This window comes from Eucalyptus grandis, chromosome 11 (assembly GCF_016545825.1).
Source record: "Eucalyptus grandis isolate ANBG69807.140 chromosome 11, ASM1654582v1, whole genome shotgun sequence".
In the NCBI taxonomy this organism is placed as follows: domain Eukaryota; kingdom Viridiplantae; phylum Streptophyta; class Magnoliopsida; order Myrtales; family Myrtaceae; genus Eucalyptus; species Eucalyptus grandis.
The window spans coordinates 30,531,744-30,600,748 of NC_052622.1; the positions used below are offsets into that span (position 1 = coordinate 30,531,744).

Here is a 69,005-nt window from a genome sequence, read left to right on the forward strand (position 1 = left end):
GCTTGGAATATGTACTGGTGAAATTCACCGACTGGGTTGAAGTGGGTGAACCCCAAAAGGTGTCCCATAAATACCGGTCGTGGTATCGCCATTACAATGATGGATGAAGGGTGGATCATGTACCGGAATCTGATGTACCTTTTTACGTTTTAGAGGTAGCGTTTGGGAAGGGAACAGTAGATCCCAAGGGTGGATCAGTGGTGGATGCGAAGGGTCCCAAGCTTGGGGATGATCCTGACTCTCCAAAGTGCTCAGTAGTGGGCTCCAGCTGGAGCATGGAAGAAGGAAAGATCGTTGAGGAGGAGGAGGACCCAGAGGAGGATCCATGAGAGGATTGAAACCCCACCCCTGTTTGCAAGACTTGTGTACTGAACTAGCTTGAATATAATCGGACCTATTAGTGTACTGTATGTATATATATGACTCAATTGTTATAGATGTATATAAGTGTGATGGTTTTTCATGTTAGAGATTTTTAGTCATACTCTCCTATCCCATTGTTTTATTGTCTGTGGATTTTATATTTGCTTCCGCATGCGTATTAAAATGAACAGGGTCGGCGATGCGTCCTAGGACGTCGCTATTTTATCGACCAGTGAGGGATGGGTGCGCACTCAGGGATGGGTGCGCACTCAAGGATCGGGGCGTGACAAGATGTGAGAACAGATTTTGTGAAATGTAGTGAAAAACTTTACTTTTAACCTAAGTCTGGTTGACTACAGACTTTGCAGAATGAATCAGACTTTACAACTATTTCAAAACACAAAAGTACATCGTAGTAAATGAAGTAGAGGAGTTCAGGGAAGAGAAAAGAAACACAGAATTTATAGTGGTTCGACTTATATTAAGTCTACGTCCATTCTCCCATACTGACAGCCTTCTGGCTGGTTTCCACCATGAATCAAAAAAGAATTCACAATCTTGGGATCTCGACTTTATCTCTACCGCTCTCACAAAGTCATAGTATAAGTATCTCTCTCTTTTGAGTACAAATTTGAGCATAGTATAAGGAATAACAAGTAAATAGAAGCTTCAAACTTTGGAATTCTTTTTTTATGCACTCTGTCGAACAACTAGAGAGACCTCCTTAAATACTCATTCGTGCCTTCTCAACCGTTGGCACTTTCCAAAGAAATTCTTCTAATTAACTCGTTGGACAGAATCAATCAAGGAGATCTCGAGCCATTTGAAGACTGTGATGAAAGCTTGTCAATCATGTTCACCATACAATCAGGATATTGGTTTCCATAAGTAGATTCTTTCCAAAATAACTTGCCTTCCGAAATGATTTGAAGTATCTAAATTAATTCCAATAAAAATAACCATTCTCGTAGGTGATATTTCCAACCAGAAGACCATATATATCCTGTACGAACCGAACCTTTGAAGAAAGAAAGATAATCCTGAGTCTGGTTAAATCTTTATTCTTCACTTACGTTCAGTCTAGAATTTGTCAGAGTGAGCAGACTTCTATTGTGAGATAGACTTTGACACAAAAGTCCGACGATCTTCAAAATAGAATTTAGATAAGTTTTGTCAGCTTCAAAACATCATAGGAGTTTTCTCCAACAAAGTCGACATATTTGGAAGCCACAAAATAGCAAATAAGTAAGTCTTGTCAGTAGAGATTTAAGAGTTTGCCAAGGAATATGAAAAGTAGGCATAATTTGATTATCCAAATTGACGCCATCGAAGACAAAAGCTAAGGAATTGACGAGTGGTGTAGTTGTAACAAATTGTTTTGCACATGGAGATGATTTACTCAATTTATACAAGAAAAACTTTACCTTAAGACATTAGGCTACTTGATAGAATATATTGAAATACCCATAAAAGCAAGATGTTGAACATTGACATCTTTTGAAAATACTCCATATCCAAATCTTAGGCCAGTGCCAATATTCACAACGAGACTTGGGCCATGAACAAATCACATATGCATGATTTAAATGTTTAGAAATTAGAAGTACCTATGTGCTCCGGCACTACACAGGCAATGGACAGGCCTTGCATGAGCACTACACGGGCCTTTTATGGGCCTTGTACAACCGGTTTGGTCCAGTCTGGTCTGGAGGTTCCCTTTTTGGGCAATTCCTTTTGATAAAAGTTGGCTTTACTTCTTAAGCGACCCATATTGACACCACTCTAAGTGAGAAGGATAACAAATAAATGTTAATAACAAAGACCAAGCTTGCATACATAAACTTATTCAATAAGAGTCAACATATTTGGAAGTCACGAGAATAAATATAAGCAGGTCTTACTAGTAGAGATTTAGGGGATTGACATGGAATAAGGAGAGTAGGCAAAATTCAGTACCTCGAAATTGACACCATCGAAGACAAAAGTCAAGGAATTTATGGGTTGTGTAGATGCAACAAACCGTTGCACACATAAAAATGATTTACTCAACTTATGCAAGAAAACTTTACTATAAGACATTGAGCTACTTGAGAGAACATAATGAAATGCCCACAAAAATGAGATGCTGAAAATTAATCTCTTGTAAACACTCTATATTTGAATCCCAAGTCAATACGAAAAATCACAACAAGCCTTAAACCGAGAACAAATCACATTTACCTCATTTAATTGTTGAGAATTTAGAAACTTAGTGATAAGCGGCATTTGTGGGCTCTAGCACTACACGGGCACTACACAGGCCTTACATGAGCCTTGCACGGCTAGTTCGGTTCAGTCCAAGATGTTCCCTGTCAAGTGGTTCCTTTGGCTTGGAGAAGACTTTACTTATTGAACAACCCATATTCCAACAAAACCATCACTCTAGAAAGGAATAACGAAGCAATGCTAATAATGGATACCTAAACTTGAATACAATAACTTATTGGAGAAGAGTCAACATATTTGAAAGTCACAAGAACATGAGATAAGTGGGTCTTGGTACTAGAGATTCAGGGGCTTGCCGTGGAATATGCAAAGTAGGCAAAATCGGATGCTCCAAAATATTCAAATATGGATTATTCTCAAAAGATGCGAATGTTCAGCATCTCATTTTTGTGGGCATTTTAGCATGTCCTCTCAAGTAGCTCAATGTCTTACAGTAAAAGTTTTCTTGCATAAATTGAGTAAATCATCTTTATTTGCACAACAGTTTGTTGTAGCTAAACAATCCATCAACAATCACAAGGAGCCCAAAGTTGATAACAAATTCCATCTACATGATTTAATTGTTAAGAAGTTAGAAGTTTAGTATTAAGCAGCACTTGTGGCCAACAGCACTACACGGGCCTTGCATTATCATTTTGATCCGATCCGATCGAGAGGGTTTTTGGTTCAAGCAGTTCCTTTTGCTCAGAGTTGAGTTTACTTCTCAGGTGACCCATGTTCCAACAAAAACATCACTCTAAGAGAGAAGGAATAACAAAGTAGTGCTAATAATGGAGACAAAACCTACATATAGAAATTAATTTGAGAATAGTCAATATATTTGAAAGTCACGGAAATAAGAAATAAGTTGGTCTTGGTGGTAGAGATTTAGAAGCTTGCCAAGAATATGAAAAGTAGGCATAATCCGATACTCCAAAATTGATGCCATGGAAAACAAAAGTCAAGGAATTGACGGGTTGTGTAGTTGCAACAAAATGCTACGCACATAAAGATAGTTTACTCAATTTTTGCAAGAAAGCTTTTCCTGTAAGACATTGAGCTACATGAGAGAACATATTGTAATGCCCACAAAAATGAGATGCTCAACATACACATCTTTTAATAATACTCCATATCCCAATCTCAAGCCAATACCAACAATTACAACGAGCCCAAATCCTAGAACAAATCTTATCTACATGATGTAATTGTTGACGAGTTGGAAGCTTAGTATTAAGCAACACTTGTAGCCTCTGCACTACACAAGCACTACACAAGCCTTGCACGGGCCTTGCATGGGCCCTACACAGCCGTTTTGGTTCAGTCCAATCCGAGAGGTTCCTTGTTTAGGCAGTTTCTTTTGCTCAAAGTTGACTTTACTTCTTGAGCGATCCATATTCCAACAAAATCGCCACTCTAAGAAAGAAGGAATAATGAAGTAATGCTAATTTGGAGACAAAACATCCATACAAAAGCTTATTCAAAAACAGACAAAATATTTGGAAGTCATTGAAATAGGAAAGAAGTAGGTCTTGGTAGTAGAGATTTAGGAGCTTGCCATGGAATATGCAGAATAGGCAAATCCGACACTTCAAAATTGACATCATCGTAGACAAAAGCCAAAAAATTGATTAGCTGTATAGTTGTAACAAAATGTTATGCACATAGAGATGATTTACTCAATTGATGCAAGAAAACTTTTATTATAAGACATTGAGCTACTTAGGAAAGCATACCCAAGTGCCAACAAAAATGAGTTGCTAAACATTGATATCTTTTGAAAATAGTCCATATCCAAATCTCAAGCCAATACCAACAACCACAATGATTCCTAGGCCAAGAACAAATCTCATATGCACAATTTAGTATGATCTCTACCAATGAGAATCCTTAATCGTCATAGTCCACTTTGTAAAGACTATGCCAATCGTTATCCCCGTATTTTGCCTAGACACAGTCAGGCAACAGAAGTTGCTACTAATCATCCTCAAGGAGTTGATTGTGTTGCTCATTGTCCTTAGCACATGCCTCACTAGCATCGACCGCAACAGCACAAGTGACACACAAGCCAAAATTGATCAAGATATTCTAAAATGATCTAAGAAAATCCAACATAATAGTTAGTAAAAAGTAGATGGATGAAAATGGCAATAGAGTCCCATCGATTTATGATTCACAATATGAGAAGGTTGATAGTAAATATTTGGACATTACAATATACATGTGTATAAATCTTTTGAGAAGAAGAGCAAAGGTTGCTCGAAGTCACCAAACTTTTGCGACCTAGCATTGTCTCTAAAAGAAAACAACATTCAAAAATCCATATAGTAAAGCCCTAAAAGCTTAATCAATTTTGAATCAAATTTCATCTAAATATTTACACATTTTTTATGCTAAACTAATTCTAAACTAGAATTAATATTAAAATTTAGCAAAACTATTCAAAATCAAATTTCTAAATTTTCTCCCAAATTTTTGAATTTTTTTAATTCAGAAAATGAGGACTTGAATCGGGTCAAGAGACTAGACCTTGTGTCAATTGTGTGAAGATGAATATTAGGTTACATTGAGCTTGTTTTTCTAAAATGACGTTATTTCTATTTTTGTTCCCAATGACAAAAAAGTAAGTTTATTCTACTTCTTGTTTCTATTCCCGACCACCGATCTGTTCGAGGAATAAAAAAAAAAATGACGTTATTAAGCGGATTTCTGTTTTTTTTTTTTCTATTTTAGGGAGCAAAAAAACACAAAAATAGAGAAAGATAAACGTTATCAAACAGGGCCTACATAATCACTACATACAATTTTAATCCTTCCATCTCTCTATTATTATCCATATTCTCATTTTATTCTCAATAAATTCAATATTTAAAACTTTTTAGTTATTTAGTTAGCAAACACGCGCCATTTTGCACGTGCAGGAACGGTGGTTAATTCTCCTATTCTCGATTGACGCACGGAGTCAGATCGATCTCCTCCTATAAACCCATCATGAATCGGGTGGATTTCGGAGGGCCATGGACCCAAGCCGACCTGATGGCCCGAGCGCGCCCAACTGAGCTCCGCCACCTACCTTACGCACTCCGATAGCGCTCGGTCACTTGGCAAACAACTCAGAAGCTTCGCCGCTTCCAGCGGCGATTCGGTGGATCGTACCGTCGATATTCTCTCCCTCTCTCTTTCGCACCACCCATCGGCAAACCCCGATTAGGATCGCCAGATTCTTGCCCAAGAGCAATCGCCATGGGAACTTCAGAGTCCACGCTCTCCGGATCGCGGGTAACTCTCGATCCTTTCGCCTCCGCCAGCTCATCCGAATCTTCGCAAGGCTCACTCCCAAATCGTTACTGAACGGCCGTTGTTTCCTCTTGAAGAGACCAGCCGACGAAGTCACCACCATCTCTGAGCGACCGGAGGGCGTCGATCCCGTCCTGGAGAAGCTCAGGTCCCTCGAGATCGTGAGTAGCCAGCCCTTCCGTCTAGGTTTTCACGAGCACGTGAATGGATGCGCAGATTAGTTGCTTTTGATAATGGATAAATTAAAACTTGTGGTGGTTTGTTTGTTTGCTTGTTCGATAGATTGTAGACGCCTCCCATTCTCACGTCGCTGCCGTCCGAGAGCAGCTTGACCGACATTTTGGTTAGGAAGCCGCCGTCTTCATCGGCTCCAGGTGACACATTGGCCTCGTGATGACACTCTTTATGACTTGGTTTTAGTGAATCATTTTGTTTTGAAGTGAAATAGAGTAATGAAATCTTGACAGTCAAGCTGTTGGATGGTTAATATAGGAACAGTAAATCCGAAGGTGCTACTGAAGCTATTCTCGATGTAACGCGAGTGGCACGAGGAGAAGGTTCAAAAGATTGGCAAGAAACAGGTGCGCCTTTGCGTCGGTCGATGCATGTACTATATACAGACGCTAGGACCTTTCGATGAAAAGATCGTCAAAAGGGATTTTAGACGAAAGGAAGTATCTAGTTCTTCGATATATGAACTCATTAGCCTGTGTTTCCTTAGATGGACTAGTTCGAAGTGGAAGAATATTGAGAGGCTCCAATTTAGAACTAGTCAGGAATCTGTAAAGAGTTCTTATGGCTTTTTGGGGGCAATCAACTTGTTGCCGTTTCTTTTGGTTCGATCTTTCAGAATTCTCTCTGGTGAAAGATTACTTGGAAAGATTGAAAGACCTGAAGCTAGTTTTATATATTCGATCTGTAAAATGTAGATATGTGCTTCAAAGGATTTATGGAGATCCCCATTTCTTTGTTTTTCACCCCCATCGCCTCTTGTTCTGGTTGAGCATTGCTCCTTGGTCTTCTTAATTGGAAGTAAATCGTTAAAAGGTTTAAAACTGAATTGACAAAATTTAAAATTAAATTGATATAAGTCAAAGGTTTAGAATTAAAGTTTATGACTATAAATTGACAATTATTAAAAGTTTTAAAATTAAATTTGTACAATTAAAAAATTTATGACTAAAATTGGTAAGTTATCAAAAAATTTAAGACTATGGTATAGAATAAGTCGCTTTAACTCATTTATGTGTTTACACCGTTCGATTTTAATTTATCCCAATTCTTCACAAGAGATTCATCTTAAGCAATGCTTTCTTTTGTTAAGTAAAGTGAAGGAAAGTTCTCAAAATTTATTAGTGGTACTACTAAAATTTCGAAAACCTGAATGGAGTTAGACGGTATTTTAAAAATTACATAAAAAAAGTGAAGGAAGCACTTGCGATTCTATTTTTCTTTATGTTTCTTTTGAAAATTCGGTTCTTCTTTTCTTATCTTAATTATACCTTTCCTTTCCTATAATATTCAAACAACAAAAATTGAACTTCTTAATATTAGGAGAAAAACTTAGATGGTTTTATATGTGAATATATGTAGAATTTGAAAAGTTTTTCCAAATAAAAATTCTAAATTTAAGCTCTATAAAAATAAAGGAAAATTCCAAATAAAAAAGACCCGAATTTGTTAAATATATTTCATTAGTCAAATTAGACGAAATTAGTACAGGGCCCTACAAGCCCTCGAGGCCAACCTTGCTTTTGATCAGCAAGGGTCGCCCAAGCGACACTAGCCCTCGCCTATGGCTTTCAAGGGGCCTAAGACTATCCATAAGAGAAAATAAAAGGAAAAAAAAAGGGAAAAAATGAAGTGAAGGACAAAAATGCCGATGAAGTCGGACTCCACTTTGCGAATGACATGAGTACTTTTCCTTTCCTAAAAAGCAATAAAAATAGTAAAATATAATGATAACCTAAGCAAAAAAAAAAAAAGTCACAAAAAGTCATAATCTATACGACACATTTACTCTAAATTTATATTAATGTGGCACGTTTATTTTAAATTTTTCTTTTTACATTAAAAACCCTCAATATGTATTCATGCACACATTTTTCTTAAATATTACCAGTTTTGGATTGTTGGTGTCATAAATAAATAATTTGGAATAAACTTGTGAGTGATTTTTTATGTGATAAAAAAATTTGAAGTAAATGTAGGACTTGGTTTAGGAATTTTTTTTTTTTTTGTAACGGAAGAAAATAATAAAAAAGGACGGACGATATCGTCTCCCCATTTCGGTTGATAGTTTCGCAGAGCTCCCCGACAGACGGTCATGGCCTCACTCTCGAGCACTCCATATCCTCACCGTCCGCCTCCACCTCCTCCTCCGATTCCTACACGCCAGTGCAAACCCAACGCGCGAGGCCCATCCGCGCGTCGTCCTCCGCCTCCGACGGCGCGGGCGAACTCTCCCTGACCGACGGAGCGCGGCGGCGGAGTAGGAGCGGGGCGGTCGACGCGGAGAAGCTGAGGGAGAGAGAGGCTAGAGAGAGAAAGGAGGAGGTCAACCGGAAGATCGCGTCGCAGAAGGCGGTATCGGTGATCCTGAGGAGGGAGGCCACCAAGGCCCTGATCGAGAAGAAGCGCGGGCCGACCAACTCGCGGAAGCTGCTCCCGAGGACTGTCCTCGAGGCTCTCCACGAGAGGATTACGGCTCTGCGATGGGAGTCGGCGCTCAAGGTTGGAGAACCGGTTGATTACGAGAGAGCGCTTCGTTTGGCGTTCGGTGTCTTAGTTTCGCTCGCTTTTGGTGGAATCTTGTTGGATGTGAGGAAAGTCTGTTCGTTATGGAAATGGAATTGCTCTTGCCAATGTTGCTGGAATAGTGCTCTGCTGCTGCTGTCTAATTGGCTGTTTGGGTAACAAAAATTGGAGGGAATTATCTTGACGGGGCAGTTTTGTTTGATCAGTCGTTAGAATATCACTCAAAATGACTAGCTTGCCTCTAGGAAAACATTACAGAAACAAATAGTGCATAATTCAGTTGGTTTGCTCTGATTAAGTAAATTCGCCATCATTTTGAATTAGTTCTGCTAAATTTTGAGCTAATTTGTATTCGAATTGATCTCTAGCAGCTTTCTGAGTTTTTGGTGAGAAAATGTAGGACATAGGGCTTGATGAAATCAAAGTCCAGGCAATATGGCATTGAATTTTGTGATTTTTCTTTGGAAAAAGCAAGTCCGGGTAGACATTTTACTGAAGGGGCCAATTCTATTCAGTGAACTTTAAGAAATCTCGGAGACACTTTCTTGATTCTCTGCTTGATGAGCACTGATAGTCAACTACTAAATTTTTGTCATTTATCTGCGTGCACCTTTCAACTATAAACTATGCATTTGTCTCATGTCGGCGTATTTCTAAATGCATTATTTTCAGGTTTTTGAACTGTTACGTGAGCAGCTCTGGTACAGACCAAACCCTGCCACCTATGTTAAGCTAATTGTCATGCTTGGGAAATGTAAGCAACCTGAAAAGGCTCATGAGCTCTTTCAAGCTATGATAGATGAAGGATGTGTTGCCAATCATGAGTCGTATACAGCGCTTTTATCTGCTTATAGTAGGAGTGGTCTCTTTGACAAGGCATTTTTGATCCTTGAGCAGATGAAGAGCACCAGAGGCTGTCAGCCGGATGTCCATACTTATTCTATCCTTATAAAATCATGCCTGCAAGTTTTTGCATATGATAAAGTGCAGGATTTGCTTTCTGATATGGAAGCTGAAGGCATTAAACCCAACACGATCACTTACAATACCCTAATTGATTCTTATGGGAAAGCAAAAATGTACGTGTTAATTACTCTTTTAGTTTTCGGAACCTCCATCTCGTCTCTCAGATCATAGATTATGTTGAAAGATTGTTTTGGTTTTGGATAATCTGTCACACCTTTAACTTTCTTCCCCATTTAGATTTTTCGGAAAGTGGGAATAATTTGGAGAAGGTTAAACACGTGCATGCACAGACACACACATGTATGAATGGGGGGAGAGAGAGAGAGAAAGAGAGAGACTGTTTCTGCTGCAACTAACACCAGTACCATCATAGCAATCAAGATCAAATTCTTTGAATTCACTTGTATACTTATTCCACTTCTCCTCGAGCTTGCACAAACATGTCCTGCTCCTTGATGTTTTTCTTTGTTTGGCCTGCTATCTTCTCCCCATATATCCTGAATGGCTGGATGGACATGATATGGCTAGAGAAGTAACCTCTTAGCATGATTTAAAGGTTTGCAGAGATGGAATCAAGAATAGCAGAAATGCTACGTCAACCAGACTGCGAGCCTGATGTTTGGACCATGAACTCTACACTTAGAGCCTTTGGCGGCAGTGGACAAATAGGAACCATGGAGAAGTGTTATGAGAAGTTTCAGAGTGCAGGAATACAGCCCAATATTAGAACATTCAATATTCTTCTGGATTCATATGCAAAAGCTGGAAATTATGAGAAAATGAGTGCGGTGATGGAATACATGCAGAAGTACCAATACTCCTGGACGAGTGTGACATACAATGTTCTGATAGACGCATTTGGGAGGGCTTGCGATTTAAAACAGATGGAACATTTGTTTAGGCTAATGCAGTCAGAGAGGATTAAGCCAAACTGTGTCACACTTTGTTCACTTGTAAGAGCATATGGACAAACTGGGAAAGCTGATAAAATTAAAGGTGTTTTGCGGTTTATAGATAATTCAGATGTAATGCTAGATACAGTGTTTTTTAATTGCTTAGTGGATGCTTTTGGGAGGATGGAATGCTTTGCAGAGATGAAGGATGTGCTTGAGATGATGAAGCAAAAAGGATGTAAACCAGACAAAATTACATATAGAACCATGGTTAAAGCCTATTCAAACAGTGGAATGATGAGCCATGTGAAGGAACTACAAGCTCTCTTTGAATCGCGGTGGAAAAGTTCAACGGAAGATGGAGAAGTCTAGCTTACAGCGAGAAATTTTCAGGTCAGTGCATCCTGCTCTGATGAGGATTTTTGTTGTTTTAGATTCAATGCATTAAGCAAAGGATAAGTTTCTCGTTTTCTTGGCACCCGATTGTGAATGCTTATTATTTGATATGAGAAGATAGGTGACAAGAGGTGAGTGTGAATAGTTAATGATCCTTAACATGCCGAATGCAGTCCAAACAGTTGTTGTTCCTATTGACATACCAAATGCATGTGTTCAAGTGCTGACAGAATCATTGAAGTGAATGTTTGTCTCAAATATCATTTTATGCACCATTATATTTGTCTACTCTATCATCACGAGTTCAGAGTTGTCTATGGGAAGCTTATGCCTAGGGAGACCGTTTAGAGAGACCGCTCTCTTTGGCCTCAGTGAATCAATTTACTTCCGCCTTAAGTTTTCATGTGGATGCGTTTTTACCTCAGAATCTAAATGCCTAACATCATCGTGCAGAGTTTTACTGAAGCATAAAACTGCATCATAAAAGTAAAGTTGATCTTGGAGTAGCAGCTGTGGAGTGCTTCTCCAGTTTCTGTGCAATTTTAAGGTAAAACTATAACTTATTGGAGATATGCACCATGATAGATTCTGCAGCTTTGCCGTTGACCTTTTAAGCTGAAGCACTTTGTTTTTTCTCCATGCAAACAGGCATTGCTAATAAGAATATGAGAGTAAAATATTGCCGGAAAAAATAAGAAAAAGAAAAAAAGACTGTTTGTACTTCCTGCTTCTTTCTTCTTGATTCTAATTATTCTGTTTGAAACACAATTTCCTAGGCACATCAAGCTTCCGCAATTGATCTGCTTCTTGGATTTTTCTCGATGACGACTTGATTTATTTCTCACAAGACCTTTTATGTAAGAGAGTGTTCAAATCTATTATTGGATTTGGGTCCTTACCAGAACAGAGAGAAGTATGTCGATTTTGCTCAAGAGACGGAGCAGAACAAGTGGAGACGCTCTAAAATAGCCCTGAGATAGCTATGGAGAGCACTGATCAGACAACACTGTATGTGGAGCCATGGTAACTCATTCGTTGTAGCTATAGGCAGTTATAGCCTACTCTTTGAGGCATTTTTGGATAAAAATCTGAGCAACTGAAAGGCGAAAATCTTATACTTTCTGTGGTAAATATCATGCACACTCCTAACTTCTTCTAAACTTTGGAATCTCCAATGACCTCTGAAAAGAGAAATCACATGAAGGTTGTTCATTCTTTATAAGGCATGAGGCTTTTGTATCATCTTACAAGTTATTTTGTGCCGGGTCTCGCATTTGGTCAACATGCTGGCGCAAAAAATTTAGCCTACGTTTGGTCGTCCGGATAATAATCAGGATAGGATAGGATAAAGTAGGATATATAATCATTTGGATAATAAAGGCGGACATATCTAATCCTATCAAGTGTTTGGTGCACTTCAGATAAGATTAAAAAATAAATATGATATTCATTTAAATTATAAAATTAAAAAATAGAAAATTCAATTAATTAAAGGCCATGGAAAAACCCTAGATCTAGGAATTGTGGCCACCTCCGCAGTGGCCACCATTGAAAATGGCAAGTGATATCTTCTCTTTTTGTTAAGTTCTTTCTTTCCTTAAAAAAATCTTATCCAATCCGGGCTTATCCCACCCCTTCCTCGAATTTTTTATCCAAAGCATTTTATTCGGATATATCCAGGTTTGTCCGATCCGGTGAACATTCCCAAACATCGGATAGGATAACAAATTATCATATCCGGATTCAAATCCGGACAACCAAACGCAGCCTTAAAGCATTTGACAGATTCTAGCGTAACCATTGCTTGAATCTCAGTAGCCCAGGAACTAAACTTAATGAAAGACTCGATGAGATATGAAGAAATATTGGTCATGTTATCTCCAAATGTTTTCCTAAATTTTAGGAGCGTCACCCCGCCAGCACCAAAGGGATTTTTCTTTAATGTGATTCGGCACCAGTGAAATGCGTACGTGACGCCTTAACTAGAGGGATTTGGGCCAAGTGATCTTATGACACTTCTCCGGACAGAAAAGGAGCGCTTAATTAGATAGTTTAACGATTAGATGCACGTACCACATATCTGCAAGGCCAGTTTGTTTAGGCTTTTCTAAGTAAAATGTTTGAGAGAATTGTCCAAAAAGTTTTAAACTTACTGTACAACGGTCAATTCAATCGTAAATCTCGTAGTAATGCAAATTGAGTCCAACAATGTATTCATTCCAAATAATTTTGGCCGGAAGTGGACATCTTTTGCAAACTTTTCAAATTTTTCAAAATTTTCAAATTTTTTTAGAGTTTTCTATTCTTCATTTTTCTTTACTTTTTCTTTTTCTTATTTCTCTTCATTGGCCTAGGTTTTGGCAATGGGCAGCAGTTTACATCGACCACAAGTGAGAGCCGAGATGCCCTTGCCAAATTTGGGCAAAGCCTCACAAGCCCTAGTTATGGCCATTCACGCGTGTGGCTTCAACTCCAGGTTGTGCAGGGGCATATGTCAGAAGCAAGATCAGGGTCAGCATGGTTACCTGACACGGAGTAGGTGAACAACTCCAGGTTGTGCGGGGGCTGGCCGAGCATGGATAAAGCATTGGTCACTGGTCATGCATTGGTCGTGCACTGGTCGTGCATTGGTCGTGCAGGAATCTTCCCCCGTATTGCACATGGACGGATCGTGCACGATTGACGGATGGTTCATGGACTGATCAGAGATCGATCAAGGCTGTCCACAACAAAGCCCTTGCGCGTGACATGGCCGGATCACGGACGGTCTTAGATCATACTTCGTCCATAGGCTATGTCAAAAGCGTTGTATTCATATGTAACTCTTGTCTAATCTGTATCATGTGCAACATTGTCTCCCCACATAAGTTGAACTAATTTGCGTATGTTAAAACTCTTTTGACTTGTAACTATCAAATTTGAATGAATTACACCACATACAAACAACGAACACATAAAATCTTGCTCGTTGCTATTGGGATTGGCATCGAGCGACACACAAATAACGAACAAATATAATCTTGCTCGTTGCTATTGGGATTGGCATCAAGTGATGGGGTAGGACTCAAAGACTCGAATCTAGAAGATCAGTGCACCCACCGGTAATGCGGAAGGATTTCCAATTCTCCATCATAGAAATCCAATTGTCATACCACACTTTTTTGGGACATTTTAGCTTGCACGATGTAGACTTATATGGAAAACGCTTAATTCGTTTGCATGAACTGAACTAATTACAATTGGAAAGGTACGTAGAAGGAAGTGCTTAGTCTGTAAGCAAGCGATGCCGTGACCTTGATGATAAGTCCGGAGTGCTTGGTCTGAACTAATTACAAATGGAAACGAACGAGAACGTAAGTAGCAAATTCCATGCAGTACATTAATGAGAATGAGGACGTAATCGTAAGTAGCAAAGTCCATGTAGGGCGCACCTCGCTCCCCCTCTCTCACCCTTTTTACCCAGTCTTCTTAGCCTTTCTTAGCCTACAGAAAGCAGCAAGCAGCGTGAAAGAGGAAACAAGGTGAGCAACGCTGAAGAGGAGAGAAAGATGAACATTGCTGGAAGAGCTGCCGCCACTTCCCTCCTATAAAAGGAGAGCGAGAGACGAAGCATTCTAAGCATTCTGCAGTCCAATGGAGGAGATCAATGTGCGGCCGCGAAGATGGAGGTGCTGAATCAAGCACATTGCGGAATATCTCAAGTTTCTCGGCATCAATCCCGAGCAGTTTTTGGAGAGGGCAACTCGCCAGCCCTTTGATGCCGTTCCCTTGACCACCGCTTGGGTGGCCCATCTCCACGACCACCTCTTCAATGTCCTTTGCCTCTTGTGAGCCCTTGAACTCTTTTGGCTTAGGCGCATCAGTACGTGGTTGCATGGTGATCACCCCATTCACGCGTGTGGCTTCAACTCCAGGTTGTGCAGGGGCACATGTCAGAAGCAAGATCGGGGTCGCATGGCTACCGACACGGAGTAGGTGAACAACTCCAGGTTGTGCGGGGGCTGGCCGAGCATGGATCAAGATTTGGTCACTAGTCGTGCATTGGTTGTGCACTGGTCGTGCATTGGTTGTGCAGGAATCTTCCCCCGTATTACGCATGGACGGATTGTGCACAATTCACGAATGGTTCATGGACTGATCAGAGATCGATCAAGGCTGTCCGCAACAAAGCCCTTGCGCATGACACGGCCGAATCACGGACAGTCTTGGATCATACTTCATCCATAGGCTATGTCAAAAGCATTGTATTCATATGTAACTCTTGTCTAATCTGTATCATGTGCAACATTGTCTCCCCACATAAGTTGAACTAATTTGCGTATGTTAAAACTCTTTTGACTTGTAGTTATCAAATTTGAATGAATTACACCACATACAAACAACGAACACATAAAATCTTGCTCGTTGCTATTGGGATTGGCATCGAGCGACACACAAATAACAAACACATATAATCTTGCTCGTTGCTATTGGGATTGGCATCAAGCGACGGGGTAGGACTCAAAGACTCGAATTTAGAAGATCAGTGCACCCACCGGTAATGCGGAAGGATTTCCAATTCTCCATCATAGAAATCCAATTGTCGTACCACACTTTTTTGATTCCCTCACCAGCCATAGTGAAGGGGGTGGCATGAGCCCTCATTCACATCTAGCAAGGGCTTCAAGGTCTTTGCCAAGGGGCCGTGGCCCCCGCAGTCCTTAAATTACAAAAAAAGAAAAATCAATAACACATTTATAAATTTTAAAAAAAAAACTGTAAAAATTGTTCACATCAGTGCCAAACATGCCATAAAAGCGTAGTGTACACAATAATGATTCCCATTTAATATTAACAAATTATCAAAAGATCTATGACTAGTTGCTAGGGCAAGACGGCTTAAAAAAGGAGCAATTGTTTTTTCTTAGAATTGCTCTCCTCCTAATATATATATATAAACTAGAATTAACCCATAAAAGTGCCTTTAGAAGAAGCAATAATGCTTAATTTTGAAACTCTAAAATTAAGCCTAATTAGGTGGGAGCACTATCCGGATTGATGACTTTAAGAGAAAATCAATCCTTTTTCACGTTAATCAACCCTTTATCATACACACAGTGAGTTTCCAATTTTATCATCGGGGCCCATTCTCTTTTTATTTAATTTGTGTTTATCCTTTTGGTTAAAATAGCTTGCTTAGTCGAATTAAAGTGGCTATATTCATCAAATTTTGTTTAATATTATTATTGATATTTATTATTTTAAATAATTTAGCTTTCTTCGATTTGCTGTAGTTTTTCATATTCTTACAACAATTAAGAGTAAAAAGATAATTTTCCTTGAAAGATGAGAATGGAAATATACTTTTAACATTGGGTTTATACCATGAAAAAAAAAACCCAAAATTATACTTATTGTAGTACAAATACCCCAAACTTTTTTTTTGTCACCAAAAACCATAAGCTTGCTTGTTGTGACACAAAAACATATATATATTTTTTTTGTGTCACAACAAACCACAAACTTATACTAATATATCATTGATGGGATTGAAATAAATGGTATATATGTTGTATGTATAAGTTTGAATTTTTCCGTGACACAAAAAAAGTTAGAGGAATTTGAGTTACAATAAGCGAGTTTAGAGTTTATCCTTTACCCTTTAAAAGTCATGTATATTGTACGTGCTAATGGAAAAAAAATAGCGGAGGGCTAACCGTAGTAAGAAAATGAAAAGTTCATGGGAGTACTGTGAAACGGTCGGAAAACACGGGGTCGAAAGGACACAATTTCAAAAGTTACAGGTTTGTGGGATATGATATCCATGACCAGATAAAAAAAAAAAAATCAGAGAAAAAAGGTACTGAGATTTTAACGAAAAGCCCACTTTATAAGGTGGGCCACTTTCCACGGCGGCCCCCCCTCCCTTCTTTATCGCCATGACCCGGCCCAACTCCCGTCTCGAACAGACTTTCGCCCCGCTCGTGTGAGCTCCCCCGGTTCGAACTCGAACGCAGAGATCAAAACCAGAGAGAATCACCCAAAAATCCATAACGAAGCTCGAGCCCCGCAGAAGCGATGGACGCGTGATGGATCACATCCTCCGCGCGCACAGAAGAGAATCGCCTCCCTCGCGCGCGCGCGCGCATTCCGCACGCGGGCGTCGACGATCGTAGCTAGGTCAGGGGATCGCGCTGCTGCTGCTGCTGCCGCTGCCGCTGCCTCATCCCCGGCCACGAAGCGGACCGCGCCTCGGTTTCGATACGGTTCTCCCGCGATTGATCGTCGCGATTCAGGTGATTTCTCTCGCCTCCTTGCTGGCGCTCGTTCCTTCTCCCGAACGCCCTGCCGTTGCATTTCCTTTTTTTTTTTTTTTGGGGGTTCGTGGGATGAAGGTGCATTGGAGTTCGGTTCGTCGGAGGAACGAGCGTGGCGTTCTGAGGTTTTGGGGGTTTTGGGCTTAATGCTCGCGAGTACGCGCTTCTAGTCGTCTTATATGTCGGCATGCTGGTGGACTGAGCTGGCCAGTGAGAGAGAGTTGGCTTAGGCTCTGTTTTCGTTCATGAGTAGAAGCACTGAATTCATTGAAGGTGCTCATGTACAGTGGCGACCGTAAGTGGAAGTTCTCGTTAATTTGCCAATGCATTGCTGCTGACTGTTATCGGAATTTGGTACTATTGGTTTAAGAGGAGTCTTTGTAATTCGGTGCCCTTTCGATAGTAGCAGGTGACTCTGTACTTGGTTTTCTGTTGGATTACGGTAGTCCTGGTAGTCCTTGTGAGCAGCGTGTTAATTATCAATATAGTTGTTAATGTTGTTGCCGCTTGGAACACCTGTTGCTTCTTGGTTTCAATGATGTATGCCTGCCATATCCAGATTTGGGGGAGGTATTTCTCTTTAATCTGACTGCTCAAGATTGCTCTGGGTTTGAATATGTTGTTGATTTAGCAAGTCGTTTGTCTACTTGAATCTGACAACGGAAAGATCCTTCAATCACGATCAAGTTGAATAATCTTTTGAGGTCATTGTAGATTGTTGAATCAATGGAAGGCGAAAGCTTGTAGAAAAAAGTGTTGGAATGCATGGATCTAGCGCAGAGTCCACTCTCCTTGTAAATGCTGAGGTTGATTCTTCCATGGGTGGAGTTGCTGAAGGTGGAGTTGGCACTAGTATTAAAGCCTCTCCGCACCAAGCGGCAATTGAGAAGGCTCAAGCAGAACTTAGGTGACCCTCCATTGTGCCTTTTCCCTCATCCATCTGAATTTTCATTCTGCCCTACATTTGGGCTGAATCTAAAGCAAACTTAATTTTGCCAATAACAGACTGGAATATGACTATCTTGAAGAACGGAGAAGAGAGCTTGAATTCCTTGAGAAAGTATAATAGATTCTTTTCCTGATGCTTCTGGCAGTTGGACATTTCCTTTTCTAATGTAATTATTTAAGTTACTTATGTAGGTAGTAATGATCCTTCTGCGTGGTTTTTGATTTCAGGGAGGCAATCCTTTGGATTTTAAACATGGCACTGCAACCTCAGCCAGTGTGCAATCAACTTCGCTTACTGATCAGCATCTGGAACAAGTGGCGACCAGGTATGCTTTGACTGTTTTTTCAATGGTTATAGACGGTCTTTCAGTTGAGCTGTCGAATGGATCATTTAATTCTTTGTTCTCTCCTGCATACCAACATATGTGTTTATCATTGTCACAGTGAAGCGAGGGGTAGTTTTGCATTGGCTGCATCACCTCAAGGGGACTCTCTTGAGAGTAGTGATAGGCCCAGACTTCTCTGTGGTTCAAACTGTCCTGATAATCAATTAGATTCTAATGGGGAGGGCCATTTGGTTGAAGGAGAAAAGAACTCTATCCGTGGTGGTAGAAGGAATAAGTTTGCTTCTTCTAAGCAGTCATCTCAATTTGATGGGAGTAAAAATGCCAAGGACTCTGAAGAGTCTGCTATATTTCGTCCATATGCTCGAAGGAATCGGTCAAGGCCAAACCGTGATGGTGCCCGATCAAGTTCTGCTGATATGTTTCATGGTCATGGCTGTCATGGATTATCTTTAGCTGCGCGAGTAGCTGCGCGAGTGGGTTTTAGAGACCCTAAGGGCTCAGTATTGGAAACCAAGAACCAAAAGGAAGAGAGTTTGCTGATGATCACTAGACCTAAATGCTCAAGTGCCAAGGGCAACAAAAGAATTCAGTCAGATATTGAGGTAGATGGTGAGAAAGATCTTGAATCAACTTCTGTTCATGCAGAGAGTGACCGTCCTGGAGGTGACTTGGATGTTGCAGATAAAAGCTCAAGGGATAATCAAAGTACTAAATCAGCTGAAGTTGATTTAACGAAAACTGCAGTAGAAATAGATTCTGGTGTTTCAGATATTCAAGCTAGGGAAAATTCAGCTTTTGCTAATACTGATCTTCCTTCTGCAATTGTAGCAAAAGTTGAAAATGAAACTAGTTCTGGTGTAGTGAGTAGTTTTGCAGATGAACATAGTGACCGGAGAGACCATGTAAATGAGTGTCAAAATAATGCTACTGCACCTGGTGTGAGGGGTTTGGACTCAGAATCTTCCTGTACCCGTACTAGTATAGGCACAGATGTAAATAATGATTGTGAAGTTTATAATAGTTCAAAAAGTGCCTGCATCACTGTGAATCTTCCATCTGAAACTGGGGGCAATGAGAAGTTAATTTCTGAAGAAATGGTAAAAGAGCAGAATGACAGCAAAAGTACTGAATATGATGCTCTTTCAAAAGATGAGAATAAATGTGATGCTAAAGCCCATGTAGATAATGGTGCCATTTGTAACGGTGAAGAAATGCATGAAAGATCTGACCCCAGAAGAGAGGTGCAAAATTCTCCAGGAGGCACGGGAATGGAACAGATTGGACATGTTGCATCAGCAACTGAAAGTGATAGAAGCAAAACTTTTGATAACAATCCCACTATCCAGGACAAGGTTTCACTTGGAAGACCTCAAGGAATTGACGTTTTAGCTTGTGAACTGAAAAGTTCTTCATCAGAGAGGGATCATGCTGTTCTTTCAGACCCTAAGACTTGTTGTTCGTACAACTTGAAATTGGTAGACAAGGCAAGAGAGGATCATGTCCTGGAAGAGGCACAAATAATTGAGGTAAATTTATTGTAGCAGCTACTTAGTTACCTCTATAGTTGACGAAGAAAGAGGGGTCTTATAGGATTCACAGATATCACCTTATGCAATATACAGGCACGTCGTAAGAGGATTGCTGAGTTATCTTTTGGCCCTAAAAAGTTGGATAATCGTCAGAGATCTCACTGGAGTTATGTTCTTGAAGAAATGGCATGGCTGGCAAATGATTTTTTGCAGGTTTGGTTGTATGATAATAACATGCAGTTATTTTCTTTCCATCGTATTACTCTCTTCTTTTCTGGAGCTTCAGTGCTGTGCATAGTTTTGAATATTAGCCCATGGTGGTGAGTATGGCCAACAGAAGTGTGGTCAACCTGGTTGCAGCAACCAGTCTACCACTATACAGCATTCATGCAGTTCAAGGATATAATCACTTTTCTACGCAAACAATGATTATTAGCAAAGACAGTTATTGAGAACCGCAGTTTCTGAAACTGTGGCTATTCAATCATAGCCATTGAAACAATATCAAATTTCCCAATCTAGAGTAATGACTTGACTATTGCTCTTTCATGTTAGTACAGCAATCAAAGGATGCTTAATCAAACAAAATCGCAGTTGAATCATTTTATTTGGAAGAACTTAACATTTAAAATCTCTGAATTATTGCCCTTACAAAGAGTTGGAAATTAGTCAAGGTTCCCATAATTTCTTGAATTTAAGACATAGATTGTCTAAAATTTTTCATTGTTTAAGTTAAAGATTAATCCTTTGCATTTCATGGATTTTGCAAAACATAAGCACTGCAGTGATCCCAAATTTTTTATAAATCATTTGTCATGACTGCTTCTGCAATAATTTGGTTACAGCTTCTGTGACCTCTGCTGCACTTTAAAACCTTGGTTCATTTTGTACTTCTTTAGGAGCGTGTTTGGAAGATGACTGCTGCGGCTCAATTATGTCATCAAATTGCTTCTGCATCGCAGTTGCGATTTGAAGAACAAGATCGTCAGAAAAAGCTGAAAAAGTTAGCGTTCAACTTTGCAAAGGCTGTGATGCAATTCTGGCATGTTGCGGATATGCTTGCTCATGGTGGTGATGCAAGTTTTGATATGAAAAGTGACCATCGTCTGGAAGATGGACCAGGGAAGAGAGATGACAATGATTTGCATCATGACAAAAGCAGAAAATCCCAGAAGATGGAGGTATTATTGGGAAGATAATTGTTCTCTCATGCTAGTGCTTAGTTAATTTGTTATAGGCATCAAAATTTATGCATCTTGCTCAGGTTTTTCATGATTCATGAATGAAAATAATGTTTCTTGTAAGAAAATGATAAGTGTCCTCTAACGTCATTTTTATGGATCTATGTTTATAAATCCTTTGTGCCTTCTTATTAAGTAACTTTCCTGCCTTGGCTTGGGGAGCCCTTGGTCAAGATGCGTGTGATCCCACTAATTCTTAAAAATAGTATGATTAAGACGCTACATTCTCAATAGAGGGTTTTCTGAAGGTGTTGATATATTCTGAGGCGTATATTTACTTGGATCAATGTAAGTTGCACTCTTTGATGTTGGAGCATAAAAAAGAAACTGAAGAAAGGATGTGTGACTAGAGGACTTGGTTTATTTTTTCATTTTGATGTTCTTGTTATTGGATTTCTTTAAATTATTAGATTTATGAAAGTGAATGATTTGAAGTTGACGGTACAACTTCAGGAGTCATATAGTCTTGTCGTAAGTAATGTGGTGCATTGGAAGGTATCATGGGGGAGCTAACTCTCTAAAAGGAGCCAATTGACCAAGAGGAAGATCTTAATTAGATAACATACACCATCAAATTATAAGCAGCTCTTTATTATATTCAGTGTCCCCCTGCTTCATCTCGAGGTGTCCTAAACATGTATCTTAGCCCCAAAGTTCGGACCCTTTACTTTGTTCCCTTACCCAATATATGGTGGTACAGTAGCAATCTGTGGGATGATGATGCTTCAAAGAGACAATGTTCAGCTCAGAGAGAGAGAGAGAGAGATTCTCGACTAAGAGATTGGGCACACTGCTTGGCAATGGTTCAGTGTCCATGATGGTGGTGTGGAGACAAAGATGCGGAGAGGAGAGTTACATCTTGAGAGAGTCTTGAGAGGTTCTATGTAGTGTTTTTCTGGGCTTGAGAAAACTGCAATCTCTAAGTTTTAAGGTTTTATAGTTCTTCAGGTAAAATATATATATCTTTCATACCTTTTACCATGCCCTGCAAGGTTAACCCAAATATGCTCCTATTGAGGTGGGGATCTGTGAGGTGCAGGACTCTTATTGTGTCAGTCTGTTGACCTGATAGTGGCAGGCTTGGATATGTAGTGGATGTAGATAGAAGATTTTCTCTAGCTGTAGAGTTGATTATGTCTTGTCTCTCATGTATTTTGCCCTTGTTTAGTTGTTAGTCAGAAAGTCATCGCTATGTTTCTGTGTTCAGTTTTTAGCTGGCTATGCAATATGACATTCAACCATCTTAATTGTGGCTCCTGCGGAATTCTTGGTGTGACACACAGGTACTGGGTTCCGCAAAATTCCCTTCACTTGCTGTTCAGGGATATGCCATGCGGTTTTTGAGAGAGAACAATCTACATGTTCCTGCCTTCGAAGCTGAGGTGTTAACAGATATAGATGAAGTGACAGATATGGAGATCTCCAAATTATTCCATGACAGTCATCTTACAGGAGTAAGGATCCACTCTTTGGTTGTGTATGTCTCTGGATCATCATGTAATATACTTGGTGTTATCAAACGGGCATCCTGCCGTTACCTCTCTGATTTTTGTTTCCAGTTTTTTTAGCATGTGCTGTCAGCATTCTGGTGAGTGCACAACACAAACTATGGTATTCGTAGTGCCAGTGAAATTGGAGATCATTGAAGCATCCACTCTCAGCAAATTTTTGTTTTATTGGATGCTTGCAGATTGCTCTTGCAGGTGTTGCTTTAACTTACAGCAGATTGCATTTTTATTTCGGCAGGATAGCATCTTTTACACAATTTCCTCTGGTGCAATGGAGACATACAGGAAGTCCATTGAATCCTGTGTGACACAGTGTGAGGCAAGTACCTTCCCTGCAGCTGTTACATGGATTTTTTCCATTTGGCTTGAAATTTGTTGCATTGAAGTAGATCTTATTGTTTACTTCTTCCAATTTGTAGCTCTTACAGTTTAATTGTTCTTCATTTTTACATGAAACTCCTAAAACCATTCCAAATATATAAATATTTGACATATGGAGTCACTGGTATTTTTCCTTTTTTTTTTTTTTTTTTTGCTTGCAACAAATTTTCAAGTTTGTTGGGGGGGGGGGAATATTGTCAATAGAAATTTTAAACTGCAACAAGCAGGCTCGCAGAAAGGCTTTATAAGACCATCATTCCTCATCATGCCAGATGGCCTTTCTTTGCCTAGTGGGAAATGTTGTTGGCACAATTATATGAGATTTGACTGGTCATTTTTTATGCCTTTTGGATTGGTAATGTTCAGAATACGGAAAGTAATATGCAGGAGGAAGTCAATTCATCCTTGCCAGAAACAGTCTCAGGTATTCCAGGATTTGGGATATCCAAGTTCTTTATCAGTTTTCTCCTCCTTTGGGTTGCTTATTTGTTTATTTTATTTAGTCTATGGATACCAAGCAACTCCTCATAACAAAAAAGAGCGAGAGACATGCATGTACAATCTTTCCCAGAAGAATCGGAATCGGAAAAGCTTTAAGTCATACGGTTCTGGATCATATGAAATGGCAGCTGATATACCCTATGGAGAAAACAGAATGGGGATGCAACAGTCATTTTTTATGGGCAAGAGAGCTGCTAGTCTTGATGTTGGTCCAGTTCCACCTAAGCGAATGCGAACTACTCCCAGACAGAGGGTCTTAAGTCCCTTTAATGGTGGAGCTGGTTTTAGGGGTTATCTCAAAAGTGATGCTTCTAGTGGAGATACCAATTCTCTTCAGGACGATCAGAGTACACTGCATAGTGGATCACAGGTTCAGAAAATTATGGAGGCTGAGTCAGTTGGGGGCCTTGAAAAGCAGTTGCCATATGACTCTGCAGATGCATCAATCAAATCCAAGAAAATAAAGAAACGAAAGCTTCTGGTGCGAACTTACTCCTTTTGGCAAATTCAGGGAATCCTTTGCATTTCCTATTTTTTGGGGCCACTATGATTGATTCTCCTCCACTGCAGATTTATCCATATGAGCAGGATTGGCAGCTGGATTCCACTGCTCACATTGAACGGGTAATTTTCATTCATTATATGCAGAGTAGAAATCATAGGGTCTTCTCTTTAGTGGGCTAATCTTCTCAGTTTATGTCAAGTGTAATTGGATTTGGTAGTAAAATCTTACTGATTTACGAAAAGACAACTTTTAGATTGTCAGTGATCATGTTGGCATATTTTCCCTCTCATTGAATCATTTTCAGAAGTCTATGTGCAGGCAGTGGCTAGCAAAAGCTTTGAGTTCATCTTCTTTGTCGGTTAAGTCCTGGTGGTTGCAGACCTCCTTAGACATCTTTAGATATTGTTATTGCAGCCTCTAGTTAATTTTTGTTATCTGTATTTATAAGAATGTTGTTTCCCAATTTGAACATTTTCTATAACCTTTTCTTTGATATTTGTAGTCAGACATTTACGTGCAGTTCGTCATTCCTAACACATACCATTGGTCATTCTGCATGGCACATAGAAGAGCTTTGCTTTTATTTTTCGTCTGCAATTGATGATTTGATTTCTATGTAATTTCATTTTTACCCGGTAATAAGTAAGAAGAGAAAATCTCAAATCAGTGATTTGTGTAAAACTTATTGGTATTTTTATTTGAAAATATGATGCTTCTAATGCTCTTCAAGATCTCATACCTGTCGTTGCAGGTTTCAGAAGATTTTCTCTAAGTCAAAAGATCATCTGAATGTTATGCTTAGGGAAACACCAAGTCCATTGTTGTTTTCTATGTACATGTCCCTCATAAAGGGTAGTTTCATATTTCAGAAGTGTCGTTTTTGTTATTATTAGACATGGTAGTGTATTATGAGGAGAAATTAGTGGACTAATGTTCATTGTTGTTTTCTATGTACACGTCCCTTATAAAGGGTAGTTTCATATTTTGTAAGTGTTATATTTGTTGTAATTATTAGTGGTGGTAGCGTATTATGAAAAGGAATTAGTGGACGAACAAATGGAGGGGTTCTTCTGGTTAGTGTTGTGCTGTGACTGTAATAAAAATCATTTAGTTGGTGAAGACTTCTCATCATTGGTTTGCATAGGAAAGGGGAATCTATTCTGCATGAGATTGAAATTTTTTTAATCTTGCCTCCTTGAATTACCTGACATCATATGACTATTGTATCATCGATGCTTGATGACAAAAGTATTCATTAATGCCGTCATTGTTGCACAGAGGGATCAATTGAAGAAGAGGTTAGAGAATCATTGTTTTGAATCAAATAGAACCAGTGGTAAGGCTCCCAACTCATGTTTTCTTGATTAGGTTTCTTGAGGAAACATTTTGTCTGGTCTTTTCTCAGTTTTACATTTTCAATCATTTTGATGAAAGTTTGTATGGCGAAAATGCAGCCAAGAAGCCAAAGATGATCAAGCGATCACCTGATAATACTTTTGAGAACATCACATCAATGACTGGGTCCATCCCTTCTCCTGTAGCATCTCAAATGAGTAACATGTCCACCCCAAATAAATTAGTAAATTCAACCAACAGTCACGATAGGAGCAGGAAAGTGAAAGGATTTAAGGTACATCCTAATTAACAGTGTCATCAGTTCGATTTGCTGTCACTAGTTTATTTGTTCTTTTCACGGTGGTTCTGAGCATTTGTTATCACTGCAGGTGTCCACAGTGCAGCCAGGTTCTGGAAGTCTCTGGTCACTATTCGAGGACCAGGTTAATTTTGTCATAATTGCCCTTTTAGTGAAATTATTATATTTTCTATAGCATTGTTTTCATTGCCATTGAAAGATACACTCTAGATCAAGGCCATTGATAGGAGTGTTCCCTTCCTGACACATATTTTCGTGTCTCTGAAATGGTACTTTGCTTTTAGGCTCTTATCGTCCTGGTACATGATATGGGTCCAAATTGGGAGCTGGTCAGCGATGCAATCAATAACACTCTACAATTTAAGGTAGATCTCTGTCGTGCTGAGTGACCTGCCTATCTACTCTTAGAGGCCTGATATATTTATTTGCTCAAGTTGATCGATAGGTCCATTTGTTCAAGTTATTAATTCTTCCAATGTTTTTATCCAGTGTGTATTCCGCAAGCCTAAAGAATGTAAGGAGCGTCACAAGTTTTTAATGGATAAGAATGCTGGTGATGGGGCTGATAGCGGGGACGATTCGGGGTCGTCTCATTCTTATCCATCTACTTTACCAGGCATTCCTAAGGCAATTCTCTATTTCTTCCTGTCTGCAACAAGTTGAACTAGTGTTGTTGCATATTTTACCTCCAACATGACATTTTGCCTGCTTCAGTTGATTGAATGATACACCATATTTCATGCAGGGAAGTGCCAGACAGTTGTTTCAGCGCTTGCAAGGGCCTATGGTGGAGCAGGCTTTAAATGAACACTTTGAGAAAATAATTAGAATTAGCCAGAAGCAGCCTTACGAAAGAATTACGGTTTGTGCCCTTAATGTAGGACTAGTTACCTTGCAGAGTTAACATGTTGGTCAAATGAAGAAAATAAATAATTTTTCTGTCTCCATTGTCTGCATTTTCTGATTAGTTGAATGGTTTGTGCTTTGAGTAGGAATACTTTGAGGTCTCTCTGTAATTTTAGTTTACATCAAGTCCACATTGCACCTAGATAGGTAGGAGTTGGCCTATTTAAAACATGCTACCTAGTGTGCCCACCTGTTGGTCATCACATATTTCTGTTGAACATGTATATGTTGTCCATAGTAGCGACATTCATGCCTAGCTCAAGAATTATTCCACAAAGATGTTGATCCAATGACCAACAAAATGTGGTGGCACTAGAATATACAGCGGATGAGAATTCAAAAACTTGATAAATAATTGGGATTGTACATCTGGGTGCAAGAAGTACCTTTGATCTTGAAGCAAACATTGTCAACTTTTCTTGTTGTATTTCAAATGCTTCCTGACTTAACGTTTTTGATTTCTCTCTGTTTTTTTTTTTTTTGGGTTGAAGAGTGACAGCCATAATCAAAAGCAAGTACCTGTCCACCAGTCTCATTTTGTTGCTCTTTCTCAAGTCTGTCCAAATAACCTGAACGGAGTTTTTCTCACGTAAGTGTGATGCTCACGGTCCATCTTTTTCGAATCTCTTTGTGCAAGACAAGATTTGGTAGCTTTATTCTTGATTTTTAACATGAGACTAAAGTACGTTTTCCCCCTATCTGTAGACCTTTTGATCTTTGCGAACCGACTGCTCCTCCTGTGTATCAAGGTTCTCAAGCTTGTAATCTAGCATCATCAAACCAATGTGCTGTGCCACCAATGCTTGCTACGTCTGGGGAAATTTCATTATTGCATGGATCAAGCACTGTGGTTCTTGGTCCTAACGTCTTGTCTTCTACTGATGCACTCACAACCTCTTGCAGGTACTTTACTATGCTTGAGTGAGCATGAAATTCTCCAATAATTTCATTCTCAATATTTTGATCTATTATTTCTTGACTATGCATTTTCTCATGGATGCTAGAGTTAACTTTCCGAGAACATTATCTATGCCAGTTGATCAGCAGAATAAGATGCAGCATTATAATCAAATGACATCTCCCATGAACTTTCAACAACCCTACCTATCTGTCTCTGGGTCTCTCTCTCTTACCGATTGTGATGTTCGTATGAAGCCTGGTAGAAACAGTGTGGTTGTGAATAGTGGGATGGATGGAAGCATGCCAATGTCTCGACCAGAGATTCATGGAATGACCTCATCATCAGTACTGAGTTCTAGCAGCATGGTGGGTATGCCAGGTCCTGTAAATATGCACCCTAGACCTGATTCTGCACAAGTAAATTCAACCTTGCAACCTCGTGAGGCTTTGCATTCGGTGAGGGTGAGGTTTATTATTTTCTTTTATAAATTGAAAAGTCATGCTTATTTGTCTATTTCCTTTGCATGAACGGATTGTCCTGGAAAACAATCTTAAATTTTAGAAAGGCTGGTAGTTAAAAATTGGAACGACTTGTGAGTCTCATAGCATATGAAGTATCATGATTTATATGTCCATCATGGAAATCATAATAAGATGGACAGTGTTGTCATTATCAGATTGTGGCTTCATTCTTCTATAAATTGTGATGCGATGCATCGATTCTGGTAATTTATATGAAAGCTGTCTTCTTTGATACCAGCCTGACCATATCTCAGAGCAGCAAACCCAAAGGTTGGTTCCAGGACCTCAGAAGCAGGTCACTCAAGGGAATATTCAAGGTGTTCCTCCTCTTAGTGGGTTGGGTTCTGCGTTTTCTAATCGTGCAAGTCCAACTCAGATGTATCCAGGCCATTCCCAGCGGCAATATCAAATGTCCTCTCAACAACCTCATTTGCCTAATAGTCCTTATAATCGCCCTAATATTCAGGGGCGGAATCAAGCAACTGATTTGCCACAGCAAACTTATGCAATCCATATTGCTAAGGAAAGGCAGCTTCAGCGGCGGCATCTCCAACAGCCTCGGCAGCAGCTCGCTGCATCTAATAATGCTGTCATATCTCATGTGCAACCACAACCTCAGTCTCCCATGCCATCTTTGCAGAATAGTTCCCTACAACAATCCCAGCCATCATCGCAGCCAATGCCTGTGTCACCACAAACACCCTCTTCACCAATGTCACCTACATTTTCTCCTCAACATCCTCAGAATTATCCGCTTCAACCTCATGCTCTTGGCCTAAATCATCAGAATAATACTATGAGTTGCCTGACTAATCAGACTGGAAGGCAACATCACCGTCAGCTGCAGCAACAGCAACCTCAACAATATAGCGGGCCCCCTCCTAAAAGGCAGCAGCAGAAGCAGGGTATAAAGGGAAATGGGAGAGGAAATAACTTGGTGAATCAGAACCTCTGTTCTGACTCTTCTCATCTAAATGGTCTCTCTATGGCCACTGGAAACCACGGGGTGGAGAAAGGCAATCAGGTATTGCAGTTCGTGGAAGGTCAAGGTTTTAGGAATCCTGGGTCAACAGTAAATAACCCTGTCCAATCACCTAAATCCCAGACTCCTCCCAATCCCAATCATCCCCAGCTGCAGCAGACACGGCTTTCTAGTCCCACATCTCCTGTGTCAAGGCAAATACAGCAGATTCCTTCTAGGTCTGATAGTAGCTCTGCTGAGCATGGGTCATCCATTCTAAACAAGGCCATTACATCTCCACTGACAGCTTCGAACCATCTACAGGCACTGCACATACATCAACAACCCAAACAAAAGCATGCTAATCCCATTCAACCACCATATACTGTCTTTCAACAGGGCCATCCAATGACATCCAAGCCATCTATTAAGTCTCAAACCAACCAAGCTCAACTTGACCGGAGTCCTGTGAATAATAGTACTTACCAGGAAAATACTGCTGCAATGGTGCCTCAAGCCTCTGTTGATTCCACTAATGCAGGACCTGGTAAAAAGTCTCAACTTTATAATGCTTCTTGTTTGCCTGCTCAACCTCCTTGTGTGGGTTTTGTTGGAAGACCACTTAATGCAAATATGGCCAGAAATGAGTCAATGCCATCTGTAGGCCAGAGTATGGAGCAATGCCGAGAACCAGGTAGCTTGTCTTCTCATGGTCGTAGCATTAATTGCTTGGGGACGCAGCTGGGGCAGAAGCAGCTGCAACCAATGATGCCACCCCTCATGCCTCGGCCGTCACCCAAGCAACAGTATCAGCTGCAAGAACAGTTTCTAAAGTCTGAGGAGCAACAAGCACTTCAAAAACCACTGCCAAAGTTGCCTTCTCAGCAACAAAGGCAGCATTTGCAAGCAGGGCAAGGAAATTGACATGTAATGCAAGAGGTTTTTTTTTTTCTTGGAAAGCATGATTCATTAGATGAAACAAGGTATTGGTCGCCCTAGTGATGAATGAGCATGTCCCTGTGAGAACTCTGTACAGGTAAGTTTTATTGCAGATTGATATTAGGTGATATTGGATCTTCTTTGACTTTTCCTTCCTTGTCTCATTCTAGTTATGCACCATCCAACAGGGATTGATGCCGATTTTGTAAGCATCCATGCAAATGGAGCTGGCTAATACAAAAATAGACCACAAAAGTGAGGACAGCTAGGAGTTATGACCATTTATTTCAAGCGATATGAAGGTTAAGTGAAGGATTGTAGCAGATCGTTTGTTTATTTACTTTCTGGAATCATGTATAGTGACACTTCTCAGGTCTTAATCGAGAGATTGAGACAAATATAGAGTTTTTTGTACAGAGGTCTCATCTCTCCTTTCCTTCTCCTTTAGGTGTTTTTTGGTTCTCTTGGCTAAATAGACTGGTGCATGTGTAATTACCCTTTGAGATCAAGTGGGGAGCAATTGCAGTCACAGGCAAAGCCTTAGAACATTGTGTGAATATAATGGTTCCTGATGTATAGACTGATCATGTCAATGCAGTTATTTGGCCTCTCAGCAAGTTTTTTAGTGTATGTATTGCCTTCGCTCAATTTGTTATCGATTTTTGTAATGCGTGGAAAATGATTGTCCCAGTAGCTTTTGTAGCTTATATTCTCTGGTTGAGAATTCTTATTATAACCAGGAACATCATCTGACCTCTGGTCATATAACTGTTAAACATGCCATATCGATGCCTTGATTTTGTAGCTTAATGAGTAACAGAATTTTGAAAGAACATTTTTGCTCAAAAGCTTCTACATCTTGAGCCACAAGAGACTGTCATCATCTCCTGTGCATGCCACTCTGTAGACAGATTGCGTTATCTGTTCTCGGTCCTTGGCGAGACTTGGCCTCAAATGTTGAAGAGCTGTAGTTTGAAGTGAACAAAATGGTATGAGCATTCTCGAACAAGCAAGTTCTGTGTAGGCATGAACTCTGACCATGTTTGAACAGTGTTTTATGGTTCCAGGAGTCTAGTGTGGTCAAACGAGAGGCTTTCTGGACCTTGCTCTTCTCCTGACAGCTCCCATGGTAAGCCTAAGAATTCCCTGAGTGGATAATGAGTGCTAGTAATTTAATTTATGTGCATAGGAAATGTTATGTCAGGAGAATTATGCAGATAAAGCTGGTTATTTGAATGGGGCGTTCTAGAAGTTAGGGATGGATGCAGAAGCTATGATAGTTTGCTGCATGTTCTGGTAAGTAGAATGTGCGATTATGAGCATATCACTCGATCTTTTCCGCTTAGAACCACTTGTATTGCAATTTATTTAGTTCTTCGGAAAATAAGCCGGTGCATTATGAATATCTTCTTTTTCTGCTCCATTGCTGCATTTCTGCTCTCTTTTGCCCCTCATTAGCGACCCCACTCGCGGGTGAAGTTTGTTAACATGGCTGTCACTTACCATGTTCATCGGCGGGTTATTGCTGCTTCTAGTTAATTTGAAACGTTTTAGCTTAAAGCACAAGAGCCTAACTTCAGTTAATCATCTACTTTAGTTATGGTATGCATCTATCTCTTGAAGCTTTCCACTGTTTACTACTTTGGAGTCTTGGAAAGATATCACGATGCGAACAATTTGGTTAATGTTGGTCTCCTCGGCGTCGTGGCTTTGTAGCTATTGTAGGATATCACTGCTTAAAATGCAACAAAAGAATGCTACCTCTCTGTTCTGTCAGTGAATAAGTCATTTAGGCCCCGTTTGGTTGTATTCTTTTTTTTGTTTTTAAACAATTTTTCTTTTTTTTGTTCCGGGAACAAAAAGAAACAAAACGCGTTTGGACGTGTTTCTGTTTCTTTTTTGTTCTTTTGTTCCCAGGAACAAAGAAATGTAAACGAGAAACACAAATTTTGTGTTTCTCGTTTTGAACACAAATCGAAACACTTTTTTTTTCTTTTTCTCTTATTTTTTGTTCTTCTTTCTTTTGGCCGTGTCGCCCGCCATAGCCGCGACCGGCCGACGAGGGCCGGCGGCCTCGCCCGCACCACGGCGAGGCTCGCCGGCCCGAGGCCGAGGCTCGCCATCCCCGGCGAGGCCGAGGTTCGCCGTAGCCGGGCGAGGGTCGGCTCGCCATGGTCGGGCGAGCTCGAGCTCGCCCGGCCATGGCGAGGCCGACTCGCGCCGCCCGGGCGAGCTCGATCTCGCCCAGATCCGGCGAGGCCGAGCTCGCCCGGCGGCGCGAGCCTCGACCTCGCCCGGCGGTGGCCTAAGCAAGGCCTCGCCCGGGCGCGGTGGCCGCAAGGCCGCGCCCGCCGCCGCCGGGCGAGCTCGGCCTCGCCGGATCAAGGCAAGGCCGACCTCGCGCCGCCCGGGCGAGCTCGATCTCGCCCAAATCCGCCTCGAGCCGCCTAGGCCGGCGAGGCCGAGCCGCCCGGCGGCCACAGGCGAGCCTCGGCCTCGCCGGCGGTGGCCCAGGCGGAGGCCGCGCCGCCCGCCGCCGGGCGAGCTCGGCCCTCGCCGGCCAAGGCCTTGGCCGAGCGGACCGGCCAAAAGAAAAAAAGGAAAAATAAGAAAAAAATAGAAAAAATAAAAGAAATAAAAAAATTATCCAAATTTACCAAACATGTTTCGTTTATTTTTTATTATTAGAAAAGTTTACCAAACGCGTATTTTGTTCAAAAATTGTTCCCGAGGAACGTAAATACTTTTTCTATTTACGTTCCCTAATAATTTTTAAACGAAACACAACCAAACGCGCCCTTACTATTTGCTGATTGATGTATGGGAAAACTTAATATTTTTTTTCATATGAAAATTTGTTAATGTGTCCATAGCTATTTTTCGTCGTACACAAATTGACTAAATTACTTCCGAAGAATCACTGTTAATAACCATGGTGAAACTACTTAACCCAAGTACCGTGGACTGCTTCATATATCGAGTCCTACATTTTATAAGAAAAAGCAAGCCATATAGATTTAATCGAGTTAAAAATACCACATTTGTGCAATAACTTCTCCGGGAAGCTTTGGACATTTTTATTGAAAAATATGACGAGTGAACCTCCACAAGACAACCCACGCGAATGGAATGAACATCATCTACTCCAAATATCAACGATCGATCGATCGATTAATCTACACTAAAAAACAGGGTCAAAGTATGTTCTTTTTTTTGGAAGAAAGGGGGAGGGAGGGAGGGGGGGGAGAGAACAGATGAAAATCAAAGTCAAAGGGGTCAGTCAAGAGGGGAAGCAAAAGGCCTTGGCGATGGTGTCGAGGATCTTGCTCTGCGACTCCGCGATCAGGTCCATCCGCTTCCTCTCGAAATCCATCCGCCACCGCTCGCTCTCCCTCATCATCTCCATCTTCACGTTCTCCATCCCCACGTACCTCTCCGCGAACCCCCTTATCTCCCCGGCCATCTCCCACACCGCCCTCCTCTTCCTCCTCCTCCTCTCTCCCCACCCCTCCTCCTCCGCCTCCTCCTCCTCCTCCTCCATCTTCTCCGCCGCCCTCTTCCTCTTCGCCCCTCCCGCCGCCGCCGACGCCGACGCCCTGGGGAACCGGTTCACCATCGCCGGCCTCCTCAGTATGTGGTTTATGCTCCTCGACTTGCTGTAATTCCCATCGTATTCCTCGTCCTCGTTGTCTTCCTCCTCCTCCTCGTCGGCGGCTTCCTCTTCCTCTTCCTCCTCCTCGTCCCCTCCTATCCCTCCTCCCACGGCCCTTCGGGCGCCGTACGGCACCACGGCGATCGGCCGCGCCGAGATCGGCATGGGGCCGCGCTCCAGGCGCTCCATCATCTCGTAGTACGGCCAGCCGGAGGCGGCGCCGGCCCGCTGCTTCTCGGCGCGGTAGCGCTTGCGGAGCTTCTCCATCTTGTGACGGCACTGGGTGGCGGTCTTGGAGGGCTCGGCGTAGGAGTAGCCGCAGCGGGCGGCGACGGTGACGGCCACCTCCTCCCACTGGCTGGACTTGAGCGGGCCGCGCTTGAGGGCGTACCACTTCTCCTCGTAGGCGCGGATCAGGTTGACGGTCTCCTCGTGGGTCCAGGGGACGGGATGGGGCTTCTTGGCGGCGGAGGTGGCGGCGGCGGTGGGGAGCGGGGTGGCGCTGGGTGGGGAGGCGGAGGGGGAGGATGGGGAGCGGGTGGCCATGTTTGCGAAGTCCCTTTTAGGGTTTTGAGATGGAGATGGGGGGAGAGAGAGAGAGAGAGAGGGGGGTGGTGGGCTTAAATAGGGAGGGGGGAGGGGGAGGGGGTGGTGGTGGCTAGGCGGTGGTGGCGGTGGTTGAGTTTGGTTTGGGGAGGCGATTAGGTGGGGCGGGGGGTGCCGATGAATGGGGAAATTGCGGGACGGCGCCCGAGTTTTTACTCTGGTTTTTTTGGGGGGTGGTGGTGGTGGTGGGGTAGCGTCATTTTCTATACAATTTCGGGCTGGATCAGGGTCACCGTGGTCCAATCAACTTTGTCCTCTGCAGCTGGGAAGGTTTCTGAGTTTCTTTCCGACGTTTACCTGGAAATCAAAGTCCTCTTTGTGTGTGGACAGGAGGAAATTAAGCACAAAAAGAGGTCACTGAAGATGGAGGCTTAGGGGGTTAAAGTCTTTTCGGCCGGCGTTGGACCGTGTTGATAGACAGAGGAGGGGTAAGTCTTTTCCGCCGGCGTTGAATCGTGTTGATAGACAAAAAGCATGTAAATTAAGATTCCGTTCCTTTTTTAGCAGAGAATACGATGATTCTGAAGTATTGTTGTTTTCTTAAATAAAGATTTAAAATAAATTTTATTTTTATTAAAAGTATGAAGTGTTGTCATTTTTTTAAATAAAGAACTGAATTTGATCTTATTTTAAATAAAGATCTCAAGTGTCATGTCAATTTTAAAGAATGATTTGACCTCATCAATTAATTTTTTCCTTAAAAAAATTTCTTCTAAAAAATACAAGAGGAGAGCTGGGCCCTCTCCCAGATCTAAGCAATGATGGGACAGCAACCATAGGTGAGAAGATTGGCCCCAGCCATCCTGTCTTTTTTTTAATATATATTATTATTTGTGTTTTTTTAAGTTTTAAATTTTGTTTCTATTTTGAGTTTGTTCGTTTTTGGAAATAAAAAATATAAAAAAGGAAAGAAAAAAGGTAAATGATGGAATCACTTGGTAAGGTCAGGCTTTCTTTGAGATTGACATAAAACTTGAAGAAAGATCCACTTCAAACTCTCATTTAAAAAAAATAATGTCCCTTTAAACTCTTATTTGAAATTTTTCCTATTTTTTAGGAAGTTATTTTTCATGCAAATGATAATATTTTTCAATATTAAGCTAAAACCTGAAAATGAAGTGACACCGTTTAGTAAGGAAATATTTTTTTATCCACACGCACTCATTCTCAATAATTTTTTAAATCAATTTTCAATTATCTTTTATTTTGTTTTTTCTTTCCTTGGCCGAATACTAGCCACAAGTGAACTCGAGCTCAATCAGTGCTGCTTGGCGAGCTTGGGTATCACCAAAGCGACGAGCCGTGTGGGGCTCAAGTCCTCTTTGTGTGCTGGAAGGAGAAAATTAAGCACGAAAAAAAAAAATCATTGACGATGAAGGCTTTAGGGAAAGTCTTTGTGGTCGGCTATGGATCGTATCAATAGACTAAAAGCTCGTAAACTGGGTCTTATGAATACTTTGATATTACGATATGATCTATCCATCTCGAGTCTAGATAGTATATTATGTCATTGGCTAGTACATGTACTAAAGAACCGTTTTCTTCATTTTGATGAGTATCGAAGACATTCCATAAGCGACAGATGGTTGGAGAAGAGGAAGCCGAGGGGGTTAAAGGCGACCTCTTTGCCCCGGTTAGCTTCGAGACCTTATAAAACCAACTCTCACATCGAACCTTCATCTCCCTCGAAGGAGCATCTGTTCCAATGGATCACATCGTAATATTAGAGCTGCGTGGGGCTCAAGTCCTCATTGTGTTGGAAGGAGAAAATTAAGCACAAAAAAAAAAAAAAAAAAAAAGTCATTGAAGATGAAGGCTTTAGGGAAAGTCTTTTCGGCTGGCTATGGATCGTATCGATAGACTAAAAGCGCGTAAACTAAGACTTATAAATACTTTGATATTATGATCCATCCATCTCGAGTTTAGATAGTATTTTATGTCATCAGCTAGTACATGTACTAAAGAACCGTTTTCTTCATTGCGATGAATATTGAAGGTATTCCATAAACGACACACCCTTGCTGATGGTTGGAGAAGAGGAAGCCGAGGAAGGAAGGAGCATCTGTTCCAATACTCATGCTTTTACCTTGTTTCGTCAGAATTATTCCTACATCAAAATATTTTTCACTAGAAGCAGTTTTTCGGCTTTTATTTAAGGAAACCAAGGTTCTATACTAACTCTGGATAATTGATATCTCATGTGAAAAGAGATCAATTTCTTCAATTCAAATAGCATGGTAGAGTTCCAAACTAAGCCAGAATTCAATCGACTGCAAGATTCAAAAATTACAAAGTCGATGATGTTAGAGGACGTAAACAAATTGTGCGGAATTTAAATGAATACATAGTTTGAGAACATAAAAGTACAATGTTGGAATTTAATCAATGATGCGGCACAGAGATAAAGATACTTGTTAGAATCTGATCGATAACACGAATTAGAAAACAATTGTTAAGGGAATTTAGAGTACGATGCATGAAGATAACAAAAATATAACATTTTGTTTGATTTGCGTGAAGGCTTTCTTGGTGGACTACTAAAGATATTTATAATACTACAAAAAAAAAATTTAACTGATGTATATGTAACAAATTTACCTCAAATTAGTACATTTATTACAAAATTATCATAAACTAATTTTTGACCGTTAAAAACTCAACCGGTGCATGTACGACAAATTCAATGTATGTTAATATACCAATTTGGGATTTTACCTTCCATTTGTCACATGTGTATTAGTTTTGTGATTTTCGTAATATTAGTCTAATTTAATAAATGGTACATTTGTTACAAATGTCTTAGTTTATGATTTTTAGCGGTCAAAAAATTAGTTTGGAATAAATTTGCCACAAATGTACTAATTTGGAGTTTTTACTTATCAAAAAATTAATTTAGAGTAAATTTATCATAGATATATTAGTTTGAGATTTTTGTAATTAAAAAATTAATATGAAATAAATTTGTCACATATGTATTAATTTGAAATTTTTCGTGGCAAAAAGAATTAATTTAAGATAAATTTGTTACATGTATACTAATTTGAGATTTTTCATACTATTAACCCTAATAGTTAATGGTAACTACTTTTTGAAGGTTCCCAATCGTTACAATTTCCCTGGTAACTCCTGTTGGTTATATCCATGTTTGTAGATTTCACATGTGCAAATTGCTCCATGACTTGGTTTTCCGTAATTAACGTCCACTCCACGATCTTTCTACTAGGCGACATCTCCCCTTTTCCAAAAAGGTCTTTCTGATTTCAACCAACCCATTGGACAACTTCATCTTCAAACCATAACTGTTTCCTCCAAAATCGTACGCCTTTGATAAGATATTGCAAGCATTCATATCAGTGAATATTAGCAACTATTTGTGATTCCTTGTCGTTTTACGACAACTGAATATACGGTGTGAATCCCCCTACTCGTCACTTGTATTAGTGCTCACATGGCATGCACACGACCGTTTATATAAATCTCATGTGATGCTCATGTGCTTGCGCTAGACAAGCCATGTTTTGGGTGTCAACATACCCATTTCACTCGACAACAGTTCCAAGCGTAAATCCAATAACGATGACTTTACGTAGTCGCGGTAGGAGTGAAAAGAAAGAAGAAATGTTCACATTCAAGACGTGAGGAAGACTCTTAACACAGCGCGCCGCTAGCGAAAGCCAGAAGTCGGCTCCTCGAATTGCCAGGGACACGGGAAGATAAAAAGAAACTTAGTATTAAGCGCAACCACCGACCTAATAGCTCGACTTGCCTGAGAACTGTACAGGCGTATATACACTTCAAGAGGGGCAACAGGCGCCTGACAGCACCCCCAGCGACGCTATTTATACACATCACCATGGGACTATACACGCGACCATATGCAGAGTTCCTCACCACCAAATTATCAAAACATGAACCCGAAACAGAAGCCCACGGCTTCTTACCCTTCTCAGCAAATTCTTTTGCAGTCACTACGTGCTCTCTCTTGCGCTTTCCCAATTCCCGCTCGGCGGCTACATCTCTTCAACTTTCACCTTCACCACAGGAAAGGATAGCAGGGTCAGAAATGCACAGCGAGTTTGGCCTATTGGCCAAAAAAAAAGCAAGAGGATTAATATGCTAAGGCATAGAAGCTTTCTTTATGGTCTGCAAGGTGTCCTGTCCAATGCAAATTTACAGGAAAGTTCATAACTAACGACTTAAGCCCATGCTACTATATATCCCCCCTTTTGCAGCTGATCGGTCATGACAATTTGGCATTGCAACACCATAAAGAATGAAGCTGAATAGATAAACAAAGTGACATCAAAAGAGATCAAATTAACGTACATCACACTGCAATACCTAATCAAAATTCATCTAACTTTCACATGCTGAGGAGTGAATTGCACTCCACAAAACTTAGATGACATCGCTCCAACATTAAGTGGCAGTACCTTAGATAAAGCACTGGGTGAGGAAGTGTGCTGCATGGGCCCCCTTAGCCGTTGAATCTCCTGAAGCTGATGTTGTATATCGTCTAACAGTTCCAACTGGTTTGTCTCTCCTTCCCTGTTTTTTCCAGATATTCTCAACTTCTCCTTTTCCTCTTGAACAATTCGTAACATCTCTCTAAGCCATTCAACTTCAATGTCAAGCTTTAATCTTTCATAACGAGCCACCCTTTCAGAATCATGTGTCATTGTTCTACTCCGTGAGTTAACCAACAATTCTAATACGCCGTCAATATTAGTATCGCTCATATGACCATTCTGCCTCATGTCTTCCTCATTTGTGCCATTGTTCGGTGGGTCTGTTTTATCATCAACCACATGAACATCATGAACTATCTGTTGCATGTCATGCACAGTTTCTCGAAGATTGCCACATTCAATATCTCCGTTTTCCCTATTTTCCTCCACCCCTTCTCCATCACAAGAGAAACATCTCGTCATACCTGTACAATAATGGGTTGGCTCCATTATGTAATCCTTAATTACTCCACCATTGTTGATCTCTGGTACCATAGACTGTACATACTCACCCGGGTGAAGCACAGGGTGAATTTTCCTGTGGCTATCCTTGATGTCTTGCACATGATCATCGCTGCTTTTATCTCCGGAAGGAATTTGTCTATATGCTTCAACCTCATTCTCCAAGAAAAAATTCTCCCTCTCCCTCCTAATTAGGATCTCTTTGAGAATATTCATTTCCTCTTCATCATAGGCAAACTTCTCTTCCATCATCCTCTCATTCTGCCTAACTTCCATTTCTATTGATGCCTTCTCTTCTTGCAGGCGAAATATCATGGCCATGGCTTCATCAGCAGCAGTGGCAGAAGCAGCTCTCTCTTTCTCCAATTCCAGGTAAAGCGCAGCACGAGCAGCTTTCTCTTCAGCAAGTACTTGTTCTAGCATTCTGATTCTATCCAACTCGGTTCTATCAATTCCTAGCTCATCTGGCGGATCAGTGATGGAATTGTCAATAGAAGATGAATCCAAATTCACTCCTTTGCTCCCGTCAAAAGATCTGCTCAGCTCATAGCTATGGCACGTTCTTTCACCCTCAGCAACGTCAATGGGTTTTCTTTCATCTGTAGTTGGCAGTATCACAAAATTAGCATGTTATATGCTGCAATATTTGCATACAGCTCCAAATAAGATGTAATCTCATTACAGGATTGCGATGACTCAACCAAAATTTAGAAAGCTTTTTCTTTCCTAGGTTAGATGATCTACCTACCACACAGCATCATCATTCATACTATCAATAATTGATTCATAAGTAATGCAAAAGCCTAGGCCAGAATAAGATAGAAAACTAATCAGGATTCCTATAACTAACGCAAACATTGAGAAAAATACGGACAAACGTACACACGCAAGACTAAATCACAAAGTATGCTCACCCAGGATTTGACCATTAATCCCGCTCACAAGACCCAAACTTTCTGCAATTTGGCTACTCATTTCTTCAATACCAGGAGGGTAGGGGCAAACACCACCAACTGCTGACTTCAAATTGTTAGGCTTGAATTTCCCGTATCCAAGAACAGCTCTACTTCTTCTTCTCCGAATTCCAACTCCAGACCTTTGCTTCTGACTGACAACAACACCCTTTCCTTTAACATCATGTGCAATCTCTCTGTCATTCAAATTCTGTGAAACCGCCCCCGACAAAGAACTACAAAGCTTTTCGCTGCTCAATTCAATAACACCGTTCTCGACTTTCTCATCTTTGACTAACTTCAAGTTTGAATTACGTGACTCGTCCTCAGAAACAACAGAACCAAAAGGGAATTTACTCCTCACCTGGCTCTGAACAGAGTAGATCTTCCTCGCGGGTATTTCAACAAGCAGCTTGTGCAAGCAGATGCTACTGCTTCGAAAACCTAACACACCCTCACACGGACAAGGAAGATGGATCCCGAAAATACTCCAGAATCTTGAAGCACAAAACACAAAAGCCGATATCCACAGCAGGAAGTAAGCAAGAGCAAGATCAAGAAACGCCCCAATAAGACCAACCAAAGTCCAAGAACAGCCTCCGCAAGAAACCATCTTCCCCACAAGATTCAAAGACCCCAGAACTCTGCTCAAGATGAGAGCTTTTTACATGAGAATGAATTTCAGCAGGAACTATCACCCATCAAGAATCTGGGGTTGGAAATTAAGAAGAGAGTATAAAGAGGAGGGAAAGAAAGAAGGATTTCTGAGGTGGATCTTCTCCTGTTTCGTCGTCGCCGTCGTCTGCAGCAATCATTCTTCGTGAATAAGCAAATGGTGTGCTGATCTAAACGAAGCTGACGTGGGTCCTACGGAATTTACAAGAGAAGGGAAGTGGGCAGTTGTTAGCTGAGGAGTCGCCTGTCTTTGTTCCTGCATGGCCCCCAGTTCCATCTCCTCACTGCTAACTGTTCGCGTCGAAACAAAAGCACAAGAAACAAGTCAAAATGGGGAGAGAGAGAGAGAGAGAGATTCCATTGGTTTGACTATAAGGAGTCACGAGCACCGCCATTAACCTTTACCTACCTCGTCGTAGTCGACAGAATTACTGGCAGCCTAAAGCCTACAGCGTAATCCAGCAAAGACACGATTAAATCCGAATCTCTGGTTATCCAATTAATGACTTGCCGAAACTTGTCTGCAATTATTTGACAACTGAGCTTCGCTTTGCCTTCCTCTTATGTTGATGCTGGTAATTTCGCGATCCGAGATGAAGCTACTACAGAGTTCGGCAAAATTGCCACGTTGGCGTCTTGATCAAAAGAAGAAATTGAAAAATGTTAAAGAATACGGTTTCCTGATTCCTCTCCCTCTCTCGTTACCTACTCCCGTTGGGACACAACCCCATTTCTGTAACCATGAGGATCGTTGCTTCTTGCTCCAATGAGTCGCAATCATCTCGTTGTTTAGAACGGCTAATCTAGGCTCTAGCGAAGAATGCGACCCAATAGCACATCCAAATCATCACTATTAACATTAATAAATGAATCCCGCCGTGATCATAATTAGAGATGTGCAAAACGGACCGTCTAACCATTCGAACTAGACTGAACGGCCAGTTTGGTCAAGTTCTCATAAGTGTTGATCTAATTCTCAATTTCTAAAAGTAGAACCGGTCTCCGGGCGATCCGATTCTCAATTGCAAGGGAAAATTGGATCGGACCGACTAGATATGTATTTTTATTTTATTATTTATTAAAAAAATCAATAAAATATGAATGATCCAGTTTCAAGAGTAGGAAAAAATAAGTAATTGGTTCTATTAAACTGAACTACACCGGTTGGGTCTGCTCTCCTATTCCCATATTTTTGGGAACCTATCCTCCTCCCCGCCGGCAACTGTACTTGACTAGAAAGGCTTTTCTTGAGTTAATTTAGATTAGAAATTATGCCAGCTAACTGCATGGATCGTCGATATGTCCGAGTGGTTAAGGAGACAGACTTGAAATCTGTTGGGCTTCGCCCGCGCAGGTTCGAACCCTGCTGTCGACGCTCTCTCCTCTTTGACTTGTATTTTTGAGAAAAAATAATTAAACTTCTTTCTAATCACTGTATTTTTTAAAAAAAAAAAATAATACGAGAGAGGGAGAAAAACGTTGGCGGGGGTTGTTGAAAGAAAGTGCCATCCCACCCTCTCTCCAACCTCCGAGCTCCCCTTCAAATCTTCATCTTCTCATCGACTCTCTGTCTCCTCTTCGATCCATTTCAAACCTGACATTGATTGGCCTGCTCCTCTGTCAAAGGAACCATCGAAACCCGGCCGCTGATCTCGTCTCTCCGTTTCTCCTCCCCGCTGTTTCGGCGAGACTCGTGCCATGGGTTCGGAGAGCAAGTTCTTCACTTTGGCCGAGGTGTCGGAGCACAACAGCCCCAAGGACTGTTGGCTCGTCGTCGAGGGCAAGGTATCGTTCCCCCTGTCTTTTGTTTATTCCCCATTTAAAAAGTTGCGGTTTTGCTTGATATGGACGACGACCCTCTTGTTGGTTTGCATTCGATCCGTCTCTATGCGAGTTTGACTTATGTGGGTGCAGATTGGTGTGATTATTTGCTATGTGATGGATTCGAGATACGTTGTGCAGTGAAATTGCGTGTTTGAGTTTGTTCGTGTCTCGTGTGGAGTGCCTCGTGGACTTTGACATTTTCTTTCTCGGCTGCTTTGTCTTATTTGAGAGGGAGATGAAGAATCATCTGCTTCCGGTGTTCATGGTCATTATGGAGAAATCGATTATAGTAGTTAGAAATAAGGCTTGCGAGGAGTCTCATTGAAACCAAAAAAAAGTATAGGCCTGCCTATAAAGGACTAGAAATTCCTTGCTTACGTCTGAATGATTTTTTCTTCCCTCGGGGCTACATACTTAAGAGCAAATCTCACCCACCGATCAACTCGTTGACTAGGTGAGACACGAGCCAAAGCTCACGTGGGTTGCCCAAATATGAGACTCTTTGCACCTGATGTTATAGGAAGCCCGATTCACGCAAGTGCACGAGAAAGAACATTAGCCACTATCGGATTTAACCATCATGGTTTCTGTCAAAGTAAGACGTTTCATGTTATTGTCTTTTATGTTAGTTTCCCGCTCCCGCATACTAATTCACTTGAAAGATGTAACCCTGTTTAAAACAGCCTCGAAACAGATATTGCCTCTCTAGCTACTGGTGCAGAAATCAGGCTATACATAGCAACTGACAGCTGTTCTGGGTCTATTATGGGTTTTCCTTTTAGGGAAATATTCATAAAGCAATTCAAAGTATGTGTGCGGTGATCAACATAGTCTTTGCCTTTGGGGACGGTAGATTCATTTGATGGCCTTGACTTTTAATTTTTGTCAGGCACTTATTCTCCGCTATGAGCTGTACAATTGTGACTTTGTAATTGGGAAGCATCAACTTTCTGGTCGTTTCCCATTTATCATCGTTTTTGTCTTTTGTGTTGCTCAATATATTCCACCACCCTTTAACATCCCACATTTAACTTGAGTTTTGGCTTTTCAAAATGTCTACAAGTTCCGCTCACTTTAGGAGATTGACCTTAAGAGCTGCTGAAACTTTACAAAGTAGTCAATACGAGGCTCCGTTAGGTAAAATACTAATTGAAGAATTAGCTTTGACATAATTCTTTCACAGCTTAGCTGGATTAAGTTTCTTCAGTGTGAGTCTGTTACACCATTCTTTAGGTGATAAGATTGAAAAACCTACTGCAACTTACTTTATGGGTTTGGTTTTGTTCTATGTTCGTTTGATTTAGTCCACCATGCACAATCTTTGAATGAATCACCATCAGAGTGCCGCAAAGTGGCTTCACTGATTGAAGTACCACTGTTGCTGGTTTTCTCACTCTATTTTAATGGAGCATCAAACGAAACTTCTTTTCACGAATTTAATTTGTCAGGACAGGTGTATGACGTGACTAAATTTTTGGAGGACCATCCTGGTGGTGACGCAGTGTTGCTGTCCGCCACAGGTATCTGTTTTGTGCAAGAAGGCTTTGAATCAAAATCTTGTTCATCCTAGTGATAATTTGTCCTCAAGTTATTAACTACCATACCATTTACTGGTTATTATATGTGGATAATTGTAGGGAAGGATGCCACTGATGATTTCGAGGACGTTGGACATAGTAGCACCGCTAAAGCAATGATGGATGAGTTCTATGTCGGTGAGATTGATACATCAACTGTTCTCAACAAGACCAAATACACTCCTCCTAAGCAGCCTCACTACAACCAGGACAAAACTCCCAAGTTCATAAAACTTCTTCAGTTTCTAGTCCCTCTCCTAATCTTGGGTTTGGCTGTTGGCATCCGTTTCTATACAAATTCAACTTAACATTTGAAAGCTCTTGAAGGAAATTGTACTTTAAGAATAAGTGATACTAATCATCATTCTCTCCTCAAAATTATCCTTAATTTGATGGTCTTGGTTGTGATTTTATGTCCTCGATTCCCTTCCTGCAAGTTCTTTTCTAAAAGATCAGCGATTCTTGCTTTTGATGTCGAGTATTGTATTGCAATGAAGAATTATATTTTCCTCTATTTTTGGCTGCTTCATCGTGTTTTGTCTTACCTTAAATTCCATGTGTACAACTCAGTAACGGCCCTGTTCCTTCAATGCAGTCCTCTAAACCCTTTTCCAGATATTTGGTCTTTTTAGAGCCATTAATTCTGCCTAGGCTCAATCCAGTGGATGGTATTGGGCGTCTTGTGATCATTTTGTAGGCTCGACACGAACGGTGGATCTTTGCGCAGCCTGATGAGACCAGTGTCAGAAGTTATTTGGGATCGTTTCTGGTTAGGTGTTATTTGCATGATTCGAGATTTTTTTGGTTGTGTCTAGTACGATGTCTCTTCTGCACATTTAAGGCAATGGGAGTTACAGCTCTAGGAAGCAGACGGGTTACGTCTGGTGCCGTTGCGCACAAGAATAGAAGGCGGAACTTAGGCAGTATCGATGTTGATCACATAATTCTTCTGTTTTGGGAGATTTACAAGCATACAGTTTTCATGTTTTTCCAATCTGGGGAACTAAGACATAGGACCAAAAGGGATTCTTGTGGAGCAAACTTTATTCTTCGCATGTTGAGTAGTTTCCTTCCATTGTTCGACACTTACCAGCTTTTCCGCTGAATTAGAGTGCTCTTAATTATTTTCCCCCTTTTCAGTTAGAAAAGGTACTGCAAAAGCTATGCTTCTTTTACTCTTTTTGGCTGGGCCTAAAGTGCTAAAACTATAGTTAAAACGTTCAATTATCCTACAAATTTCTCGGAAAACATCTTAAATTGATTATATATCTTTTGCTTCCGATTGCTGGTACCCCAGACATTTTTGCTAACCTGTGGCCTTCATTGACTTGGTATATGGATATTTGTAAACTGTCGAGAACCGTATCTTCATGGACTTTACTGCAGATGGGGAGAGTAAAAAAGTAGTGCGTGATTTGCATTCCTTTTATGTTACAAATGAGTTGTCTATTTTGGGTCAATTTTTAATTTCGCGCACCAAAGAAAAGGTCCGCTTTCTTAGTCCCGTCAAAGGCAAACCATCAACCCTAGGATTAGGGGATTCATGAGAAATTACTTTCTTGTATTCTAGTTCAAAGTAGTTGACCAAGTAAGAACCGAATCTGAGATCTCGCTTTCCTTGAAGCCCGAAATCTCTTACGCTGTGCCATTTACATCAACGACTGTTGTTCTTTCCAAATTACACGGGGACTTAGAGCAAGGCTTTTTAGGGCCTGTTTGTTTATGTTTTTTTTTTTTTTTGTTTTTAAACACTTTTTCTTTTTTTTGTTCCTGGGAACAATAAAAAACAGAAATGCGTTTGGAGTGCGTTTGTTCCTTTTTTTTTGTTCTTTTGTTAGTGAACAAAAAAAACAGAAAATAAGCAATAAAACACAAAATTTGTGTTTCTTATTTCGAAACACATTTGAAACACATTTTATTTTCTTCTTATTTTTCTTCTTATTTTCTTCTTCTTTTTTTCTTTCGCGGCCGCCGGCCCTCGGCCATGGCCGGCGGCCGGCCGACGAGGACCGGCGGCCTCGCTCGGCCCACGGCGAGGCCGAGCTCGCCCCGGCGGCGAGCCTCGCCTCGCCGAGCCACCGCCCGGCGACGCCGACCTAGCGGTGGCTCGGCCTCGCTCGAGCCTCGCCGCCGCCCAGGCGAGCTCGGCCTCGCCGAACAGGCGAGCTCGAGCTCGCCCAGCCAGGTGAGGCCAACCTCGCGCCAGCCAGGCGAGTCGGCGTCGCCGGTGGTGGCCGGCGAGGCCGCGCCTCGCCGGCCGGGGCGAGCTCGGCCCGCCGGATCCAGGCGAGCTCGAGCTCGCCCGCCAAGGCGCAGGCCGACCCGCCCGGCCACGGCGAGCCTCGGCCTCAGGGGACGGCGAGGGGGCCGGCAAGCCTCGGCGTAGGCTGGGCGAGGCCGCCGCCAAAAGAAGAAAAAAGAAAAAGGAAAAATAAGAAAAAAATAGAAAAAATAAAAGAAATAAAAAAATTATATAAATTTACCAAACGTGTTTCGTTTTTATTTTTATTTAGGAACAAGTTTACCAAACGTTTTTTTTGTTCAAAAATTGTTCCCGAAACAAGAACATGTTTTTCTATTTCGTTTCTGAAACAATTTTTAAACAAAACGCAAACAAACGCACCCTTAATCTCTCTGATTTTCTTGCCATACTCAAGGTAGTAGTAGCTATGAACTGAAAATGCCAGACAAAACTAGCGGAGCCAAGCCACCTTTGTTGCAGATTCTGTCATGGTCGTTTCACGATAGATGGAAGGATTCCATCCTATGAATTTCCCCTCAAGCAGCCATTACTAGAATGATATTGTACGGCTGAACACTTCCGTGCAAGACAAAGAAAACGTGCTAACTTCGGCAAATTATCAGGACTAAATGCATTTAAACAGGATTAATCCATTCTAACATCTTGGAAAGCTTCTTATACAATATTTTAAAGAGTGAAGAGGGGGCGCCGGGGGTGGTGAGATTGAAATAACTACAGTCCACAATGAACGAGAGAAGTCGATGGGAAGCACGTTGTCTGAAACGAAATCTGTCTTTGATGGTTGTGTTCCAGGCTGGCCTACTACAGCTCATTTCCTTGTTTGGAAACTTGCACTGACTTTCCACCCTCTTGATCCTCACGGATAATTTAAGTTTTGTTATTGTTTTTTTTTTTTTTTTTTGGGGGGTGTTAGGGGTGAGGGGATTTGATGAACTTTCTGGGTAACTCTCATTTTGACTTGTCATTGATATTGTCCAATCCTAAGAAAACAAGAAAAAATTTTCCTTCTCTTTTGGTTGTCGAAAAATTGAAATGTCGAACCGATAAGTAATGATCGAATGAGATTAATTTTTAGAAAGGTTTGACAGCAAAGCTATGCCTTCTACGGGACCAAGACCAAAAGAGAGAACCTCTGTTTGGCTCTTTCCCTTAAATTTCCTGGAAGGGCAACATCTAAATTGGGAACTTGCAAGTGATTATCCCTCCATGCTCTCTCATACCCACAAGGCCAGAGCCAAAGCTTTTTGGCGGAAACAAGGCAAAGACAATGGACGACTGCTGCAATCTAGATGGTCTTGTTTGAATTTGATGAGATGCATGAATGAACGTCACACTGGTTGTCAGCTTTTCATGAGTATGCACTATAAAGGATAAGAGATAATTCCCGTGCAAAACACAATGAGTCCGAGACCCATGCCTATCTAACCGCCCCGAAAAGAGTCAAGAGATCCTTCTGAGGGGATGACTCTGGCGTCTCCGCACAATGCGTATTCAAAAGACAAAAAAAACTTTAACAAAAAAAAAAATGATTAGCTGATCAGAACAGAGCAAGCAGTCCTGTTTCTCAAAGATGCTTCTCTTGAACTCTCCTCCAGATTTTGTCACGTTGTGCGGCAATATGGCTTATAAGAAGCAGAATTAGGACTCCGCCTCAATCTCCCTCCTCACTTCATCTTCATCAAGCCGCTAAAAGGAACGATTCCATGGGAGCATCGAGAAAGGACAAAGGTGTTCTGAAGTTGGTGCACCCAGGCAGATTCGTGGAGACGCTCACAGAGCCAGTCACAGCGGCGGAGGTCATGCGGAAGAATCCCAGGCACAGCGTCACTCGGCCCGATGTGTTTTATTTCCCTTGGGTCGTGGTCAAGCCCGAGTCCCTCCTGACTCCAGGAGAGGTGTTCTTCATCGTTCCTAACCGGACGATCCATCAGCTATTGAAAGGCGAAAGCAGCCGTTACTGTGGGCCTTTCTTGGAACAAAGAGATCATCCCTGTGACCACGACCATCAGCAATTTGAGCTAGCTTCTCCTATCAAGGAATATGCTGGGATGACGCCTAAGCACCGAAACCAAGAAAGTTCACCCAAGAGACTGTTTCAGACCCTGTATCGTAGAAAGTCGTATCATGACGAGGATTTGAAAATGGAATCCTCAAGTAGGTTTATGACAGAGTCTAGGACCGAGGGAATTCCCCAGTATGAAGATGACCAACAAGAATCTAAAAGACCATCTCCAGAAGATTCCACAGTCCAAAAGAAAAGTTTCCCCAAAAGACGAGTTCAGACCATGCATCGTAGAAAGTCGTACCATGACGAGGACTTGAAAACGGAATCCCACAGTTGGTATAGGACAGAGCCTAGGACCGAGGCAATTCCCCAGTCTGCATCTCCAGGAGATTCCACATTCGAAAAGACATGCTTCAAAGCCATAGATTTTTACTTGGGAAGCAGGAATATGAGCAAAGAATTGCTAGAAAAAGATGCCGCAGTTGAATCAATCTGTCAGAAAAACAGTACCGCGTTGAAATCGTGTATTAGGAAAGCGGATGGTGCTCGTAAATCACTTAACCTTAAAGTGGGATTTGTCTTGCCAAACAGAGACCAGAAAGCGGATGCTTCAGTTTCTTGAGCAGAATCCACTAGGTCATTTAGTGGATTAGAACACCAACCTCACGTGGGCAATTTGTTCCCCGCTCAGCCGCGGTTGAGATTCTTCCCATTTCCTCGTGATGGGCAGGGCTCTCTTGAATACACTGTTTTCTAGTCTTGGTTTGTTTTATTCAGTTTCCTTCTTGTGAATTTGTCCAACGCTTGGAAATATGATGCCGGATTGTATTCGTACAAATAATTCCATTTGGACATTGATGTTATCACATACGATAACACCTTGCCCTCAGCGATTTCATGTATGTAAACTTACTGCATCATGTATTATTCTTCACATGAAGGTCAATCTGATTCATATTATTTACCATCAAAGTATATTTATTTAGCGGTGTTCACATTCAAGAACAACTCTATCTACTCGGAATTACCAGCAATTCCACAATGTGCCCTGTCCCCAGCAAGAACAGTAAAAGAAGTTTTCAGATTTTCATCTTATCAATGGTTCTCCTTAGTTGCATAGTCCATGCTAGTAAATAATACCGAGGTTCCAAATGAAAGACGGAAATGGTATCATCTGGCCGGCTGGGCCAAACAGGAAGGAACAGCAAGGGCTATAAATGGAAAAGAAAAAATCTTGAGCTAAGACGAAATGAGTTACAAGAAACCAAAAGAAGGATAGAGATCGAGTAATTGATTGGTTTGTGGAAGATTTCGATTATGGAGCAGTCTTTGTTGAGTGCACCAGTGACGTCTGAAACAAAATCAGACGTATGTAGTGAAGATAAGACATTGATAACGCCCAGTCGACCATCACTCATGGCTCAATCTTTCGACAAAAGATGGTTTTAACTAGGCTTATGTACAGGCTCAATTTTGGGTTTCCTCTTGGAAATTGTGTATCCCATCATTCTAAGAAAACACTGAATTGCATTCTATGATGAATTCAAACAAAGAGGTGGAGCTGTATTCAATCAAAGCCACCTTCTTCAATACCTTTACAATGAAAAAATGTCATTCACTCAAGCTTGGCACATAGCACTTCTGTCTATACAATGTGCTAAGAAGAAATGGCAAAAAGAAAAAGGAACAGGTCACCAAAAAGCAGACTTGGCATGTCACTCTCAAAAACGACGGGCCCAATTTAACTTAGTCTGTGCTTGCACAGGTTCTCTCGATCACCTTCGAGTCTGTTCTGTGAGAGTGCCTCGAGGGAGAGCTCGATCCTCTGGAAGAACTGTGTCCAAAGAGGCTCAACTTGCCTATTTTCTTTGAGAACGAACTCATGAACTTCCGGGAATTGGATTTTGCCATGTCCCTCTTCATGCAAACATGCTCCTTTTCCAGATCATTGAGTCTCATCCTCAAACGGGCCAGCTCAAGTTTCAGTTCCCGATTCTCGCGCCTCAGCGAGGCGTAGTTGTCTCGAGGAGACATGGCAGCACTGAGCGCTCCGCTGCTGATCCGCCATGACTGGTGGTGCATCGGCTTGGGGTCTTCATCGTTGTAGGAGCAGCATAAAGAATTCCTTAGCCTTATTTGCTCAAAGTAGAGGACCTGGACTATAGATTGCAGAGGAAGACGCTCGTTCTGTGCAGCATGAGCCCCCGCTTCTTGCGAGAGCTTCTGGAAGTCGATCAGTTTGCAGAGCTTTTTCCTGTCTGTTTCCGACAAAGACTGATGAGCCTGAAAAAATTGAGTTGTCACAAAGATATCATCAGGTATTCTAAATTATTATCGAACTATGAACACATCGGACATCACTATACTTGTCCAAGCTAATGTTGCCAAATATTTTTATTCTATCTGTTATCTGTTCTCCATACAAGGTCATTGTTCTCTTGGGATCATGATTCTCATAAGGTGACTAAACGAAATTAATTCATTTGTCGAATTGATATTCATGCTAGAAGTACTGAGGTTGTTTCGTGATTAGTTTTGAGGAGTGAGTACAAAGCATTCTTTATATGAACTTATGCTCGTGAATGCACTAAAATATCATGAGGTAAAAGATCAAAATGCATACTTTGAGATAGATGTCCACAGCTCGGTATAAACCATCATGGACAGTACGTGCATGTGCTGGTAAAGACTCGGCAATGACCAAGAACTTGTTGAGCTTGAGGTTTGCGTCGGGAGCAATTTCTGCTAGGTAGTTATCCACTAGTTTTGCGACCTTAAACAGAGCGCTCTGAGAGGGAGAACGAGGACCTTCTGATTCAAACACCGAGGCGTCATCCTCCAATTCATCTTCTTCACTGTCATCTTGCTGTGAGAAGTTCACCAAGATCCTATGAACTGTGTCCACATCAAATAAAGTATCGCCAGCATGCCGAAACAATGGGATCAGAAGGTCGTCAAGAGTGGCAACATCTAACTGGGACCCGATCCTGCGCTCCAGATCAAGCCTGCAAGCGACACTGCAATCGAGCATCACAGCGCTCCGTAAAAGCCCGAAGAGGAAACTTAAAGGCACAGCTTGTTTCTCAACGGGCAAGAGGCTTATAATAGTCTCAACCACGATTTTCTCGTGCTCCATCGTGTTGGATACTAACAAATCGGCCTTCTGCTGGTTAGATAAATTCCATAAGCTGGATTTTCTCGTCAACTCCTTTTGAGCATAGTTCATGAGCGATGCACCGATGCTTTCAGGACGGACCCCACGACACTTCATCGCCATTATGACACGTTGATACAAATCCACCCGGAGATTGGAGATGTCATCTATCCACCAATCGCCCTCACATTTTACTTGCTTGCTCATGTGAAGCCTCCCAGAGCTACTGTATTCTAGCCGTGAAAAGCTCGAAGCTATTTGCTCAGCGCATGCCTTTGAGGCTATAGCATCCACGCAACGACTCACTATTTTGAGCTCGTCGGCTAGAGGAAGCAAGTTTTCACATTGCTGCAACACTTCGACGCTCATCTCAAGATTCTTGCAGATGATTGTCTCGAGATACTCTTCGGCCCTTGAGCCAAGGTTGTCTTTGGAATATTCCTCGTTCATTTCAAGGTAGTCAGAGACACAACAAAGCTGTGCCACATTCAATGGGGTGATCTCGAAGTTGATCCCATAGCAGAACTTCGCGGCTAACTCGAAAGAATCAGCGCCTCCTGGTAGGTTTAGAAGCTCTATTCTTGAGATGTCCGAGTCTCTGTGCTCGGCAACTAACTTTCGGATTTTTCCACAGCGGGAAACGAGAGGGAACTGAATAGAAACCCAACGAGTTAGGCGTCATTGAAATCGTGAGAGATGAAACTGCAGAAACTTGTGGACCTAAAGTACGATAGCATAAGGAATGTCACTGATGACAAAACGAGTAAAAGTTTCCGAAAGATCTGTAAAATCTGACCTTGTGCAGAGCAAATGTTCCCCCTCCAACGTCCAGCGTGATATCGCTGGGAACATCTCGGAAAATCCTACAGAAGAAACAGTCAAACACTGAGAAAACTTAGGAGTAATGGCACAAAATTGAAACCTAAGGTGACTGTTTCTATACCATTGAGGAAATCATTCAAACGGTACCCATCTGTGTCTTCCAATTGTCACTGGCAGATAAGACAGTGGTTTTTATTGTGATGGTATCCGTACAATGTTTTTGTACTGGACACTACCAATTGTAGTTTCAGTCAGAGGATCACAACTGAGGCACAAAATGAAGCTAAGTAGCAAAAGATCCTTCGACAGAGAACTGTATCTCCGACAGTAAGGAGGGGAACTCATTCAAAATCCTATGGGGTAAATAGATCTTCGGAATTTTAGTGCGAATTAAGAATTCCTCGAGAAAAAGAAAAAGGCCCAGCAAGCTCTCTGCTATTGCATCAGCGAGCCCTGACATGGTGGAAACTTGTAGAACTAAACCCACTTAAAATACACAGACGCTTACTCTGACCATAAACACAAGTATGAGAGGAAGAACTCTCAGTGCATGCTCTCATGGCACAGCAATAACATGAACCGCCACAAGTTTTCTACTCAACAATCAACACTACACCAAAATTACAAAAGCTTCCAGCATCAAGGAGGAGGAAGAAATGAACCCAAAAAGAAAAGGCGAGAGGAGAAGAAGAAGAAGTGAAGGTACCATTCACTGTATCTTTGCCTCGAAGACTTGGCTAGCGACATCTGATTCTGCTGCTGCTGCTGCTGCTTGTCACCGCGGTCCATGGACGCAGAGGAAATTCAAGGAAAGAAAACAACTAGAAAATGCCAAGAATGAGGGAAAACTATAGAAAAGAAAAGAAAGTTGGTGGGTTTGAGTTGAGAGAGAGAGAGAGAGAGAGAGAGAGAGAGCGCGAAAGAAGCAGAGGAAAGAGACAGAACATCCCAGTTGGAGATGTCTGTGTGATGGCGAATGCTGCTTTGGTCGTTCTCGTCAAGCAGGCGGTGCGCATACACTTTCAAACTGTTGCGGATTGGCAATCTTCCAAAGCGAATCGGCCCTCCTCTCTTTTTGCCGGGTGGGTCATGGTCATCCCACTGCCTTACAAATTCCCATCCTGAAAGCGATTACAATTTTTCACAGTTTTCAACAGTGAAGATTGCCTTAATTGCAGGTATTCCGAGATTCGAAGGCCTGTGAAGAGAGGCCAGAAAACCGAGACATAAACGTGGGCGGTGCTCGTAACTTTGTTTTTTTTATCAGGAGAAAGTCAAAATCAAGGGAGGAAAAAGAACGCGGGAAAAAGCAACAAAAGTGGTTATTATAGTTTGACAACTTTGTCATCTTTTACTTTTTGTCCCCCCCACCCCTCTCAAAAATAAAAAGAAATAAAAAAAAAAGTCAAATTAACAGTTAAATACTATTGAATAATAGAGAGCATTCGGATTCGGTTGTTAAAATAATTTTTTTTTTAAGTCTTTAATCTGTTTATGAGATTATACCATTCGATCCATCACCAAAAAAAAAAAAAAAAAAACACTTAATTTCTTCGCATATTCAAGTGCGTTTGTGCAATTCTTTTCAAAGCCCCTTATAAAGAGTTTATTTATTTATTTATTTATATATATCAATGTAAGACGAAATAGAAGATTGATACATGCAAATTAGATATGCTTCAAAAATAATTGTTGATATCAAATTGTGAATAGATGATTAGAGTATTCGTGGCCATTTGCTAAGTGTGATAAGTGAGCTTTGATGATTTCTTTAGGAAATGTCAAGAACAACATTCATGGAGCTCTCATCATATTCATCATTTTCCAGGATAATTATCACTCGATAGCTTGGGTTGCTTGTTTATGGTGAGACTTGAGGCTTTCACCATGATCTGAAATTAAGGGTGTTTTGGGTGACTTTCCCATTGACCTTTGGAATTCAAGGTTAAAAGTTATTGGACATTTAACTCTTCAGATCATTTTGAAACTATAATCGATTTATTTTGATGGAATACCTCCAAAAAGGCCAAACTGAAAGACTACTTAAACTAGATGGAAAAGTAAATACATTTTGTAAATTTTCAATACCGATGCTTGCACTGCTAATCTTATTAAAACCCATCAAACAATCTAATCCTAAAACCGTTTAGACCTGATAATATAGAAGATTGGATTTGCGCCTTGTGCCAAATCTGCAGGCACATCTGCTTCTCAACTGATACGCCAACCCCACTTAAATTTAATTACCACACATGAAAAAATTAGGAAAAAAAAGCCCACCACTTGACTCATTCTGTAATATTCACCAAATGAATCCAAAACTAGGGTGAAGATGCCTGTCTCATAAATGGAACTCCTCTGTCCCACTTTGCTTCAATTCATGAACAGCTCGTATGGAGATCGGGGTGCATATATCAGTAAGTCAAACCCATATGTTTATACCACTATTTACAATCCCATTAAGCTTTTCTTTTTCTTTTTACAAATTATAATAATCTTTTTAATTATCTTTTACAAGTCAAACTCATATGTTCATGCCGCTAGCTACAGTCTCATTAAGCTTTTCTTTTTCTTTTTACCAAAATTATGGTGATCTTTTTAATTATCTTTTGCAAGTCAAACTCATATGCTTATACCATTATCTATAAGTACAATCCCTTAAGCTTTTCTTATTCCTTTTTTTTTGGGTGTGTTTTTTACCAAATCATAATAATCTTTTTAATCGTCTTTTTCACTAAACAGTCTTCTGCTCAATGCTCGGAAAAGGCACTGGCATTTTTCTATCGGATCCTCTCGTGTCAGAGAAAGAAAATGCATGAATCGCTTGGTTTTTTTGCCTCGTATTCTGCATCCCTCAGTAGAAACGATACGAAAGTTTTCAACTTTTTTAATAGCCTTTTTTATCTTTAATTACCTCTGATTTCCAGGCACGCCTTTAGGGGCACAATAATTGGTGCATGTCATGTTCGCCATGATTGCCACCCTTTCACCAATTTACCTTTGACGACAAGAGGATTGCCAAGAAATTTGCATTTATCTTATCTTTCGGCTTTTGGCTATGTTTGCAGCATCCAATGAGGAGATTAATGTAATAAAAACATCCAATCTTCTTTGACATCTCACGAAAAATTTAAATTTTTCAAAATTTTTGCTCGAATTTTCACCACTTCCATTTTTCCCCATTTCCTAGACATAACCTTAGCTCCATCCAAGCCTCCGATATAATATCATGCCTCGATGAACTTGTACTTTCATAAATAAATAATTTCTCAATAATCCCTTAAAATTCCACGTAAATGGCATGCCTATGACTCTTGGGTTCTGGGGCAGGAAAATCATTCCGAAATAACCTAATTGCTACGCCCCAGAAAGAAGATCATAACTTTGAACTTCTTGTTCAAAATTGGAACAAAACAGGGAAACTAACTTTGACTCGAATTAAATCATTGTTTAATCCCAAATTGAAAATTTTCTGCTTTTTACCTCCCAAAATAAAGCAAGACCAGGTGCATATATCTCTAATTAAAGACTGTGAAGTTTCTGTTTATCCTTTTTTACGATTAACTTTTACAGGGAGAAAACAAGACCAGAAAGAAGGTCCATAGCTAAGGAGTGGAAAAGGGGAGAGCAATAAAGAGATTTCGATAAAGTGGATGAAATGCCTAGGGATCGTGAAAAAAGTATTTTAGGATATACAACGTGACATTGATAAAGTAGTGTAATTCATCGATCGCTATTGCTCGTGCGTTATCAATCTTATCCTATTTTTGACCATGTATACATGTGCATGTCATCTTTTATTGATCAATTATATCAAGTGCCATTGCCATAAGACATATTCATCACATCGAATAACTTACTAGGTTTGGGAAAATGAAACAATAAGTGCCATAAGTTTTTTTTTATCACTTGAGTGCTATAGCTTATATATGATGCTCATTAGAGAGCTATAATAAATTTTCAATCGATCACTTAAGTGTCATAATTTTTTAAAAATAATCACCAAAAGTGTTATACCACATTAGATTTTTAGCACTTGGATGAATGTTTCTAAAAAATTTTAAAACTTAAGTGGTTAATTGAAAGTTATAGTACTCAAATAAAAGTTTTTTTAAAAAGTTATGATACTTAAATGATAAAAAAAAAATTATGACACTCAAATGAGGGTTATATATGAGTTACATCATTTGTGATGTCCTAATCTCTCTTAGGTTTACGGCAGTGACTTATACTCTTTCTTTTCTCGGACAAGGTGTGGTCACTTTTCTCTTTTTATTCTTGCATCATTATCCACCACAAAATGGTGGGTCCATTGTCTTGTCGATTACCCATTCCCATGATTTACGTTATATGATATCATTTGAAATGATATCCCTCCCACTATCACCCCTATCCCCCCCTTTTCTCATGTAGGTAGAGAACAAACCATTCGTGTTCAAAGTCAAAAAGGCCGAGGAGCCATTTTCAGCGGCTAAATGCATGCTTATAAAGTGCGAAATATATGGGGACCATAGCATTTGCCAAATCATCGCGAAAAAATTGACCGTCGCCGATATCGGGTCGGACGGAAAATAAGAGAACACTGACATCCCCGGTCAATTGATTATGGTTTAAAAGAAAAAAAGAAAGAAGATAAATTTTAAGTCGGGTAGTTCGAAATTATGATCACGAGAACATCGGAAACATGCCAGCTTTACCGCTTATAAATGATTGGCGAACGTATCTTGACTTGTATCTCGTAAATCAAATCTCAGTACACAAACCGATTCCAGTCCTTTTTTTATCCAAATTTCACAAGATAGTGGCATAAATGATGTTGCATGATCGATGAAGAACTCGGTGATTCTCCCACTCGGCCGTTTGTCCAAGACCCTTTTAAGAAATAAAGCTTTGGATTTCAAACCGGGAATTTCAAGAATATTTTAAAGCTCCTATAATGGATTTCAAGTAAAAAAACCAAAATTCAAAGGTCACAATCACCCTAGGCATGCACGAGATCGAATCATGAACCAATATTTATAAATGCATGGAATGCAAAGCACATGATTGTCCAAATTTAATGAATCTCGTCATGAGAATGAGATTAACAATAGTCGATGATCAAAATGGAATGAACAGTAGATCGCTCGAGACCATGATGTCAGATCAATTCAGCGTCTATTATTGCTTATCCAATTATTATTTGATGCAAAACAAAGAAGTCGGACCTACCATGGAAAGAAAAAAACATGTATGCTTGTCAATCCTTGTCAATCCTTAAATGGGGTTTCACGAATGAAAACATAGCACATCTCCGTCGCTTATCATCTCCGCCATGAAGTTAAGAGAAAGGAAGGGAAAAAAAAAAGAACCTAGGACACCACCACGTGCAGAGAATTTGTACTTAGGTGGATATGTGGTTGAAGTGCTAATCGTGACGAGGCCAATCGCTTTCTGGAGCGTTCGGACAGACATAAATCTAACACCCGGAACAATAATTTGCATGGTATGCAAGTAAATAGTCATAAATTTTGATCCAAAAAGAGTTATGAGGCTCATCATGCCAATCCAAAGTGCTCTTTACGATCATTATACTTAGGCCAAACAAGTACCTCACTTGCAGTTGTTTCGGACCTCAAATCCATCGTTCAGGCACATATCGGGGCGCTTTCCATTTTTATCTCATTTTTCTGAGTTATTAAGGCTTTTGCTCGTTTTCTCGAATTCTTCCCTGCTTAAGGTTATTTACAGATTTTTCATTGTCTCCTAGGTAAGCAGTGTATCTATTTGATTTTTATCATGTATTTGATAGCTTTTGTACTATATAAAAATTTCTATCTATACTTGCAATTATGAATGTGTAAACCCGATTTCGTGTTTACATAATGTTACAAGTTATTATTTGCTGTTATTATAGAACTATCCAACACCGTAGTCTAGCGTAATCTACTCTCTCCCCCCCGGGCCCTTCTCCTTCTCTTTTTGCTTTGCCAGCATAATAGTCTTTAGGCTATTATAAGAATAATAGCATGTTTTGAGCCACAAATTCTTAAAAGAGTGAACCTCATAACAATTTATAATTATTTATTATTTTAGTCCATATATCTTCTTTGTCACTCTCTCATCTAATCTTCTTCTTCTTCTTCCATAATATCTTCTTCTGCTTTGATGTCGCGTGCTAAAAGGGGAGGGACAAAAAACATGTGTTTTCTCCGAATGTTAGCCCAGACATGAATGGGATGTGGCTTATAAGTCGAGAAGTTGCACTTCTCAGCCCAAGCCCATCCTCTTGAGCAAATATCAAAAACGAAAAAAGAAAAATCAAGCCCATATTGTTGATTTTGATTCATCTCTTTTGAGAAAAATGCCATACGGCATGCTTGGCTCAAGGTGAATCGGTCATGGATCTATGAACATTCTTTTGTTTGGTAGAGAATTACGATGCATGGAATTGTTTAAGGGTTTATCGATTATGAAAAATCGGGATCAGGAATCTAACCGGCGAAAAGATTTTATAAATTTTAGAATTAACATTTTACAGCATAACATTCTTTATCTTGAATACAAGAATTGCTAGCCAAGGAATTGGGCGGGTGCGTTTCCATGTCGACTTCATATCGAAGCTACCGTGGCGACCGGGCCTATTCCAAATCTCAAGTTGGCTGCTTTTTGTTCCGTACACACGCAAAAGGAGTTATTTTAAAGTAGTGATTGCAAGGCATATTACATTTCGGCGATAAAAGTCCTTTCCATTTTAAAGCTTAGATTATCAAAATGAAAAAGAAGAAGAAGATAAATCATCATCATAATTTGATCATATCTTTCCTTGGTCTTGCCCAAACGCAAGGACAGAAATGTGGGTTTGGGTCTGTTTCAATACCCATTCTATTCCTTGACCAACTCCATCCCATCGTACCAAATGCAGGATAGGATCTTGTGCTTTTTGTTCGAAGCAATAATATAGTGATAAAAAAAAAATTGTGAAATGAATTTGTATATCAAGACAACACATTTGTGGTTTGATGGATTGAATATAACTCTCAGTTCAAATACTCATTCATTATAATTGACCGTATACCTTTACAAACCAATTTTGTAATTTCGAATTTCCATATTGTAATCCTGCTCCTTGAGTTAACAAAAATATCTATGACTTTTGACAAACTCAAAGCAACTTATTCCACAAAATATCATAAGTTGGCCACAAGACCTAAGCAAGTCCTTAAAAGACTTCACTCGTGTCATCATCTAGATGTCGGTATCACCTAGATGTAGAACAAATAGAGGATATTGCCGGATACAAGGCAAGAAAATATACTATATCAAATTAGTAGACGCTAGCATGTTAAAATAAGGAATGCACTTGTGGAAACTACAATTCTTGTAAATCAAATGGACAAACCGCGGAGGCCTCTATGAGAATTTAGGCTCCTCTTCTAGAGTGAAGTTACAGCTTGTAACCAACAACCGGTGATCCACAGGAGACCCCTGGCTATTAAAAGGTGATCCATATGTTCTCTTGCTCCTTGAGTTGAAAAAAATATCTATGACTTTTGACAAACTCAAAGCAAGTATTCCACGAAACATCATGGGTTGGCCACTGACCCACAAATTCATTGAATCATTCATAGCATATTTTGGAAACAAGCCTGACATTTCAAAGTCACCGTCGGTCGTCTCTCTTGCTCGCACAATCACGGGGTCCACAGTACAAAATGGAGCGGTGCTCCCCATATTAAAACCAGTATACATAAATATAGGGTTTTTATTTGGTACATTTATCGTGCAAAACAATTAATCACCCGAACAGGCTGATACAATTTCAGTGAACGAATTCATTCCATTAAATGGTGAGAGTTCCATTTCATGACTGCCTGTGTAAAAAGCAATTTATACCCATGATGTATCTCTATCTTATATAAATCTATACAATAATATGAATTCTATGGTGTAATAAACCAAGTCAAGGACACAAAGCTATTCTCGTTAGATGGATCTGTCATAACGTAGTTCTGACATATTCAATTAATTGCTCTGTCACAGAGAACAGACTATACAGGGAAAATGGAGCGGTGCTCCCCATATTAAAACCAGTATCCATAAATATAGGGTTTTTATTTGGTACATTTATCGTGCAAAACAATTAATCACACGAACAGGCTGATACAATTTCAGTGAACGAATTCATTCCATTAGATGGTGAGAGTTCCATTTCATGATTGCTTGTGTAAAAAGCAATTTATACCCATGATGTATCTCTATCTTATATAAATCTATACAATAATATGAATTCTATGGTGTAATAAACCAAGTCAAGGACACAAAGCTATTCTCGTTAGATGGATCTGTCATAACGTAGTTCTGACATATTCAATTAATTGCTCTGTCACAGAGAACAGACTATACAGGGAAAGACTAGTGGCCAACAACGCTCTAGGCTGGCATTTTGTTTTGATCATTAAATTGGAGAATTTGATGGATTTAACACTCGTCATGTTAGATCTAATTTTATTATAAAATAGGAGCTTATTGTTATGTTAATAAACCTTCTTGCATCATACGATGTCAATACAGATGGAGACGAAAAAATTTCTTGGTATTTACAAAGGATATACTCAAGCAGACTGATGCTTGAGTTCCTTTTTTTTTTTTTTACATAGAACTAGGATTAAGACACACTGGGTTTAATCTTGGGTTTGTTGTGGCAGCTTTTAATAGAATGAGCCAGCCTGTATATATGTGGACTGCTCAAGAGGACTAAAAGTATCCTCTAGAAACAGATTTGTTATCTGATGAAGCAGAGAGCTCTATTTTTTGGGATAACAAGTCGTTAAGATTGTATAGAGTCCTAATGAAATTGAGATGACTGGACAGGAAAACATATGGTTGACTTTCTATAAAGCTGCATTAGGTTTTCATACTGTCTTGAAAAGACTTTCAATTGATCGAGGATGATAAAAAAAATATGTTCCTCTATGATCTTTAAATAGGACCCACTTTTGCTTGTGTTTTCAATAGAATCGGATAAAATAGTTTAAGATGCATTCTTCTTATTGTGATGCTTCTCCCTCTTTGACTTTGAAATTTACTCGATAGTGGTTGTTTAGTTCAGTAGCCTGCACTTATTTACAGATTTTTCATTGTCTCCTAGTTAAGCAGTGTATCTATTTGATTTTTATCATGTATTTGATAGCTTTTGTACTATATAAAAATTTCTATCTATACTTGCAATTATAAATGTGTGCACCCGATTTCGTGTCTACATAATGTTACAAGTTATTATTTGCTGTTATTATACAACTATCCAAAACCGTAGTCTAACATAATCTACTCTCTCTTTCCCCTCTCCCGGCCTCTCTCCCTCTCTTTTTGCTTTGCTGGCATAATAGTCTTTAGGCTGTTATAAGAGTAATAGCATATTTTGAGCTACAAATTCTTGAAAGAGTGGACCTCATAACAATTTATAATTATTTATTATTTATTACTTTAGTCCAAAATAAATTATTATTCTCAAAGAGAGTTACATAAGTTTTTTTTCTAGAGTTATATAAGCATTTCTTTTTCTTTCTTTTTGAAACCTTAGGCTGCGCATGACAACACTTACTGTTCCGGGGAATGGTTTTTTTTTTTTTTTTTTTTTTCAGAAATAGTTCTTTTCTATTTCTATTTTGGGGAACAATTTCTAAGTAAAAAAAACTGTTTGGTAACTACACAAAATTTCTACTCTTGGAATAGAAAAAGAATAGAAATGTGTTTGGTAACGCAACAATTTCTTTTTTTGTATTTATTCATTTTTATTCTTACTTACGGATCGCGCTGTCGCCCGCCTGTCGCGCCGCCGCCGCGGCTGCCGGGCCGCTACCGCATTGCACAACCACCGGCCGCCGGCCGTCCACAAACCACCGCCACAGCGGCCCATCGACGGTTGGCGTGTGGTCGGCGGGCGATCGTGCGGTGGCGATGGCCGGCGGTGGGTGGTGGCTTCGAGCGGTTGGCAAAGTGGCGCGTCAAGAAAAAGAAATAAAAGAAAAATAAATAAGAAAATTAGCTTATTTCTAGAAATTGTTCCCGGGAACAAGAAGCAACTTTTGCTTTTCAAAACTGTTCCTGGGAACAAAAATTTAGAGAAATTATTCTCAGGAACAAATATTTTACCAAACAGGTTTTTGTCTTTTTTGTTCCGGAGAACAAAAGAACAAAAATTTGGAGAAATAGGAGCGTTACCCTGCGCTACCTTAGTACCTCCCAAAGAAATCGTTGTTGGGGCTCGCGTGTTTCATCAACTAGGCACGTGACCTTCAAACAAATATTGGACCCCGCTGAATTATGATTTTGCCAAACAAAAGAAAAGAAGGAAAATGATATTGTATCTCATAATATCTTCTTTGTCGCTCTCTCATCTAATCCTTCTTCTTTTTGGTTGGGCAGATCTTTCTCATCTAGTTGAGGAATTTGCGTTGATGTTGCGTGCTAAAAGGGGAGGGACAAAAACAAGTGTTTTCTCCGAATGTTAGCCCAAACATGAATGGGATGTGGCTTATAAGTCAAGAAGTTGCAATTCTCAGCCCAAGCCCATCCTCTTGAGCAAATGTCAAAAACGAAAAAAGAAAAATCAAGCCCATATTGTTGATTTTGTTAATCTCTTTTGAGAAAAATCCCATACGGCATGCTTGGCTCAAGGGGAATCGGTCATGGATCTATGAACATTCTTTTGTTTGGTAGAGAATTACGATGCATGGAATTGTCTAAGGGTTTATCGATTATGAAAAATCGGGATCAGGAATCTAACCGGCAAAACGATTTTGTAAATTTTAGAATTAACATTTTACAGCATAGCATTCTTTATCTTGAATACAAGAATTGCTAGCCAAGGAATTGGGCGGGTGCGTTTCCATGTCGACTTCATATCGAAGCTACCGTGGCGACCGGGCCTATTCCAAATCTCAAGTTGGCTGCTTTTTGTTCCATACACACGCAAAAGGAGTTATTTTAAAGTAGTGATTGCAAGGCATATTGCATTTCGGCGATAAAAGTCCTTTCCATTTTAAAGCTTAGATTATCAAAATGAAAAAAAAAAAAGAAAAAAAGATGAAGATAAATCATCATCATAATTTGATCATATCTTTCCTTGGTCTTGCCCAAACGCAAGGACAGAAATGTGGGTTTGGGTCTGTTTCAATACCCATTATATTCCTTGACCAACTCCATCCCATCGTACCAAATGCAGCATAGGATCTTGTGCTTTTTGTTCGAAGCAATAATATAATGATAAAAAAATAAAATTGCGAAATGAATTTGTATATCAAGGCAACACATTTGTGGTTTGATTGATTGAATATAACTCTCAGTTCAAATACTCATTCATTATAATTCACCGTATACCTTTACAAACCAATTTTGTAATTTCGAATTTCCATATTGTAATCCTACTCCTTGAGTTAACAAAAATATCTATGACTTTTGACAAACTTAAAGTAACTTATTCCACAAAATATCATAAGTTGGCCACAGGACCTAAGCAAGTCCTTAAAAGACTTCACTTGAGTCATCATCTAAATGTTGGTATCACCTGGATGTAGAACAAATAGAGGATATTGCCGGATACAAGGCAAGAAAATATACTAAATCAAATTAGTAGACGCTAGCATGTTAAAATAAGGAACGCACTTGTGGAAACTGCAATTCTTGTAAATCAAATGGACAAACCGCGGAGGCCTCTATGAGAATTTAGGCTCCTCTTCTAGAGTGAAGTTACATCTTGTAACCAACAACCAATGATCCACAGGAGACCCCTGGTTATTAAAATGTTACAACTTGTAATTTCAAATTTCCATATGTTCTCTTGCTCCTTGAGTTGAAAAAAATATCTATGACTTTTGACAAACTCAAAGCAAGTATTCCACGAAACATCATGGGTTGGCCACTGAACCACAAATTCATTGAATCATTCATAGCATATTTTGGACACAAGCCTGACATTTCAAAGTCACCGTCGGTCGTCTCTCTTGCTCGCACAATCACGGGGTCCACAGTACAAAATGGAGCGGTGCTCCCCATATTAAAACCAGTATCCATAAATATAGGGTTTTTATTTGGTACATTTATCGTGCAAAACGATCAATCACACGAACAGGGTGATACAATTTCGGTAAATGAATTCATTCCATTAGATGGTAAGAGTTACATTTCATGACTGCCTGTGTAAAAAGCAATTTATACCAATGACGTATCTCTATCTTATATAAATCTATACAATAATATGAATTCTATGGTGTAATAAACAGTGTAAGTGGACAAATAATTAAATTTTTACATACCCGACATTTAATAAGAATATGCCACGCAACTCGATATGGGCCGAATTCCCTCAAAAACTCCTAACTTTAGGTCTAGTTCTAATTTTTCCCCAAATGTTTTCTTGTCTCAGAAAAAATCCCCTACTTCAAGTTCAATCCCAATTCTACCCCAAGTTTTTTGTATTGAAAAAATCCCCAAATGTTATGTCTAGCTCCAAATCCACCCCAATTTTTGTTTTGTCCAAACTAAAAATAACAAACTTTCAATCTATTATCAGATCTACCCATATGATCCATTCCCAACTTGACGTGATCAATATGGTGACATGGAAAATTATCTCCAAAATATAAACATTCTAGGATATGAAAATTAGGGCCGACTGATGGCAATTTTTGGACAAAGGGCTAATAGAGATAGATTTGGGACTAGAGTAAAAATGATTGATTTTTCTCTTAGACAAAAAGAAAAATTCACGTAGATTTAGGAATAGACCTAAAGTTTGAGGTTTTTTTTATACACAAAAGAAAGTTTGGGACAAAATTGAAATTGATTATAAAGTTGGGGTTTCAAAAGGAATTAGCCCACTTAATTTGTGGATTTGCAAAACATGGGTCTTCGTCTTCGCATGTGCTCAAAGTCAAAGTCTCAAAGCCAGTCAACCCATTGTAGTTTTTTTTTGGTAGGAATAAGTAGTATATCGGGGAATGACCAAAATGTATAAAAGATCAAGCATCAAAAATTTACACTCAAGATATGTTAAATCATTATGAGTGGAAGGATGCCGAGATATAAAAGTGTTAAGCGGCTAGAAAGCTACACACCTAGAAAAGACTAAGTAGCACTAACACGGCATAAACAACTGTCAACCAGATACAACCAAAACACAATGACCCGGTCAGTAGAGACGAAAATCAAACGCCTCCTGCAGCAGGCCGCAGCAGCCTTGGACTGAAAGGTACGAAACCGACAAGAGCCACCGGGCACCAAGTGAGCCTCAGATAGGCGGATCAAAATCTCCTGAAGATAAGATAATCGGGTTAATACCTCATTTGCACTGCAACCTCCTGTTCTGTGTAGAATCCTCCACATTTCTAAAAGTGACAGCCTTGTCTTTTAACACGCATTGTAGTTGGTCCACACGCATGTGGAAATTCATGTCCTCATCCATTTACGTTCCCATTCTATCAAAGACCGAGTCATCCACCACTTCCCTCCCCCATCGCTCTACTATAAATACGCCATGCCCTTCCCTTCACTCCACATCCCAAATCAATACACTGTCCCAAACATACTTCTCTCGCCATGAATCGAAACACCCTTATCGACGTCCTCGTCGCTTGTTTCGCCATCGCCGCCTTGGTCGCACCGCAAGTGACCGCCCAAAACTGCGGATGCGCCGCGGGCCTCTGCTGCAGCAAGTACGGTTACTGCGGGACCGGCCAAGACTACTGCGGACCGGGCTGCCAAGCCGGCCCCTGCAACCCTGCTGCCACCCCACCTGCCACTAACGCAGTGGTGGTCGGCGACATAGTCACCGACGCCTTCTTCAACGGGATCATCAACCAGGCGGCCGCAAGCTGTGCCGGGAAGAGGTTCTATTCAAGGCAAGCGTTCCTCGACGCCCTTGGTAGCTTCCCTAAGTTCGGCCAAGTCGGGTCGGTCGACGACTCGAAGCGTGAGATCGCGGCTTTCTTCGCTCATGCCACGCATGAGACTGGAAGTAAGTTAGACTTGTCTTCTTCTTTCCATTTTATGCATGTTCTCATTCTCGAGCACCATGCGACATTAGTTTTGTATGTACAGACGAATAATTTACAGTTTAAAATGTCCTCTTTAGTGGCAAGAATTAGTAATGTCAGAAATATATTTCACTCAAAATAAACGTAATGGAAGCTTTATAAGGGAGAAAAAAGAAGAAGTCATGTAGCCATACAAAAAAGGCTGGCTGCAGACTTTTTAAAAATAGATTTTTTTAGACCCCATTCTTGGTAGAGAGAATTTTTTTACACATACCGTTACACCACTATCTCCAAACACAAACACACATGTCACCCATCGACGGTCCACGTATAAATTTTTTTTTACATGATCAGTGGGCGCAATAATAATCCTTTAAAAATTAAATACCACAAGACTCAAAAGTTACCATAAAATGCTTATGCATTTCTCCTTTGCAGGTTTTTGTTTTATCGAAGAGATAGATGGGCAAACCGACCCCAAAAAGACCTACTGTGACTCCAGCAAGCCACAGTACCCGTGCAAGCCGGGCAGGAAGTACTTCGGGCGTGGGCCCCTCCAGATCACATGGAACTACAACTACGGCCCAGCCGGTCAGAGCCTAGGGTTCGACGGGCTCAACTCACCGGAGACCGTTGCCAACAATCCGGTCATCGCCTTCAAGGCCGCCCTTTGGTACTGGAGCACCAACAACATCCAGTCCAAGCTGTCGGGCCAAGGGTTCGGCGCGACAATTCGAACCATTAATAGCATCGAGTGCGATGGAATGAAACCAGAACTTGTTCGAAACCGGGTCATGTATTACACTAATTACTGTAAGCAATTTGGGGTTGCACCTGGTGGTAACCTCAACTGTTAAGGGTCTTGTCTAGGACCGGTACTAGTTAATGTGGGTACAAACTTTTGACAATAATGTACCCTAGAAAACAGCCTTTCTCTGCCTGATAGAGCTCTGGTCGTCGGGATGATAATGACCTTCCTGCACTAGTAATGTTGGAAAAGACCCTGAAGATAAAGGGAATGATGAAATAAAGCTCTCTGTTTTTGTTATGAACATATATATGGGTGTGCAGACATGATTTGATTGAATCTACTGAATTCAAAACAACATGAAGATCCCAATCAATAATCAAGTTAAGCTAACTAAGACATTTTGGGAAGCATATAAGTTCAGAAGGAGAAAAGTAAAAAAAAAAAGTCCTATATCTATTACACTTGTATCAATTCAGTTCTAAACTTTTCAATTGGATCAATTTAGTTCTAAATCTCTTTACACCGGTACAAATTGAGTTCATCTAGCAATTTAGGCCGAAAATCGGTGACATGGCATCATTAGGACTGACATGGATATTTTAAAATGATTTTTTTAAAAAATTTTACTAAAAATTGTTGAAAGGAATGAGGTTTGAGGCCTGTTAATATCTTGCTGATAGGCTAATTTCGGTAGCAAAAGAGAAAGCATTGGAGCTTGGAGAAACCAAGTCAAGGACACAAAGTTATTCTCGTTAGATGGATCTGTCATAGCGTAGTTCCGATATATTCAATTAATTGCTCTGTCACAGAGAACATACTATACAGGGAAAGACTAGTGGCCAACAACGCTCTAGGCTGGCATTTTGTTTTGATCATTAAATTGGAGAATTTGATGGATTTAACGTGTTTTCGTGATGTTAGATCTAATTTTATTATAAAATAGGAGCTTATTGTTATGTTAATAAACCTTCTTGCATCATACGATGTCAATACAGATGGAGACGAAAAAATTTCTTGGTATTTACACAGGATATACTCAAGCAGACTGATGCTTGAGTTCCTTTTTCTTTTTTTTTTACATAGAACTAGGATTAAGACACACTGGGTTTAATCTTGGGTTTGTTGTGGCAGCTTTTAATAGAATGACCTGTATATATGTGGACTGCTCAAGAGGACTAAAAGTATCCTCTAGAAACAGATTTGTTATCTGATGAAGCAGAGAGCTCTATTTTTTGGGATAACAAGTCGTTAAGATTGTATAGAGTCCTAATGAAATTGAGATGACTGGACAGGAAAACATATGGTTGACTTTCTATAAAGCTGCATTAGGTTTTCATACTGTCTTGAAAAGACTTTCAATTGATCGAGGATGATAAAAAAATATGTTCCTCTATGATCTTTAAATAGGACCCACTTTTGCTTGTGTTTTCAATAGAATCGGATGAAATATTTTAAGATGCATTCTTCTTATTGTGATGCTTCTCCCTCTTTGACTTTGAAATTTACTCGATAGTGGTTGTTTAGTTCAGTAGCCTGCACTTATTTACAGATTTTTCATTGTCTCCTAGGTAAGCAGTGTATCTATTTTATTTTTATCATGTATTTGATAGCTTTTGTACTATATAAAAATTTCTATCTATACTTGTAATTATGAATGTGTGCACCCGATTTCATGTCTACATAA

At 40.3% G+C, this 69,005-nt stretch overlaps 7 protein-coding genes, 1 long non-coding RNA gene and 1 other non-coding gene across 14 annotated transcripts; 6 read left to right on the forward strand and 3 right to left on the reverse strand.

The window, feature by feature from the left end:
* The first annotated feature begins 5,631 nt into the window (after positions 1 to 5,631).
* LOC120286287 lies at positions 5,632 to 6,881 on the forward strand. Of its 3 annotated transcripts, XR_005547928.1 has the most exons (4): positions 5,632 to 5,886; positions 5,982 to 6,065; positions 6,187 to 6,278; positions 6,397 to 6,881. It is a non-coding gene; the product is annotated as an uncharacterized LOC120286287 (long non-coding RNA). The 3 variants fall into 3 exon arrangements; XR_005547927.1 differs by having other exon boundaries at positions 5,632 to 6,065; XR_005547926.1 differs by lacking the exons at positions 5,632 to 5,886; positions 5,982 to 6,065 and having other exon boundaries at positions 6,083 to 6,278.
* Positions 6,882 to 7,288: 407 nt separating this feature from the next.
* Positions 7,289 to 12,158, forward strand: LOC104425726 (pentatricopeptide repeat-containing protein At5g48730, chloroplastic). The gene is made up of 6 exons (XM_039305257.1): positions 7,289 to 7,301; positions 8,204 to 8,637; positions 9,334 to 9,740; positions 10,184 to 10,913; positions 11,370 to 11,463; positions 11,693 to 12,158. The coding sequence occupies exons 1-4, from the start codon at positions 7,289 to 7,291 to the stop codon at positions 10,890 to 10,892; spliced, it is 1,563 nt and encodes a 520-aa protein (XP_039161191.1). The 3' UTR covers positions 10,893 to 10,913; positions 11,370 to 11,463; positions 11,693 to 12,158.
* A 4,713-nt stretch (positions 12,159 to 16,871) lies between these two features.
* Positions 16,872 to 30,684, forward strand: LOC104425727 (chromatin modification-related protein EAF1 B). Of its 3 annotated transcripts, XM_039305622.1 has the most exons (24): positions 16,872 to 17,191; positions 17,927 to 18,119; positions 18,218 to 18,272; positions 18,389 to 18,486; positions 18,605 to 20,033; positions 20,130 to 20,249; positions 20,936 to 21,217; positions 22,561 to 22,731; positions 23,024 to 23,104; positions 23,533 to 23,590; positions 23,670 to 24,148; positions 24,238 to 24,291; positions 25,451 to 25,508; positions 25,627 to 25,802; positions 25,897 to 25,950; positions 26,111 to 26,191; positions 26,316 to 26,453; positions 26,572 to 26,688; positions 27,224 to 27,321; positions 27,438 to 27,635; positions 27,737 to 28,094; positions 28,393 to 29,662; positions 29,780 to 30,151; positions 30,243 to 30,684. In XM_039305622.1, the coding sequence occupies exons 2-23, from the start codon at positions 17,974 to 17,976 to the stop codon at positions 30,037 to 30,039; spliced, it is 5,781 nt and encodes a 1,926-aa protein (XP_039161556.1). In that variant the 5' UTR covers positions 16,872 to 17,191; positions 17,927 to 17,973; the 3' UTR covers positions 30,040 to 30,151; positions 30,243 to 30,684. The 3 variants fall into 3 exon arrangements, with proteins under 3 accessions (XP_039161556.1, XP_010036814.2, XP_039161555.1); XM_010038512.3 differs by having other exon boundaries at positions 16,873 to 17,191; positions 28,393 to 30,151; XM_039305621.1 differs by having other exon boundaries at positions 16,873 to 17,191; positions 27,737 to 28,088; positions 28,393 to 30,151.
* A 2,410-nt stretch (positions 30,685 to 33,094) lies between these two features.
* On the reverse strand, positions 33,095 to 34,304 carry LOC120289458 (trihelix transcription factor ASIL1). The gene has a single exon (XM_039304365.1). It carries the CDS (start codon positions 34,250 to 34,252, stop codon positions 33,335 to 33,337), a length of 918 nt encoding a protein of 305 aa, XP_039160299.1. The 5' UTR covers positions 34,253 to 34,304; the 3' UTR covers positions 33,095 to 33,334.
* A 3,574-nt stretch (positions 34,305 to 37,878) lies between these two features.
* On the reverse strand, positions 37,879 to 41,205 carry LOC104425729 (hypothetical protein). The gene is made up of 3 exons (XM_010038516.3): positions 40,197 to 41,205; positions 38,746 to 39,881; positions 37,879 to 38,343 (listed from the first exon to the last, which is right to left on the reverse strand). The coding sequence occupies exons 1-3, from the start codon at positions 40,846 to 40,848 to the stop codon at positions 38,323 to 38,325; spliced, it is 1,809 nt and encodes a 602-aa protein (XP_010036818.2). The 5' UTR covers positions 40,849 to 41,205; the 3' UTR covers positions 37,879 to 38,322.
* A 998-nt stretch (positions 41,206 to 42,203) lies between these two features.
* Positions 42,204 to 42,285, forward strand: TRNAS-UGA. The gene has a single exon. It is a non-coding gene; the product is annotated as a tRNA-Ser (tRNA).
* A 154-nt stretch (positions 42,286 to 42,439) lies between these two features.
* LOC104425730 (cytochrome b5) lies at positions 42,440 to 44,855 on the forward strand. Of its 2 annotated transcripts, none has more exons than XM_010038517.3 (3): positions 42,440 to 42,695; positions 44,188 to 44,254; positions 44,372 to 44,855. In XM_010038517.3, exons 1-3 carry the CDS (start codon positions 42,609 to 42,611, stop codon positions 44,617 to 44,619), a joined length of 402 nt encoding a protein of 133 aa, XP_010036819.2. In that variant the 5' UTR covers positions 42,440 to 42,608; the 3' UTR covers positions 44,620 to 44,855. The 2 variants fall into 2 exon arrangements, with proteins under 2 accessions (XP_010036819.2, XP_039161682.1); XM_039305748.1 differs by lacking the exon at positions 42,440 to 42,695 and adding an exon at positions 42,768 to 43,329 and having other exon boundaries at positions 44,183 to 44,254.
* Positions 44,856 to 50,086: 5,231 nt separating this feature from the next.
* On the reverse strand, positions 50,087 to 53,748 carry LOC104425731 (BTB/POZ domain-containing protein At5g48800). The gene is made up of 4 exons (XM_010038518.3): positions 53,262 to 53,748; positions 52,530 to 52,596; positions 51,203 to 52,384; positions 50,087 to 50,862 (listed from the first exon to the last, which is right to left on the reverse strand). The coding sequence occupies exons 1-4, from the start codon at positions 53,342 to 53,344 to the stop codon at positions 50,326 to 50,328; spliced, it is 1,869 nt and encodes a 622-aa protein (XP_010036820.2). The 5' UTR covers positions 53,345 to 53,748; the 3' UTR covers positions 50,087 to 50,325.
* Positions 53,749 to 66,092: 12,344 nt separating this feature from the next.
* LOC104425732 (endochitinase EP3) lies at positions 66,093 to 67,626 on the forward strand. The gene is made up of 2 exons (XM_010038519.3): positions 66,093 to 66,551; positions 67,009 to 67,626. Exons 1-2 carry the CDS (start codon positions 66,134 to 66,136, stop codon positions 67,425 to 67,427), a joined length of 837 nt encoding a protein of 278 aa, XP_010036821.1. The 5' UTR covers positions 66,093 to 66,133; the 3' UTR covers positions 67,428 to 67,626.
* The last annotated feature ends 1,379 nt before the right edge of the window (positions 67,627 to 69,005 follow it).

Coding starts and splice junctions, on each gene's coding strand:
- LOC104425726 (XM_039305257.1), top strand. Junction 8,638..9,333: donor GATGGGAGTCGGCGCTCAAG/GTTGGAGAACCG, acceptor CATTATTTTCAG/GTTTTTGAACTGTTACGTGA. Junction 9,741..10,183: donor TCTTATGGGAAAGCAAAAAT/GTACGTGTTAAT, acceptor CATGATTTAAAG/GTTTGCAGAGATGGAATCAA.
- LOC120289458 (XM_039304365.1), bottom strand. CDS start 34,252: ATGGCCACCCGCTCCCCATCCTCCCCCTCCGCCTCCCCACCCAGCGCC.
- LOC104425731 (XM_010038518.3), bottom strand. CDS start 53,344: ATGGACCGCGGTGACAAGCAGCAGCAGCAGCAGCAGAATCAGATGTCG. Junction 52,597..53,261: donor AGGCAAAGATACAGTGAATG/GTACCTTCACTT, acceptor TTTCTTCTGTAG/GATTTTCCGAGATGTTCCCA. Junction 50,863..51,202: donor CTGTGGACATCTATCTCAAA/GTATGCATTTTG, acceptor CAATTTTTTCAG/GCTCATCAGTCTTTGTCGGA.
- LOC104425732 (XM_010038519.3), top strand. CDS start 66,134: ATGAATCGAAACACCCTTATCGACGTCCTCGTCGCTTGTTTCGCCATC. Junction 66,552..67,008: donor TGCCACGCATGAGACTGGAA/GTAAGTTAGACT, acceptor TCTCCTTTGCAG/GTTTTTGTTTTATCGAAGAG.
- LOC104425730 (XM_039305748.1), top strand. CDS start 43,227: ATGAGACTCTTTGCACCTGATGTTATAGGAAGCCCGATTCACGCAAGT. Junction 43,330..44,182: donor CCATCATGGTTTCTGTCAAA/GTAAGACGTTTC, acceptor TTAATTTGTCAG/GACAGGTGTATGACGTGACT. Junction 44,255..44,371: donor AGTGTTGCTGTCCGCCACAG/GTATCTGTTTTG, acceptor GGATAATTGTAG/GGAAGGATGCCACTGATGAT.
- LOC104425727 (XM_010038512.3), top strand. CDS start 17,974: ATGCATGGATCTAGCGCAGAGTCCACTCTCCTTGTAAATGCTGAGGTT. Junction 18,273..18,388: donor AGCTTGAATTCCTTGAGAAA/GTATAATAGATT, acceptor TTTTGATTTCAG/GGAGGCAATCCTTTGGATTT. Junction 21,218..22,560: donor GAAAATCCCAGAAGATGGAG/GTATTATTGGGA, acceptor TGTGACACACAG/GTACTGGGTTCCGCAAAATT.
- LOC104425729 (XM_010038516.3), bottom strand. CDS start 40,848: ATGGTTTCTTGCGGAGGCTGTTCTTGGACTTTGGTTGGTCTTATTGGG. Junction 39,882..40,196: donor GATTAATGGTCAAATCCTGG/GTGAGCATACTT, acceptor TGCCAACTACAG/ATGAAAGAAAACCCATTGAC. Junction 38,344..38,745: donor CACCCAGTGCTTTATCTAAG/GTACTGCCACTT, acceptor CCTGTGGTGAAG/GTGAAAGTTGAAGAGATGTA.